The sequence below is a fragment of the Alosa alosa genome, chromosome 9 (genome assembly GCF_017589495.1).
Source record: "Alosa alosa isolate M-15738 ecotype Scorff River chromosome 9, AALO_Geno_1.1, whole genome shotgun sequence".
NCBI lineage: Eukaryota > Metazoa > Chordata > Actinopteri > Clupeiformes > Clupeidae > Alosa > Alosa alosa.
This window is the reverse complement of record NC_063197.1, coordinates 11,414,477-11,486,565: the sequence shown is the minus strand read 5'-3', so window position 1 is coordinate 11,486,565 and position 72,089 is coordinate 11,414,477. Positions and strand designations below refer to the sequence as shown.

Here is a 72,089-nt window from a genome sequence, read left to right as displayed (position 1 = left end):
ACAGCTTAGATTTATGGTATCGTCTGTTCCAACACATGGCTAACCTGAGCCTTTGGGGGAATGATTTGAAGTAATAATAATGAAGGTGGAGTCAATAGTGAATGGCCACACTTAAAAGGATGTCCAACTAGGTACAACTTAATCATTGCCAACCTGCTAATGCTGCTGCAAGGCCAGCCGTAAAAGCACAGCTAATTCTTTTTTTGTCCGCAGTGAGGTTAGACAGACTACCTGCACATGCTCTTGCACTCTCACTGTCCATCCAAGTCTCTCTCTCTCTCTCTCTCTCTCTCTCTCTCTCTCTCTCTCTCTCTCTCTCACACACACACACACACATACACACACACCCTATTTGACACACACACGTTACACGCCCGTCACAACATTATCTCTTCCCGGCACACACCTGCTCATGCACCGTGTTTTCACCCACCCCCACCCTACCCTCACTTCATTAGAGCCGAGATAATAATCTGGTTCCCTGCGCAGCCAGTCAGCCAGCCAGATGTGGCGAGCATGCCACGTCGTGCCGCGTGACCTCTGCAACGAGAGAGGCGGCGTTGCCAGCGAAGCCGAAGCTCTCCTGGATGAGGTGACTCTTTAAAGCCTCGTCAGAGAGATAGCACATGACAGCTCTGCCGGCACACTGATGCCTGACCCAATCACTGGGGGATCCCAATATTGCCTTTCCGCCGGCCCTCATGTTCTCCTAGAGAGCGAGATACGCCGAGAGAGTGTGATGGATTTGCCTCACTGACATTTTGAATCATTTCAATCTCGAAAACATCTGAAGCATACATGCACTCTAAATAACAACTTTCTATTCTTTAGGCTGACATGTTTCTTTTAAAAACTGTGAGGACAGACACACACACATAAAGATACAGACACAGATAAAATACACAATTAGTATTCAAAGAATCAAAATCATCGCTGCACACTGGTCTAATATTATGAATGGTTTATTAGGAGTGCGTTTCGCCATCAGCTTCTTCAGGTTCTCTCTCTCACACATAATTAGCATGTTTGGGAGGACTCAGGAAAAGGTCCTTATAAGTATGCACACAGCATGCAAGAAGATGACATAACGTGCGTCGGCTCATTATACAGAGAACTGATGACCTGTTCCGCGTCGCCTCCAGGTATCACCACCCTCAGCTGACTCAGATTCATTTAACAGATAATAACATTGTTTTTCTTTCTTCCTCCATTGCACTTTATGCTCGGTCCTGTCCCTGGAGGGAGCAGGAGAATTAAGTTGATTTAAGTCAAAATAAACACAGGGAATGTGTTCTGCTCCCTCCTCCTCACTGCCCACTGTGCGTGGGGAAATGAATGTCCACTCTGCAGAGCAAAGAGAGAGAGAGAGAGAGAGAGAGAGAGAGAGAGAGACGACCGCGAGGCTGTCATAGCTGCTGGGGGAATCAGACACTTCTTAACCTCAGACACTCCACAATCATGTTAAAGGGTAACTGCTTTAATTAAAACTGCTCTCCTCCAGTTGGCCTCCAGTTTTTTTTTTCACCAATCCTTTGCCCTACAACCAAGAGAGGGAGAGGGGTAGAGAGTGCAGTGAGCAGTGTATGTGTATGTGTGTGTGTGTGTGTGTGTGTTGGTCTGTACATGTCTGTGCGTATGTGTGTGTGTGTTTGTGGGTGGGGAGTAAGAGGAGGGTGAATGATCATTCCCGGTAGAAACAATTTCATTCCAAATTGTTCATGGCCCTGATTTAAAGTGACACACTGATGATGACATCCAGACGTATGAAGGAGGCATTTATATTAACACCGAAATGAAGTGGGTTTTTTTTGTGGTCGTCCATTCCGGGCACCATTAATGCCCGTCATTCCCCGCTATGAAACTGATCAAGCTTAGATGCCCATTTAAACTGAGCGCTAATGGGGGCATGCCAGCGATGGCAAAGCTCTTCTGGCTCTCATCTGCAGCAAGATGGGGGGGAGAGAGAGAGAGAGATGTCCTAATGTAATTTGGAGATGAGAGGGCCCTCATCATAGCAGGATGTCAGGGTCTGAATATGTATGCCCAGCCATAGTGTCTACCCATACAAAAGCAGAATGTCTCAATCATAAACTATATATAATTTATTCGCCCGTGGTCTGTCGATATTAAGCTGTTAAGGTTCTAAGAGGGCTTGGCATTGAAGGGCACACTGATTTCGCGGAGCGGCAGTAGACCTGGCAAGGCTATGGTACATCCAGCTGGGATTTCACAGGGAACTCCTCAGTGTTTGAACTAATACAGTAACAGCTTAGTCAAGCGCTATACAGGAGCGCATGGCAAGAATAGCAGTGTTGATCTTCAAGAATAGCAGTGTTGATCTTCAAGAATAGCAGTGTTGATCTTCAAGAATAGCAGTGTTGATCTTCAAGAATAGCAGTGTTGATCTTCAAGAATAGCAGTGTTGATCTTCTAGAATAGCAGTGTTGATCTTCAAGAATAGCAGTGTTGATCTTCAAGAATAGCAGTGTTGATCTTCAAGAATAGCAGTGTTGATCTTCAAGAATAGCAGTGTTGATCTTCTAGAATAGCAGTGTTGATCTTCAAGAATAGCAGTGTTGATGAATAGCAGTGTTGATGAATAGCAGTGTTGATGAATAGCAGTGTTGATGAATAGCAGTGTTGATGAATAGCAGTGTTGATGAATAGCAGTGTTGATCTGTTGATCTTCTCTGCAAAGAATGAACTTTTCGCTTTCTCTTGTTTGTACTCTTTCACCTGCTCTCTCTCTTTCTCTCTCTTTCTCTCTCTCACACACACACACACACACACATGCGTAAGCATGTACAGACACACTCGCGCACACTGTCACACTCACACACATATACATACATAGTCTCTCTCTCACACACACACACTGTCACACTCACACACATATACATACATAGTCTCTCTCTCACACACACACACACACACACACACACCAGCTAGAAAAAGAGAATGCATGCAACATAACCCTTGACTCCGTGGCACTGACAAATTGCTTCGTTACCCAGTATAAATTGGATTCAGCCATAACAGAATGCATTTGTTAGCCACACAATATAAATGTTCTGTTCCTCCTCCTGCATCGGCCCCTCTCCACACCTCCCCGGGAGGCCTCTGTGCCGAAAGTCACTTTTTTTATCCCCGGCACATACTTCACAGTTCATCACCGGCCGTGCTGGGATTTCTCATTTCAGAGCTCATTACCCTGGATGACAATTAATTAATAACAGCTACACCGAGCACTGTTTAGTCCAAGGAGAAGCAAGTCGTCACAGGTCTGCTTTTTTGGATTCTGGAGTGAATCCTTGCGCCTGTTTGGAGTGGCTCCATGCCATTGTTTACTCAGGCCACCCCTAAGAAGGCTTCATGGCTCATAATCTGCAAAGATCATGACGGGTATGTGTGGTGTGTTACATCAGATCCTTGATGTGGATTTTACTGGAAACAAAGAAATCAGGGATGTGACAAGACATTGATTTGTTAATTGGACCCAATTAACTTTTGCTAGACATCTATTCAGCTTATCAGCGGCTCATAACCGCTATCACAAAGGATTCATTAATCTTTACATGTTTTTCACCTCTGATGTTCCGTTGAGATTAGCTAATAGATTTTTCATTAATTCCATTATCTGTGCCACACACAGAAAATTAACCTAGTGGTGTACCAGAGCAAGTTCCCCCCAGAGTTTCCCAGAACACTAGCAAGTGATTCACCAAGGTGGTGTGCCGGGCAACTGTGGTAAGCCCGGGCTCCTCTTGACCTTGCCTGTGGTAATTAAGTTTTCTGTGGATCCATTTTGTGCTTTGTCAGAGAGTGGTGAGACTGAAAAAGAGAGAGCGAGAGAGACAGAGAGAAAGAGAGAGAGGCAGAGGAAGAGAGGGCACAAGTGGATGAAAAGAAAAAAAATTATCAACCGGGAAGATGGGGAATGGCTAATGGAAGTGGGCCAAAGAAAAAAGTTGTTACGTTGTCTTTATCACTGGTGTGCTTAAAAATATGGACAGAAGGAAGGGAAATCACCGGCATTGGAAATGAGCCTGTCTCCCTGAGCAACACAAAGTGTTTAGAACAAGCCTGTGTGTGTGTGTATGTGTGTGTGTGTGTGTGTGTGTGTGTGGGGTGCTTTACTGGGTGACACATCGGGCCGCGGTGCTTTTAATTAACCTCGACTCCACCACTGGATTCCAGCCAAGAAAAAATGACATTGAAGCCGAGTGCATTTTCAATTTCTACTTATTAAAATCCCATCAGTGGCTCAATTTACAGTGCCTAAATCATCTGCCAGCAACTTTGTATTTATGAGGCTGGTGTAAATAAAGCATCATTTGCGTTGGTGGATTTGCATGGCTCATCTGTAATGTGTAAATATTTTAATACACTGTAATTACTTTCAGTGAATACACCTATTCATCCTCTTGAAATGAAACTCCAAAAACTGTCGTGGTTATTTCCTTGGGTCCTTCCTTTTTATTGATGATATCTCTGCCTCATACTTTTGAATTCTTTTCTGCCTTTACACTGTCTGCATTTATTACTGCATTGATAGAGCTGGAATATTACTGCTATCCAGTACTGCTGGGGTAGGGTTATTAAGGCTGGGTTGTTTTCTTGTACACTGCAATACTGCTTATTTTTAGCAGAAAAGGCGAAGGGACTCCTGTGAGGGAAGGCCAAACCTGCCCAGCGACACCATCCCATATTAAACTCCCATGTAGTGCAGTGGCTGAGCATTATCTATAATTGAGTTTAGGTGTGAGCCCCACGCGCTGCTTACCTCATTAATGTAGAAAATGAAGTTTTCTCCAGTAAGAAGTTGTTGTTATTCTGCTCGCTGAGCAGTGCTTCCCCAACAGAACTCAGGGCAGCGTGCCGCACGTCTAAACATTTGCAGGATGGAGGCAAGGGGGCCGGATGTGATGTGAATATACAGCCAGTCAAACAATCATGTACAATTGAGACATTAATAATATGTCATTCAATTTCTCTCAAGAAGACTGTTGTGTCATATGGTCATATTCATGTTCATGTTTATGGTTCTTAGCAGACATCATGAGACAAGCAGATAGGATGTCTGAGGGATCTTCTGAACGACGTGAATAACTAAGAATGGGCACCCAAAACAGGAGAGTTGTGTGGGGTATGGGGGTGGTGTTCATGGTAGTGGTGGCGGTGGTGATGGGGTGTAGCGCAAGCTGCAAAGCGGGTACCCTTGAAGCTAGCAGGCACCCGAGCTGTGAGGGGAATGTATTAGCGGAATATTGATCAGCGTGACACCAGCATCAGCTGTGGCTACCAGAAAGGTCATTTGGCTTTACCTCACCTGCCACGTCTATCTCCTCAGACAGAGAGATTGAACAGCGGCTGTGGAGAGAGGGAGAGAGGGAAGGAGGGAAGGAGGGAAGGGGGGAAGAAGAGTGAAGACACGAGAAAGGAGAGAAGGCTGAAGACAAACTAGAGGGTGCTGCAAGGGAAAAGTATAGGAGCAAGTAAGAAGTCACAAGAAGGTGGGGGTGAGAATTAGCAAGAATGAGTCACAAACAACAGCATAAAGAGGACATGCAAAACAGCATGAATTTTAAGCTGACCAAGTGTTTTATTTAGAGAGGAGAGTTGTGGGGAGGGGAGACTCTGAACGCTGAAGCGCAACCTCGTCTGGCACCCTTGAAGGAATGTAATTGTTTGTGCTCCTGGGCACTCCTCCTAATTACTGATCCCCACATGTGTGTGTGTACGTGTGTGTGTATGTGTGGGTGTGTGACTGTGTGATATTGTGTGTGTGTGGCAGGCAACAACACAACAGGAACAGAATCTGTCAAAACTGGGGGGTGGGGGTTTGAAAGTGTCACTGATTGTACCATTTCATGCTCTCTATTACAACTCCAAACACACACACACACACACACACACACACACACACACACACACACATGCAGTCATTCCATTTAGGTCTCTCCCAAACTCATGTCTTTCCTCTTTATGTACTGCAGGAAAGGCCATCAAAAACCATGAACTGTGAAAATGATCATAAAATTGATTGATATGTTCATCATGAGTGAGCCATTAAATCCCCTAAGTGCTATCAACACTCTGATTCTCCCTCTCTCCCCTTGCTCTCTCTCTCTTTCCCTCTGTCTGCCTCCTTTTCTCTATCGTTCTTTCCCCTCTGCTTCCCCAAATCCACAGGGAATGGTCTTTTGTCGCAGGCAGGGGAGAAACTGCTCCTGAAGCTCTTTATCTCAAACAACTGGCCAAGGCTGCTGAAGATCTCCCTCTCTCACTGACCAGATAGAGAGAGATAAAAGAGAAAAACAGATAGATAGAGAGAAAAGAGAAAAAACAGATAGAGAGAGAGAGTGAGAGAGAAAGAGAAATACAGAGAGAGATTCCGAGAGTGCATCGTCCATGTCGTGTCATGTGTGCACCATGAGTCATCAGTGCTCAGCTCAGACGTCAACTCTCTCTCCCTCCCCACCCCCCTCTCTATCCCTCTATCTCTCTCCCTCTCTCTATCCCTCTATCTCTCTCCCTCTCTCTGCTGCATCACTGCGCCTCAAGAGCAGATTTATGCAGCCCCTGCACTCCTCCTAGCATAAGGAGCACTGTGCAGGAATAAGCACGGAGAGAGGGAGAATGAGGGAGAGAAGGAGTAGAGAGAGAGGAAGGGAGGGAAGGAGAGAAAGAGGGAGGAAGGGAGAGAGGGAGAGAGACCTGACGGGAGGCTCAAGATGGAGGCCCTCCCCGGGACAGATGGGCCCGCTTTCACACCACCCGACCCGTCTCTGCTCCACCCGGCTGTGCCCACCAACTACAACCAGAACCTCCCGGCAGTCAAACTGGCCTGAGGCATCCTCAAAGTGTTTTTGGATTGGAAGTTGGAGAGAGGCGATACCCCTGTTAGGCAAGAGAGACAGACAGACAGAGAGAGAGAGAGAGAGAGAGAGAGAGAGAGAGAGACGTTGCCATTTTACTGTAAAGCACATGTGCAGGAGAGTTGGTCTTGTGTGCACTTGGCCAGAAGGAGATTTGTTTGAGCGGATATTGCATTGTTTGGTGGGGACGGTGGACTACCATGGGGATAGGAGGGGAGGAGAAGAGAGGAGGAGGGAGGAGAGGAGAGGGAAGGAAGGGTGATTCGAGGAGAAGAGAGGAGGGGGAGGAAAGGAGGGGGAATGAAGGAGAAGAGAGAGGAGGAGGAGAGGGAAGGAAAGGTGATTTGAATCAGCAAACAGTGTTCATCTGTTCATCTGTCCGTCCACACATGTGACGGGAAAGCAAATGAGGAAAATGGCTTTTTAATGAACACATTTCTCCACACTGGAGACAGATTTGTCACCAGGCACGCATACCACACTCCCACCACTCTGATATGGGCTGCAACAGAAGCAAACTGGCACATACAAAACTGACAACACTTCATTTGTTTTTGACCACCAGCAAGACAGATTTTGTGAAATGGCCAAAAGAATAGAGTTATCAAACAATACATTATTTACATGGCAGTGAGTAGACCATGGTCTGCAAAATTCATTAGTTTCCCAGTGCATCATGTACTTTTAGGCAGGGTTTTTTTGCCAGTATCCAGAGGGACAATTTAGATGAAAGTGCACCGCCAACACTAATCTATGACAGGCTCATTCCGTGTTCACTAGCTCCAGTTATTTGTGAATTTCCCACCGGGCTAGTCGTACTGGGATTATCCCTCTTCCTATCTTTGTAATAAGCATATTAGCAAAGAGATGCAATTAACTATCTGGAGCCTTCAGCGAGGCCTGTGGAGGGAATGTTGTCTGGAAATAATCGCTTGTAATCCTCGCCACTGCAGAGTCGTCTGGCCAGAGCTGTTTTAGTATGAAGGGGTTGCGAGTGGTCGATGAGTGACGGACGTTTGGCTGATCTGTTTGCAAACAGTCGACGTATATTAAAACCATTGCATGTTTTCTGACGGACTTTTCTCTGATAGGTAGGCTACTATCTGTCCACTCAGATCAAAGGGATCTGGTTGGACTTGACCCCGAGTTATACTGTGTTGAATGTGAGGTTTAAACTTTTGCCTGTGAGCCATGGAATCCCCTACTTGAAGCTTTGAAGTGTAATTCGCATAATTTTGATATTTATTGCCTTTTTTATCTGTGCCAGCCCAGGTTATGTGAGTCTCGTAAATTCCATTACTCCTTGTGCCAGAAATGTATGAAATGAAAATTGAGTGCCTCTACCACTGACCTAAAATACAAAAACTTATTAGAAATCAACAGTCCCAACTGTGAGGACTAGAGCTTCACTGTGACAAAGGTTGCAGTACTGTTGTGGCAACAGCAGGCTAACTTATTCAATTTTGTTTCTCTTAGTCCAGAGTTTATTAGCAGAATAACCTTTTTATATACATAAAGACATGTAGCCTACCTGAATCACCTGAATTGAAGCTGTTTTATAAGTGGTTGACGGAGGCCACAAGTCCCTGAATCATGTGAATATTCGCCTTGAGCTTTGGGTCTGATTGCCCACTATCGTGTCAGTGATATACACAATATGAGTGAGCGTTAGTGACAACAATCGGTTTGGTTACATTATTTTCAATGGGAATGTCCTGACTGGACGTGATGCGGTGTGTGTGCGTTTTCATCAGAACTTTTGTTGGACGCCCCATTTCTGTAATCGGCAATATTGCGTAGCTCCACATATGCTGCCACCACCTGACACGCTCACGCTCGGGCCACACAAGCAAGGCATGCCTTGATGAACCCTAAATGTCTATCTTGACGTTTGTGAGTCAGGTTGTACTTTGCTTGCTCCCTTGTTTGAGGGTCAGGATCATTAAATATCGTAAACACGGAGGGCATAACACCCTTTGAACCACAGAGAGAGATTGTCATAAAGTTTAAAATGTGAAAAAGATATAGGATGGCGATCGTTTTACCTTGTTCAAATCTTTGGCCTAAGGTGAAATCCCGGAAAATACTGGAAATATGGCCAGAACCAGACCACCTAGGGTCTGAACTGGTCACCATGAGCCTACCCTGCAGAAAGAGACCCTCACAATCCATAAGCCAATGGCCTATAGGACACTGACTGGATCTGCTCCGTGTTATTTTAATTCAATGATCAAGACGTACATCCCCAACTGCCCACTGCGGTCTTCTGAAGAGCGTCTGCTGTGTCGACCAGTCATAAACACTAGGTCAAATTCAAGACTTTTTTCCTCAGTGGTTCCATGTTGGTGGAATGAGTTGCCCAGTGCTCTCCGTTCCTGTGATAGTTTTGGGTCTTTTAAGAGGGGTCTAAAGACATATCTGTTCAACATGCACTTAGTTCATTAAGCACTTCTTATGTGTCATGATTTGTATAGTATTGTTTTATTTTCATTATGCTGTTGATTAATTTGACATTGTTGTTTATTATTGATTTTCTCCATAATGTAGTATTACCATGCATTATTGTTATTATATTATTGATTGAATGTACATTATTGTTTATTATTGCTATTTTCTCTTTTTTTCATTGTTTATTTCATTAGGGTATTGATTGAATTGACGTGGTTGTTTATTATTGCTATTCTCCTTATTATAGTCTGACCAACATCTTAATTTGTTCCCTGTTAAATTTTAACTATTACAGTATATTGTTTTGTAGTTGTATGTGACTTTGGATAAAAGTGTAACTATAACTATAACCATAACCATAACCATATGAGGATCTACATTATCAAAAGAGTCAAGACGGACAATGGAATCTGAAGATGCATTTGACTGCTAACAATAGTCATGCATCAGACCATTCCGTTTAAGGTCACAAAGGTGGCTAGGCAACATCATGATGTCATAGAACATCGTACAGGGCAAAGATTCTAGCTCTGTTCTAGAATCTTTGGTACAGAGTACACTGGATTTTTTGTTCACTATTTCTGGAGTTGGTGTAGAAGTTGGCTGGTTTCAGATTTTGTGGTAATTTGATGTTTGGATTTTAATTTCTGGCAGTCTGTTTTCAATGTGGTTCTGTTGGTTTTTTGCCTGCTGCCTGGCAGCACGGCAGGATGAGCACGGTTCGGATACAACAATTAAGAAACGCGTCAAAAAATACAAACTGGAAGACCTAAAGAGAGAACTGAAGGCTTCGGGGGTTAATGTTGACATGGACATGGATGAAAATCAGAAGAATCCCAAAAAGAAGACCAAAAAGGAACTTCAAAAGCTCCTGATAAGGGAACTGAAGCTGGTTGAACATGGCAGAATCAGACTGGACAAGAAGGCAAGGGAGAGAGCAGAGGGATTAACTCTGCCCATGGAGATCCCTGAAGATGTTGTAATTGTTCTTAATGACCTAGACACATACTTGGACAAACAATTAGAAGAATCAGAGATAAATGAACAGAGGGAAGATGATATACAGCTTGTGATGAAAAACCTTCTGGATCAAGTTGAAATGAACAGTGCAGACAGAAAAGAGCTTGAGATCACTGAACGGCAGAGGGAAGAAGGTGTAAAAGTTGAGCTTGACAGTTTCCTGGACAAAGTGGATTCAACTCTGAGTGAGTAGAAGACATCAGCTCATAAGAAGTAGTTGTCAAGTCAAAACTGAGCTATGTCAAAAGTGAGCTCACATTTAAAACATCAAAATTGTTCAGCATTGAATTTTAATGAAGTGTTCCCCCCTATTATGTTTAGCTTCAGAAGGATTGAAAGAAGAAGGAGAAAAGGTGAGCGTGTTGAGGCCAGAGGCTGGAGACTGGAAGAAGGCCGAGCGGGAAGCCCATTTCTGGGGTGCCAGAGGCAACCACAAAGGCTCCATCCCCATTAAGGGGTTTCGAGTGGCAAGCAACAGCAGCAGATGGCAGACCTTGTGAAGGTTGACAAAACCATAAATAAAACCAATACCAGAAGTCAGATGATTGTGTGGGGATATTTCTGTGGGAACTGGGGAACCTTCTAGAATTGAAGGGACAATGAAAAAAGTTTTCAGTTTGGCTTGTGGGATGTTCTGCCCACCAGTTGAGGAATTGCTCAAGCTAGGCAGAAGGCTAAAGCAACACTGGAATGCCTCAAAAACATTGAGGAGAATAAAATTCAACTAAGAGTCTATGGCAATACAGTGCAGGACCAATATTTATCAACCTAGATGTTCCATATACATTTTAGGAAGAGGAATTGGAAAGGAAAGCACTGCAGAGCAATGTGCAAAGCTGGCACTGTCTCACATCAAACGAATTAAGGTTGTTGGTTAATTAGGAAGCCAATGAAGACTAAGAAAACTACCGGTAATAACAACGTTTCTATAGTTAAGTTATAGTCTACTAGTTCTAGCAAAAAATATGTTAGGTTAGTTTATCAACCATCTCTAGAGCAGGGGTGTCCAAACTATGGCCTGCGGGCCAAATGTGGCCCGCCACGCACTTTAATACAGCCCGCCGAGCATTTATTAGTTTATCATAGATCCGGCCCGCCATGCACTTAAATCCGGTGAAGCATCCGATTTGGTTCCCTATGCAATTCGTGTTTCCCCTCTAGGTCTTTATACAGAAGCTCTAGTCGGCTACCGTAGCTGAAAACACGGAAAACGCAATACAGCACTATGAATACGCACGGTAACCTAGCAACAACGCAAGAACTTCAATACAGTTGCGTAAAGGAAACAGGAATTCCGGGGGAACCAAATCGGGTGCTTCACCGGCAGAGGCGATTCTAGAGTCTGTGAGGGCCCTAAGCAAAAATTCCTAGGGGGCCTTATCGACCAGTGTTCACCACCATTATGTTAGGCTATAAATAATCTGACCCCAATGACAAATTTATGAAATAAAACCTTTTTTATTCCAAATGTTCCAAACATGAAAGTGAAAAACCTTGTTATTTTGAAAATATAAATGTAAAGAATAAAAAAGTTAATAAATAACTAACAATTATTTTAAACCTCCAATATAAACCTTATACAAAATATAAAGTATAGAAATGAAATAGTTTTATTGGGGTTCTATACCCAAAATTAGTCATTATTTTTTCTTGATGAACTCTATTTTATCTCCCCTTTCAATATTGTGAATAGTAAATAGGCACTAGGCTACTATAAGTTTTGACATTGATAGACAGTTTAGCACGGAGACTGACTTTTTCTAATTACTTCTTTGGATAAAGTCTATCTTACTTTTATTTTTAAATAGGCTACTTGGTTGACCCATCTCCTGATGTTACAATGTTTATTGTTTGCCAACAAGAAATATTAGCCTACAGAGTGAGAAGCGAGCTACAGGAGTTGGAGCTGGGAGAAAAATAGCTGGGCCTATAAAGAGGAATGGAAAAAAAAAATGTTGTGTTCATCCTACCTGGTTTCACAAATGCAAAGCCTGTGTATCTGATATGCAACAACGCTGCCGCTGTTTGAAAAGAATGCACTACGAAACGCAGCGTCACCTCCAAACAGAGGCACAAAAGCGCAACATTGAAGTGCTGGCCGAGGGCTATGCACAGGTTAGGCTAACAGGATCCAGTGCGTTCTGGTGTTCTTTCTCATATTTTTTAAGCACCCACTTTCAGTCTGATTGGCGAATAGGCTACTTGTAAATTGATACTGTAAAATTAAATATTCTTTAAAATTGGACTGGCACAATAATTTGGCTGGGCCGACCCATAACTTGCCTGTTGCCGACCCATGTTGTAGATTATAGCTTAAACTTGAGGTGTTTCAGTGATTTCAGTTGTTTCATGTATTTCAATTTCATGTCGACTGAGCCGACAGGTTTTTTTTATTATTTTTTTTTTTATAAGTAAAAAGCCCATTCAGCCGACCAGGAGATCAGAACTGCGTTAATGTTTATTATCTTCTAGCAAGTGTCTGTGTCAGTTTGAGGACAATAAACGGTGCATCAAAGGGTCAAAATATTAGCAGCCAAAGATAATTGTCGAGAATCGTTGATAACAGAACAAGTGATGATGTAAAATTAAAAATCTTTGGCAGCACACGATTAATGTGATTTAAAAAATGATATGTTATGCTTGGTCCGCAATTAATACAAATGCAAACATAATGTTAACCATCTCCTAGCTTAACTAGTTGTAACTATCGCTAGCTAGCTCAAGTATATTGTCATTTAGATGTAGCAAACCATGTTCAATCTTTCTGCCCATTAGTATTACTATAACTTAATTGAATGCCAAACTCCGATGTTGATTCGTCATCACTTTACACCCTCAATTGACGTTTACCACAGTAGCCTAAATATGTGCGGATTATTTGAACTCCTTTGAACACAGATCCGCTGTTCATATGCCATAGCATACATGTACAGATGTAGGCTACTGTTTGTACAACAGGAGCACGCAAAATCACGTAATCTATGGACGAAATTCTTGCTTGTCGCACCGGCAAACACGCTGAGACCAGGTCTCGGGGGCCCCCTAGCCGCTCGGGGCTCCAAGCAGTTGCCTGCCTTGCCTGTTGACAAGGTGCGCCTCTTTAGCCAGTTTAGCAATGACTTGTAACTCTGATGGATTGTCTTCTGCGGACGCGCTCTCTGTCTCCCGCCCCAGAGGGCATATGACAAGTGAGATGCGAGGCTTATGGTAAAAAGTGTGCAAAGTAAGAATGGGTCTGGGACTCCAGGGCAACTCCGCGTTAGCAGCAGATGGTGACACAATTAAAAGCCTCTTTGTCAACGAGACAGATAAACCAGTGGAGAAAGAAAGGCGGCGGAGGTGTCGTGACAACGAGGAGCTGAAATGCAGGTATGGATGAATGACAAGGGAAGGAAGGGAAGGGAGGGAACGATGAGTTGTTTGGTGTAAGTTCGATTGGCAGCATAGATAGTGATTTCATAACAGACTTTAAACATGTTTAATCTTAAACGAAATCCTAAACTCATGTCAGAATGATGACAGGGACATTTGGTGTTGGTATTCTGCAGAGTTGGCAGCAGCATGCACTAGCAATCAAACAGTGTGGAGTGAAAGATCAAATGATTTAAATGTTTCTCTTTTTAAACCTTTTTTTATTTTTGCATCAATAAGCTTAAACTTTCTTTTGATCTCAGTGTAAGGTGCAAATATGTCATATTTGTGCAGTAACCTTATAGCCCGGTTAGCATGCAGACCTTCTCAAAAGGTTGCCAAAAGTTTGTATGGTTATTCCCAGGCAGTAACCACATATTAGTATTTTTCAGAGTGTGTCTTCCTCATTTTCTGACTGTCCTGCACACGTTTTTAGGAAAGAAAAAGTTATCAGTCTCTCCCTCCACCCCCTCCCCTCTCTCTGTGTGTGTGTGTGTGTGTGTGTGTGTGTTAGGATCTGTCCTCACATGGACCTTTCCGGAAGGTGAGGCCAATCTCACCAGTTCCTCTCTCAAATCTGTTCACTCCCTTTAGATGTGTCTGATGCCCTGCGGTCATCTAGCTCAAAGACTTTCTTTGCTTATTTCACACGTTAGCCTTTTGGGCACGGACACATGATGCCATATTCAGCAATGTCATGCTGAAATATATGAGTTTATTAAGTCAAAGTTTTAACATCTCAACATTTTCCTGTTTCATTTCCAATTTTCTTTTTTAAAAATGTGCAGTGTCATTCATTTCTGTCACAGTCTCCAAGGGTTGCCCAAAATATATAAGATTATTCATATATTCAAACGTAAAATACAATACCTCCAATATGTGCAACACTTCAGTATTTTGCATGCCTGTTCCTCTGTGGTTCACTGTAACTCTCCACATGTCTACCTGGTTTAAATGAAGCAGATTATCAGGTCATGGATTTTGCTGCTGTACAGAAACGCTCCCCTGAAACGATTCTTTACCTGTATTAAACTTTCCATTTCCTATTCCGACATTAATCCTCTCATGGCAGGACTATCTAATTTGATATGCCAGCCCTGGTATATTGAAGATGTAGCCAGCTACAGTACCTGCTCATCAATAAAGTGGAAAATGTAGTTCTAAAAGCCTCTGTGTGTGTGTGTGTATGTGTGCGTGTTTGTGTGTTCACTTGTGTGTATGTGCTCACGTGTAAGTGTGTGTGTGTGTGTGTGTGTGTGAGAGAGAGAGAGAGAGCTGATCTCCCCTCTGTACCCCTGCCTGAACCCTTATCAGTGTGTGTGTGTGTGTGTGTGTGTGTGTGTGTGTGTGTGTGTGTGTGTGTGTGTGTGTGCTATCTGTTGCTCAGAGAGAAACTGATAAAGCCACTTTAATTAGTGGTGGTCTATAGATTAAAAAACTGCACACTGGACTCGGGCAGGCATGAGCTCCCTCGCATTGTACAAAAGCATAATCTCTCCTGAATGGAGCACCACACTGACAATGAACCAGTCTCTCTGTGAACACACACCATGGTATGGGTGAGACAGACAGCTTTGAAATATTTCACGTTATTCTAAGTTAATATTTTGTTTATGTTTTGCATATACAATTGTTTTACTAATCTAATGCTCTTTGTATTTATCTTATCTATACGCCCCTGGTAGAGTTTACTAAAAAGAAGTTTAAAATTGTCATATTTTGTTAATTTATCTTAAGCTCACAATGAATGCAATGAGGGAAAAAATACCAACCATAAAGGGGCATATTTATTCAGAGAAAAAAAAAAGTCATGAAGGAATAAATATATTTTTAACAAAACACATATGCCATAATTATATTGGCACTTGTCAAATAAATTAAAGTGTGTTGCCTCCAATGAAAATATGTGCTCACCTAAAAATCCCCATAGAAAACAATGATGAAGAGGTTCCAATCAACTGGAACTGTGCCAAGCCTAGACAAGAACCCATGATTATCTTGTCCCCAGCACTGTTGGAGTTACTACTGGGACTTTGCCTGGAATCATATTCTATGAAAATTACATTCAAGCTTTATGGCAACAAGGCAGGTTTGGAGTACATATAGAAGAATGACAATACCAGATGTGTGTGGTAGTGAGTTGTGATGTGGGGCTGTTTGGTGGTCTAGGTGGTCTACGTAACATCAAGCCTCTGCCATGGCCATCACAGTACTACCCTGAACCCCAAAGAAAACCAGTGAGGTGAGATAAAGAGAATGCATTAGAGAGAACCTAGGAGCTTGGACAATCTGGAGATATTTTGTAAAGAGGAATGGTCTCAAATCTCTTCCTTTATAGTGTCCAACTTTATGGGATGTCACAGGAGAAGATTAAGAGCTGTTTTATTGGTAAAAGGGTGCTTTTCAAACATAAATACAGGGGTGTCCATAATTGAGGTTCCTGTGATTTGGTAAAACATATTTATTTCTTTATGAAGATTTGATTACTTTACTTGACAGTATCGACATAAGATTGACATGAACGTGTCATAAACAAGTCATAAACGTTTATGACATAACGCTTCTGTCATTAAGTGTCATTCGTTTTTGTCATAACAAGTTAGAGTTAGGATTATGGTTATGTTTAGGGTTAGGGTTAAAGGAACCGTATGTAAGAAATGTATTTCAATTAGTCATAAAATGGCCCTGATATGTCACTAGACATTAAGAAATCATGTTAATTTCAAATACTTATATCACTGACAACAGGAGTCCGGCCAGGATATTGTCATTTAAAAAGTGAAGTTGCAGCCCTCAACTGATGTTGTTGTTGTTGTTGTGTTTTGTCATGGCATGTTTTGTTTTGGCCTGACCCTCCACCTATCTACTAATCACAGTCAGTAGTGTTTCGGCATCTGGGTTGGCAACCTCGAGTCAGTGGGGAGGGGGAGGGGATACACCACTCTACAGTAATTTGTAATTAAAAGTGATTGCAGTGCCAGTTTTGGCCACAATCTTACATATGGTTCCTTTAAAGTTAGGGTTCATGTGTCATGACAGTGTCATGTGTTCATGACAGTGTCATGTCACTCTTATGTCGATACTGTCAAGTAAAGTGTTATCGTAACACCCCCAATTATCACCACTTTTGTTCAGAAATTCTAAAACAACGATGTTGTTTCACTTCAAAATAACATTTACTAAATGAACCTTACATTTTTCAGTAGCCATAGATGTGTAGATTTGAACAAAATCTGGTTTGGTTCTTAACGGGAGTATTTACTGCCTGAAATATCCGATTTTGTTTACCACGCTCAGAGTTATAGTGCTGGCCTGATGGGTCGCCTATTTACACAGTTTCAACGGCACATGAACGGTTAGACCAAGAATTCTCGTCATGAAATTAAAATTCCACTGGAGCTCCAAGCGGTTGTGTACACGCAGCCTTACAACACTGTTTACAGCTCTTCGAGTCACGGTAAAATGTAATTTTTGGTACATAGCTAATTTAGATACACCTATTGTGTGGGTGGTTGCGTTTCTTTAGGAGTCCGCTGTCTTGGTTTGTATAGAAATGGATATTAAGTGACACATACACGCAAGACGGTGGAAATACGGGACCGACGGTAATAGGGGGAGTTCCGATACCGAAAATTTTGTTTTTCCTCAGAGTAGCCTACATTAGCTTCCCTCTCAGGTTGGATTTTTCCTCATTGTTTTAATTCATTGTGAGACTAAGATAAATCACCAAAATATAACTTGTATACCCCTTTTTACTCAACTTTACAAAAGATGGCAAATAAATGTGGCCACTGATTGGATGTGCAATGTAAGTTGATTATATTGATGTTAAGTACGATTACTGCCACATTTGCAATGCTCTTTTGCGCTGAGGAAGATGATGGGTAGGGCAGTCCATGAGTTATGTACACTCTTCCGCAGGACCACCCACATTGATCCCATAACACTCCCAGTATCTGCCCTTCAAGAGCTTCTTTTTGTTCCTCAAGCACTTTTGCTTTTAAGGGGGTGTAATAAAGAGAGTCTCCTGCAGCAGGGATACCTGCATGTAATTTATAAGAGTATAAAGCAGGAAGCAACAATCCCTCCCTATCTCTCCAGCTCCTCCCTCCTTCAACAGCTCAGTTCTTCTCCCGATGGGATGTGCCTCCATAGCAAATTTAAGAGGGTGTTGCAGCATCTGATGCCAGATTTATGGCTTTCAATTTCCATACTAAGCGAGGCGGCTCGCTAGTACAACTCATTTCTTTCCGATTAGAGCTTTTTCAATATTTCTTGTTAACGGCCTGTTTAACCTTTTGCTGTGTCACTGTCTGTGTGGAGAGGGAGGCAGCAGGGTCGGTGCTGACGGGGGAGAGCAAGCATCTCCGCAGCCTTACTACTTACACACACATAGTCACACTTATACACACACATACACACAGTCACACACACACAGACACACACACACACACAGTCACACACACACACACACACACACACACACACACACACACAGTCACACACAATCACACACAGACACACACACATACACACACACACAGATACACACACACACACACACACACACACACACGATCACATACACTCAAACAAACATTTTCATGCAGACATATACAGCCATAGTAATTCACACCCACACACATATAGACATACAGGGGCATGCCAACACACATTCCATATACATACAGTACACAGACATGCACAAACAGGAAGTGCATGATAAGTGCTTGTTAGGTATGTTGGGTTGTTTGGTGAATCTGGAGGAGGTACTCTCGGAAGAGTTGGGTTTTTACTGTAAGAGCGTCGTGAAGAAGATGCCACTATACACACACACACACTCACACACACACACACACACACACACACACACACACACACACACACACACACACACACACACACACACACACATACACACACAAACAAGCAATTGGAGTAAAATGTGTGTACTCATGTAGCATCACTGCAAGAGGATTATGGGGATGTTCCCTCTTTTTCCTCTCTCCCAGGAAAATACCATGGTGATGTAAGCTGCCTCACTTTTGCAGCGAGACAGATGCATCCTCTGCAGGAGCACCTAGAGCTGATCTTGGCAGCCCCTTTCCCACTCCCTTATCAGTTATATAAGGGGGACAAGGAAGATTGGGGACAGCCAACAGTCTCAGTGGAGATGGAAAGGGACGTTTTTGTCTGTTGGAGGGGAGGGGGGCCCCTCAGATCCAGACTCACCTTATTAGGTGCCCCCACAATCATATTAACCCCAGTACAAGATAGTGGGATCTGGGAGTGACACCGGCCGGATCGCTGACAAGTTTGCTGCTGACCCTGTCGCTGAACTCAAATAAATGTCTTTGTTTTTCTTCCGACAGTCCACTGACCACTGTGTGTTTTTTTTTTGTGTCTGTGTGTGTGTGTGTGTGTGTGTGTATACATCTATGAGTGTGTGTGTATGTGTGTGTGTCTTTCAATCTTCCTGTTTTCCACTCCATCCCCTCCTTGCCCCGCTTGGCTGGGCCCGCCGCATTGCCACATATAGTTTTTGCCCCACAATGCACATTTGTTGTGTTTCCTCAAAAGCGTCCAATAGCACACTGATTGGATGGCAGGGAAATGTATGGCCGTCTGTCCCTGAGCAGGGAAACATCCTATTTAGAGGAGACATTGGGATGATATTCTCTCTGCGGACTTAGATTGAGATAGGTTAAATGGGACAGCCATAAATTTGATGGAAAGCCTTCTGTAAGTAGAAACTGTAAAAGGCCAATTTCATTTCACTGCTGAAAAAAAGAGGGGAAAAAATAAAATCAATAAGTCGGGTAGTCTTATTTACTCACAAAATATCTGCCAGGGAAAATATAAGAGAAAGGCAGATGACACACCATTATATCACAGGGTGTTTCCTTACTGGGGAATATCAAAAAAATCAGAATGATTTATGTCACATCAACAGACGTTGACAAAACCCAGATGAAACACGCTGAATTATAATAAGTTACACAAGCCCATCTGCAAATCCATGTATGCCTATGAGTTTTAGCTATTTCAATTCACTCAAAACTCAAAGGGGCAGTAATGTACATCAAACATTTATAGCAGCAGTGTTTAATTAGTCTAAGTTCTGAATTTGTACTGTATATGACACTACTCCTTGTTCAAATCACATCCTTAAAGTTAAATACTCATGTATTTCTATGGTGCAAGATAACAGTGGCATCGCCGTGTTTCTTGATCTCAGACCAGAGGGCGCAGACTTTGTAGGAGGCCAGACTGTGAACTCATCCCCTCCATCAGTGACAGGAAACAGGTGGGGGTGTAGGAGTGGGGTGTGTGTGTGTGGGGTAGAGGGGGGGGGGGATCCCCCTGCCTGGACGCAGGGACAGTTTCGCTGATTGATCTGGAGTTTACACCACACATAACCTTGAAGGGAAGAGGCGCCGGTGAGATGTGGCAGCCCGCGCGGCCCATCAGCAATAAATGGGTGAATAAAAGCGGGGGAGCCACATAGATTGATAACGCTGCACTTGATAGATGTGCGCATTAAATGCCGTTCGTCTATGAATAAGAGGGGGACGCGACCCTTTATCACAGGGCCTCTATCAAACTACTCTCATGTAAAAAAGGGCCTGTTGGAGTATCCCATGCACCCCCCCCAACACACCAACACACACACACACTGCGCCCCTTCCATCTCAATCTCCCATTCATTCATTAATTCATTCGTTCATTCCTTCATTAATTTCCCATCCATTTATGTTTCTTATCATTTTTATTCTGCCTATCGCTGCCACCAGGGTCTGACACGATAGGAAAACGATGTTGGTAAATGAGTTCACTGAGTTGTGAGTAAATTGCAGCAGAGAAAGGATTCAGGCATGCATGCGTGTAGTTCAGGAAGGAGTCTAGGCACATCAGCAGTGAGATGATAATGACTTAGCGATCAGCAACTCATCCTTTGTAGGTAAAATATGCACACACAATATATATTTCCATCAGATATCAAGATCAATATCAAGATCTAACAGCTCATTGATTTGTGTTAATTCATTAACACAAATCATGAATATTTAATTATCAGTGATTATGACCTTAACAGACCTGTTTGTTGTAAATTGCTAATTGTTCCAGCATAGACGTCAGTCAGTGACTTCCTACTCTCCTGCTTTCTGTGGAATAATATTCCTGTTATTATGGCTGTTCAGTGCAGCCTTTTAAAAGCAACACAGAGAGATTCAGTGGTGAGAGGTGAGCGCTTTGATATTAAAAGGGAATCCAGTTGGGTGAACTGAGCTCACCTGCGGCCGCAGAGGATTAAGATCAGACATGAGGAGTCAGGCGCTCGGATTCTGCCACCAAAAGAAAATGACTTTTTCAGCTGTTGTCACTGGGATGAGGGCCGAGGAGCTAATTTAGCCCACTGTGTGTGTATGTGTGTGTGTGCGTGTGTGAAAGAGAGAGAGTAAGAGAGAGAGAGAGAGAGAGAGTGTGTGTGTGTGTGCATGTGTGTGTGAAAGAGAGAGAGTAAGAGAGAGAGAGAGAGAGAGAGAGAGAGAGAGAGAGAGAGAGAGTGTGTGTGTGTGCTGTGTGTGTTTGTCTCTATGAGTTCATGTACATGTGTATCTGTGAATGAGTACATCCATTTATGTGTGTGTGTGTGTGTGTGTGTGTGTGTGTGTGAGTGTGCATGCGTGTGTGTGCTCTCAATATTAGGCAGCCCTAAGAGAGACAGAGAGAGAGAGAGAGAGAGAGAGAGAGAGAGAGAGAATAAAATAAAATGATGGGGCAAAAACAAAAAGTCAGGAATGTGGAGACAGATGCTCCTCTCTCTCAGGTCAGACAGGCACCTGATTAGAGCCGGGGCGCTGAGCCGAGTGTGCATAGTAATTTTCATCAGACCGCGGCTCCGACCACACAACCCCACACCATCCCACACAACCACTACCGTGATCGTTCATTATGCGGCCGTCACACGAGGACAATCGGTCTCTCCCTCATTCATACTGATTAGTTGTGATTGTGTACACAAAATGTTCCCACATGTTAGCCTGTCTGTGGCTAATGGATGTCCAGAAAACAGCCTTTGTATTGGGCTGTGTTATGGCCTCAGCAGTGTAGTGCTTCTTGGAGTGCTTTGCCAAGTCCGGAATTTTCTGGTGTGAATGAAGCAATGAATCAAAAATTATGTGTGCATGTAAACACGCAGACACAGCCATGCACACTGATTCATGTGTGTGTACACACACACACATACATACACAAACACACACACACGCACACACACACACACACACACACACACACACACACACACACACTCACACACACACACACACACATACACACACACACACACACACACACACACACACACATACACACACACACACACACACACACACATATGCCAGATTTGGTTATACGGTCAGGATCTGCAGGATTATCCCAGGTATTTTATGTGATTTATTTTTATCTTGTTTTGATGAACATCACACTATGTTTGTCAGTTTGACTAAAACTCCAGTGATGCTTCAGTAAGTAAATGATGGCAAATCATTTATAAGGATTTAGGCTTATACAGTTTTTACTGTTTACACACGTTTTAAAACTCCACACACAAAACCAACAATTGCTCACACAAAATGCAAAATGCCTCAAATCTCCAGCAAAATGACACACAACATTCAAAATGTCATAAACACATCTTTAAATCAAACATTCGTCTCACATTATAAACACTTTTGTCATAAAATGACATTTTGGATACAGTGAATACAGTATTTTACAGCCAACAAGAACAAAGCAAAGCAAAACAGACCACCAGCTGAGGCAATGACCACCAGATGTACATGGAGTTCTGAAAAAGCTGATGTTGCCTATGGAAATGACTGACTACTATCAAATTACTTTGCTTTTTCCAAAGAAAAGTGTGTGTGTGTTTGTGTGTGTGTGTGTGGGGGGGTGTATGTATTCATAGGTCTATAGAAAAATGACACAAAAACACAAAAAAGACAAGTTTTACTGTACATAAAGTCATTCCTTTCAAAGTATCTGCATTGGTTCTGAAATCCGCCAGATTGAAAGGGTCCATACCTACATATAGAGTGTCTATTTATAGGCCTATACTAAGGCAATGACTGGATGGTGTTCCGTAAAGTAATGAGTGTTTACACATGTGAAGAGAGAGAGAGTGAAGCACTGGTGATTTAGTGTGGCATTTTGATGGGTTGTGTTTGAAAAATGAAATCAAGTTACTTCCTGTTCGATTTTTGTGTGTTAAGTAGAAAATTGTGTGTGGTGTTTTGCAAAATGTGTTTTAGTCAATTGAAAACAGAGTCAAATACTGAGAATTAGTGTATGATTTTGCAGATTTGGTGTGGGGTTATGATGTTTGGAAGACGTGATTAGAAAATTGTGTGACAAGCAAAGATTTAGTGTGTAAGCATTTGAAAAAAACTGTAAGCCTGATGGTTTAAGGTGTCGCTGTCTGTTACCGGTCATAGCAGGCTTCTGACATTATGTGGGAGCAGTTGGTGAAATTAGCACTCTTTGAAGGGATTAGGATTTTTAAAATAAACTATTCTATCATATTCCAGTCAGATTAGCAGACCAAAGTAACCCCCCTTTCATCATGAATACCTTTAAAATAATTGCTATGATAAGATAACCTGACTCTCGCCAGATGAATTTCGTTCCGCCTAGCTCCACTCATCCATCTGGGACCAATCCATTGGAGTGTTGCTTCAGAAGGCTGGGCCTAATCAAAAAATGCTTGCATATGATTGAATAAGCCACTTGTCCGTCATCTATTGACGTGCTACTTCAACCACTCACATCGAAGCCAACCCGTGATGCTGATAACAGTCTCACAGTCGCTTCTATGCTATGTCACATCTATGAAAAACCTGCCCTGCGTCCTGATTGGCTGTACCATAAAATCGGGTGCAGAAATCACTCTCAATGGAAGAGGTCCCAGATGGATGTGAGTGAAGCTAGGCGGAGCTAGGCAGAACGAAATTCATCTGGCGAGAGTCAGGTTAATGATAAGAGGCCCGAAAACCTGAAAAATCTAATGTTTTGTTGAATAGTAATATGCATAGTGGTATGAATAGAACATTAATCTGTGTGTATGTGTGTGTGTGTGTGTGTGTGTGTGTGTGTGTGTGTGTGTGTGTAATATGTGTGTGTGAGAGAGAGAGAGAGAGAGAGAGAGAGAGAGAGAGAGAGAGAGAGAGAGAGAGAGAGAGAGAGAGAGAAATGAGAGTATACCAAAGAGAGAAGTTCCGGCAGGATTTCCGTTATTAGTGTCCCATCTGCCTAATCTCCATTTCCTCCCTCAGAATGTCCAAAGGTTCTGTTCCATTTCCTGTTCAGATTAGCTTTCCATACATGGTTTGCAGCTATAGGAAGAGAGATGCAAGTTTTCTGGAGAGACTAGAGCTTCTATTTTCTATTCAACATTTCACACACACAAGCGTTCACTCTTTTCTCCACATTGGAAGTAGCATGTACGTTTAGATTCAAAAGTGCCGCCACCACATGCATCACACTGAAAAGACTTTATTTGGTGTATAATTATAATTATTATTATTATTATTATTATTATTATTATTATTATTATTATTATTATTATATATTTATATGATATAGGTAATGGTGAGTGAGTTGAAGAGATTAATGAAATGTGTGTTTATAGTATTGTGTAATTGCTCACAATTGCAATCCACCATGCACCTCTGCACAAACTTGATAATATTATGTTGTTTACAAGAAACACTGCACTTCACAGTGTAGTACACCTTCACCTTTTGGTGTAGACTCATAAGGCAGTGGGCGAGTTCAATAAATAATGGATCTAAAATATGCCCTGTCTCTTTCTATTGCCCAAAAATTCTGATCAAAGAAGCAAATTTATCCTCTCAACGTGAGACACTATGCCCATACAGACAAGAGATACTAGTATGTTCTCAAAGAAAAAAAATAACCATAGTAACTGAATGTGAATCTCATGACGTCTAACTCATTTCATCAAACATATGTTGGATAATACCATTTTATCAGTACCAACACTTTCAACTCAAATATTGGGGCGAATGGTATGTTTTAGCATTCCTCTGGTTTAGCGCAACATCTGTTCATTGTCTCATCTGACTGCGAAACACACTCATCACTATGCTGTTGAGGACAACGTGATGGCAACACAAAATGCAATTTAATATAGACCCTATTTCACACTGAGAACGAAGGGGCCAACTGGAGGACTGCCTCACAAAAACATCTGGCTCAATTCCATCACATCCCTTTGAAGCTGTCAGCTGTCTTTTTTCTTCCTCTCTGACAATAGAGCCCCACTGCCAGTCATTGTACAGCTCTATGACTCACAATGGGGTCAACGACTCCAATAAGTTCTATTTCCCCTCTACTCCCCCCACCCCTCCACCTCACTACCCACCCTATTCACGGGCAGTGCGGGCGGTGTGGGGATGGATGGACCAGCCTTTTGAGGGCAACGATGTGATCTTGATTTCATCCAGTTTTGTGGCCATCATATAGAGAGGGAGAGCGAAGCAGCTGGCCCTCAGCAAGAGAGGACGTGCTTAATATCTCCAAAGATAATTGTCAATCCCCCGATTTCCAAAGACAGGGTGACCTTGGCCTCTGGGGGGAAATTAGGGAGGCAGCACATTTTTTATATTTTTTGTGGGGTTGGGGGCAGGGGGATGAGGAAGAGGAGGAGGAGGAGGGAGCTGTGTGAGGTCACTCTGTGTGCCCTCTGCAAAAGGTCAACCGCAACTGGCATACACACATATACATACGGGCACAAACACACCTCACACACACACACACACACACACACACTGTTGCTGTCCACAGGCCCAAATCATCCAAGCGATCGCTTCGCTTCGCTGCTCTCTCCGCTGCACAAAGACATGGAGGATGGTGATGATGCAAGTCAAAGGAAATCAGACCTAGTTTGCATGGCGTTCGAATTCTGTGGCTATCGCCACACGTATCAGACAGGTGTATGTGTGTGTGTATCCATTGTGGAGGCGCTTTAGCATGGAGCATGGTGAAAACCATCAGCACAAATGGTGCCAGGTGCCAAGCTTGGTTAATGGAATCAGAAAGGCATGAACGAACATTTCAATGTTGCTTTGCAGGTGTTGCTATGACTTTCAGCACAATTTCACAGAAATATTTGTGGGCACATGGGGTTTCACTGGAACTGTCAAGACATTTTCAGAAATCTCCTTACTCTCTCACCTCCCCGCTCTGTCTCTCAGATAAATATATAGGTATGCTATGGTATTGTGTTTAAAGATTTTCATCCTGACTGAGGAATATTGTCACATGTCAGGATACATGACTTTTTAAAAAAGACAAAGCAAGAATCATTTATGCTACTGGGGTAGGTTACTGTATCTGACTCATTTTATTCTGCAGGCAGAGAGAATAATGAATACAGTGGCAGACAGTCTCCTTAATGGAATAAAACAAGTGTGTAAGGGTGTATCGCGAGTGGAATGCTTATGCTGCTGTTATGGCCCTATAATATAAATCGAACCCATGCCCAGTCTCTCTGATGTGGTGAGCAGAGTTAAGTAGACCTAGCAGACACATCATATTGTGCTCAAAAGCCTTTTTGCAAAGGATGGGCTAACCCTACGGTGCGAAGCAAAGAAAATCAAGGTATTTATCAGAGGGTTGTGTGAGATTGTGCTGTTTCTTTTATGTGCAAGGAGGTCATTTAACAGGGCAGGATATTTCCGCTGCGTCTCTTCGTCTCTACCGCTTATCAGTTGGCTGGAGGATATCTCGGGACGTGATCGAGCAGCGGAACACGTGACTCTGAGAGCGCGCAGTGTCCCGGTATTGATGAGCCCTCCTTTGCCTGCTGGCACATGAGGATTTAAGATGTTTACAGACAGTGCAGCATTTTTATTTCGACATGGCGATTGTATTATTAACATAATATGGGTTTTAGATTAGTTAGTGTTGCCACTCGTAATATCTGTGAGAACAAATGCATTCAATGTAGCCTAATATTTGGTCTAGAATTTTTATTATTATTATTTCTTAGAAAATTGGCGCTTTCTTTAATTGGGGACCAAAGTCTTTCAGTAGGCTACTTCGATGTTCCCACACGTAGAAGAAATAAAACTTTCCTTTTCTAGGCTTTCTTGAGTCTTCAATTTACCTAACTTTTCTGTCTGTCCCTTCCATCGGTTGGTGCTTAAGAGAGACAGAGAGAGAGAGAGAGAGAGAGAGAGACGTCTAAGGACGCGCTCTCCTCGTGCCTGCGGGATGAAGACTCATTGGTTTTCAGCACTGGACAGCACTCCTTGTCAACGGGAGAGAGATCCGAGCAAATCGCACCGTCATTTGCGTGGTATTGCACTGGACGTCGACCGCACTTACCCTACTCATCACTTCCCTGAACCGACGATCTGACTCTCGCGTTGTGTACTTTTTTTTTTACCGATCCAGCTTTCTTCACTTGGGTCTCTTATGACAGGAGCTCGTGATTGGGAAGGAGACACGTTTTTACGCACAGTGATTTATTCTTAAAGACGCATTTTACACGTGTTCTCTGGTTCGTGAAATGCAGACAGGGCTGTGAAATGTTTGATCTTGTAAACAGTAAGTGGTACCCTACAACCTTTGATCCGCTAATCAGTCAAGGTGTCATACCTAAACTAGTGGATTTTCACCTTAGACAGTTGTTTTTCTGGGAACTTGTTCCTGTCACTCTGACAATGTAAAACAAGCTGTGTGAAATATCCGCGACTAGCGCCGGAGACATTTGACGTGTGTCATCAAGGATTCATGCTACATTATAGACCTAATTTGTCGAATTAAACGACAACTCTGTGTTCTATTTTGACAGCTCATTTCTGCTGGAGAGAGTGATATAGCTTGCCAACAAGCCATGACTTTCCATGACTGTCCAACGGTTGGTTGTTTTTCACGGTACCTGTTGGATTGACCTCCAGGACTACCCTTTTTCTCAGGCTGCTCTCTATTTTGTTGAGAATTTATGGCGTGCTGTTGTCCAACCTCGCAAGGGTACAATTCCACCATGGAAGGCCAGTTGTAACGGAGGTCAACGCAGCTGCTGTGGACGACGTGATACATCTACGGCACTATGTTTTCTTGTAACACCAGTGCAATCACGGACTGGAGTTATTTTCTATCGCAGATACTGCCGCTTATGAACAAGTCGACAGGTTTTGTTCATAATAGCATTGAAAAAGTGGAAGCAGTCACGAACCCCATGGTGACCGCGTTGGAACCCGACCTCGCCGGGATGAGCGCAAGCCACCCGCCCCTGGACACAAACCACACGTCCGGGCTGGAACATGTCTTTCAGTACTCGTACTCCGAAAACAACCACCTATATACGGACTACAGAACGCCGCCCAAAGACTCGATCCCTCTGCCCAAAGCGGTCTTATACTTAGTCATGGCTGCATTAGTGGTAGTGGCGGTGGCTTATGCCATCGTTGGGCACCTTGTCAAAGATCTGGTCCATGAATTTGTTGGTAAGTTTTTTGCAAGTTTCACTTTCCAAAATGGATGAAACGTGATTTAACTTGATTTGCTTAGGTTTTGTAAAATAACTCTGTTTTATATGAGAAACCCATTTTACTCCAATTTCCTGTGTGTGTGTGTGTGTGTGTGTGTGTGTGTGTGTGTGTGAGAGAGAGAGAGAGAGAAAGAGAGAGAGAGAGAGAGAGAGCGAGAGAGAGTGTGTGTGTGTGTGTGTGTGTCATTAAGCATTGTGTGTGTGTGTGTGTGTGTGTCTCTGTGTGTGTGTGTGTGTGTGTGTGTGTGTGTGTGTGTGTGTGTATTGAAGAGAGTCAGTGTGCCATGCCTAACAGTGTGCCTATATTTTGTGTGCCTATGCATGTATTAGTTGGTAAGATATGGTACACAATCTTGATAATAATGTCACAAAGATTTTTTTATTTGTTTTGGCATGGGTAATATATGAGTAAAACATCTCAGTTGGGCCTGTTGGTCCATTTAAGGTTTGGGTAAGTTCCCTCACACCACCTCAGCCTCTTTTGACAGAGTCCTGTTTGACCTTGCACAGCTGGAAACAATAATGTAATGCAGCCTTAGGTTAGAAAGATTATGTTCACAGTCTCTCTCTCTCTCTCTCTTTCTACCTCCCTCCCTCCCCTCTCTCTACATGTAGGCTACATGGAACACATTAACACATTTCAAGTCTACAATTGTTATGCATTACTTTAGAATACAAAAAAACGCATAAACTAAATCAAAGAGCACCTGTATTGACCCAAGAGTGGAAATTATTCAGCTGGAAATAAATAAATAAATAAATAATTCCTACATGAAAAAATGGAAAACACATCCTTCCACATTTCAAAGTGACATTTTCGGCACACCTGATGTCCACCTAATTCGGCGGGGGCCAAGAGAAAAATCACCAGGCACAGGAAACTAGGTCTGTGAGCACTCAACAAAACTCCCGAGAATACCCCCACACACACACACACACACAACAGTGGCGGTATGCTTTCTCTCCCCTTCTCTCTCTATCTATCTATCTATTGCTCTTTATTTCTTCTCTCTCTTTCTTTCTGCCTTTCTTTGCCTCCCTGTCTGGTCTGTGCTCTGTCACGAGGTGTAAATGTGTAGATTGTTTTTGTTGTGTGGCTTTTTTTTTACCCTCGCTCCCGGGGGCCAGACATGAAAAGAGAAATCACACTCCCTCAGAATCTGTTGGGTTTTTTCTATCTGTCTTTTTCTCTCTCCTCAAAACCAATGTGGCAGCCTTGCACCTCCAGAGTAGAGGGAGAGGATGAGTGTGAGAGTGTGAGAATGTGTGTGTGTGTGTGTGTGTGTGTGGGTGTGGGTGTGTGTGTGTGTGTGTGTGTGTGTGTGTGTGTGTGTGTGTGTGTGTGTGTGTGTGTGTGTGTGTGTGTGTGTGGTGGGGTTGTTGGAACAGAGTTTAAAGGTAGATATTTTGGGTACACACATATCTCAATAGTGAACTCAAGCCAAGAGGTGGTAATTGAAACCTCATCTTGGATGGACATTTTAATTGTCCTAACCAACAGACTGGCCTTGTTTTTGAGGCAATCTGAGCATTGGGAGGGGAAAAAAAAGAAATCTGGAAATGCCTATGGTACGCATAAACCCAAAACCAACAGGGCATGGCAGATAATTAGCATAATCAACACAAGCTGTGCAAGATATGCTTTATTTGAGCGCGGCCACAAAGTGACTACCTGCTGTCATTTGCATAGATTTAGAGCAGGCCGTTATCTCTGTCCATTCACGGCGTATTGTACACTGTGGGGTGTGCCGTTCTAAGATCGAGTATTTACCAAAGCACTTCAACTGAATAACCTCCTCTCAGTGAGCAGCGTGGTGGTGATATCTGCTCTCATTTAACTCCTCACCCTGGCACTGTGAGAGGTGATAGTGAGAGGACGGTCCTGCTCCTGGCCATGCGAGGTCAAAGCTGCAGGCAACTCAATGATTTGAAACAGACGGCAAATTAATTTTCCTTGGAATGGAGGTACCATAACACGCCTAGCTCACATGGGTGCCTATTCAGATGATACATTGGGACCATTTAAAGGAGATTTCCGTGAATGTCATCATTTTATGGAAACTAATGGAGGAAGCTGGACTATAATGTAGACTAATTCTGCAGTGCACCTGCATGAACCCCTGATATGATGATTGGATGGAGAACAGCCCTAGTGTCATTTACAATTCCAATCCCAAATTACTGTAAATGTTCAAGTTCAACCTGAGGGATATTCTTTTTTATTTTATTTTATTATTTTGTTAAAATCGTTCATGTGTATTTAATTGTTTAGTGCAAAACAATGTTTTATACAAATATAAGAAATATAAGATTTCATATATAGAGATTACCATCTCTTCATTCATGCAGTAACTAAGGTTTATCTGTTGCAGGTACCATATGAAAAACTACACTCATTTCAGCAAATCATTGGATGGTTGACAAAACTATAAAATGTGTGTGTTTGTGTGTGTGTGTGTGTGTGTGTGTGTGTGTGTGTGTGTGTGTGTGTGTGTGTGTGTGTATAAGTAAGTAAGTATATGGTGTTGGTGGTGAGTTCAGCCTAACATAGAAGAGAATAATTACACCTCCGGCCTGAGGCTGCCACCCCACTAGTACAGGCGATTCCCCTCATTTAAGCTGCGTGTCTGTCAGCACATTGATTGATGGCTGAAATCCACACTGTATTCACAGGCGTGATGGGGAGGATTCTGTGGCAGCCATGTCACACAAGAAACAATTTTTTGGTGCGTTGATTCTAATGGAATTGTGAAGCCATCAAACCGTAATTCACTCAAATAGAAATAGGTTCTCACATGAATATGTATGGAGAACATTGTCTTTTCATTCCACATGAAGCCATGTGTATTACACAAACATTGAATAGATGTGACTTGTAATATATCATGTTTCACAAAAACATCTCCTGCAGCTTAGCAGCAGAGTATGTTTACCATTACACGCTTAAATTCCATTTGCAAAGCTGACTACCATTTATGTGAATGATGCTTATTCTGCTGTGTAAAATGATGGCAAATTCTATCTTGTATGTATGGCAAGATAATATATAAGTGCCATGCGTGTGATGTATCCTTCAGAGTTAGAATGTCTAACAGCAGGCGAATGCTGTGTTGTGCTGTGTCTTATTCAGTCCCCCAATAAACATGTAAATACAAGCAAATATTTTCCCTATTCTCCCCCAGGGCTTATGCCATTGGCAGGGAATATTTATTTGATAAAATAAATTCATGTTCTCTTTCCTCCTCTCCTCAGACTGGGTTTTTGGTTCTCGTTCAGTCAGGGCGAACAGCACCAAGAGTGACATCCACTGCATCACCAACACCGTGAATGAGATGAGTGATCTGCCACAAATTGTGGAAACAAACTTCATTTCCCATGACCACCCAAATTGCTCAGGTGCCATCAAGGACGAGGAGATTGTGGTGACCATTGATGAGACGTTGCAACTACCTCGTGAAGTCTACAGCGGGACCTAGCTTTTGGAATGCCACCAATTGCCAGTCCACCTTGAGGCAAGGGAATTTGCACTGCAGCAAGTCTACTTGTGTTTAATTAACAAGAGATGTTGCCTGGTCTCGTTTGCAGTCAGTGCAACATGACCTGGCTGTTGCTTGTGATGTAATCACAAGATGTTTTGTCAGGAAAAGGTTTTCTTAAAACGATCCGGAAGAGACAGAATATCCGCGACTGGTTGCACCCAGATTTGATGCTCTTTGATCTTTTGATCAAATCCGATTAAATGCCCTTTTCTGACGCTTGATCTTGCAACCGAAACAGCTACGAAAGAACAGTGACACAGTCTCAATTTTAGTCAACACATTTTGTGGATGACATTTTGAATCTATGTATGGACAGCAAAAAAACACTTGTTACATGACGGGATTCTGTCTTTTCCCTTCTACACACTCTGAGTCTTTGTCTTTTCATGTGCAACATGCTATTGAATCATGTTATTTTTTTCCTTATTACATGTTTCAAACTGATGAAGATCCAGCACATCTTGGGCATTGTGTCAAAGTAAGAGCCACCTGATGTTTTAGTCATGTTGCATTCGCAGACCCAAGGTCACCCATGTTACATTTTTGTCCTGCCACAAGCATCCTTATCCACAAGGGGGAAGTATTGCACAATTGAGCAATCACTTACACATACTGTACTGTAAATACACATTGAAAATACTGTCTTTCAGTTCTCTTCTCTCTCTCTCTCTCTCTCTCTATCAGTTAAACATGTGCCAGTGTGATCTGAAAATTGGTGTTTTGTTTTCCCGTTTCCATATGTGTGTTTGCATTTAGCTATGAAAACATGTGGCTCCTCAACGCACCTCAACACCCCCCGCCCTCTCTCTCTCTCACACACACACACACACACACACTTCAGTATTTACCTCTTAAAGATAAGGGCTATGCGCCAGTACTGTGTAGCGATTTAGTGTGTCTGTACATTGACTCCTTTTAGGGACAGAGAATCGGAGTGCTCTAACACACCCAGCCAACCCATTCATGAGATGCAGATTGTTATGACTTTCAGTGCAGTATTTCAGTGAAATGCACACATAAGGTAAACTTATTTCGACGTGATTTGAAAAAGAAAATATCAGTGTTAGGCCACAAATGAAAGAAAACATTCTTAAATGTTGAAAGTACAATCATTAGAGTTAAAGTTTCTATTTTATGACTTACTATGACTTAACGTAGCACTTTTCTAAGACCTGAAATGACTTTAAAGGCACATCTATGAAATATAAAAAGATTCCACTGTTTCTCTCAAATGTTGAAAGGTTGAGGTGTTACTGAGAGAAAAATGAAGTGGCGCTACACAAATAAAACTGAATTGAATTGATTCCATGAACTGTACATTTATACTACTCTTTGTGCCTGGTGTCCAACATTTCTCTATGGCACTTGCTCCTGCTTCCTTCTGTAGTTTTGCAGTGTCTGAAATCCAAATAAAGCGCAAATCATGCAGCAAAATTGCACTGTGTGATTTAAATGACAAAATCTCATAATAGCTGTTCCATTCTGTATCCAGATTATGAGTTTCACAGCATTGCTGTTGGGAAAGTTGTCAGAGAATACTGTGGCAGTAGAGTTTGGTCAGATCTCAACAGTGTGCTTGCAGGGTCATATTAGAGGGGCAATGCCACCATCTGTGAGCTTTGCTTTGGCAGAATCTGTCACGATACCACTTCTGTTCAGACAAGACTACAGATCAGACTAAAACGGCCCCTGCTCCAGGTCAGTGGGCTGTCACACCCTCAGCCATGTACACATCCCTGACACATGCCAGAGCTGAAAGTATTTGCAATTTAAGTGAAATGAAACATTTTCTTAACCTTCGGAAAATCCTGGAATTTCACATTTCAATCTGACCCCCCCACCACATACAGTTCACATTTCACACGAGAACACGGCAATATTTTATTTAATTTCACACAAGAACACGGCAATATTTTATTTAATTTTACACGAGAACACGGCGATATTTGTATTTCTTATAATTTGTTTGATGTGGTCTATATCTGGCTTTAAGGATAGGTCTACAATGATTGGCATCTCTTCGTCCATGGAAATTGGAACAACTGCTTCTGTTTGATGAGAGAAAGAAGAAATGAGGTAGAGAAAAGGTCTGACTAGTCTCAACCCAGTAGCAGATCAAACCTGTATAGCTAGAAAACAGATTATATAAGCGCTCTTTCTTTAAAATGAACTGCTATTTCCACAGGATTAATAGGAACAGATATCACCTTTTCAGAGGCAACGCTGAAAATGGAACTGATATAACAAAACAAATACCAAACCTGATTATCTCTGTTTGTTTGGGAGCACCATTGTTCAGTGTGAACTACTTAGAAAACGTTTGACAAAGTGTTGCCAAGTTTCTTTTGTAAGGTTGTTGTGCAATGCTTGTGTAAGTGGACTTCAATCAGCAGGCAAATGCAAACATAACAAAAGGCTGGGGAGAATGGTCAGCGTGGTTTATTCCTCTAGTGAACTCTGCGTGGTCTGCATTGGCCAGCACTGGAATTGCTCAGAAGTACAAACCCAAGTAAGTACTGTAACTGTAGCTGTCATTTTCTTTTTTTCCAAACACAGTGGTCACAACAAATAGCAGAGGCATTGACAGAATTTTGTGGTATTCTACAGACTTTTTTACAGACTTGTCTCAATTATTTACTATGTTCTCATCTGATGTAGCTTATATAACTATTGATTCATTCCTGTTGCTGTTATTTATATAGCCAAATGGGTTTGTATGTATGCATTTGTGTAGATGTGCAGATGTTGCAGGTGTGTTTTTTTCTCTCTGCCTCCCTATGTGTGTGTGTGTGTGTGTGTGTGTGTGTTTGTGTGTTTGTGTTTATATGGAGATGTCTAAGTTGATGCTTTTATCTCTGAGTTGATACGCTGAGAGCGATAAAGAGAAAGAGAGAGAGACAGTTAAAAAAGGCCACGGCTCATCAGTGGAGGCACACTGTGACATTGAGAACAGATAATTATCTACCCTGACTTATTAAAATTGATGAAGTGTACCTTAACGCAAACAGGGCACAGCCAATTACCAATATCTTGTAAGCCTTAAATTCAATCAAGCTTGAAGGCAACTGGGAGGAGATTGCAATTAGCTCCCATTAACATTTAAGATGGACTTTTCAGTGGCCTGGCCGCCCACCACCGTGATGGCTTTAATTAATTGTTTTGTGGGCAGTAAGTGGCTCTATGGATTTTTGTTTTGTTTTGTTTTGCAACAGTAAGCACTCTGAATATTTTTTACCATGATATCGACAAAGCTTATAAACATGCATGCACACGCTCTCACACACAGAGGGAGAGAGAGACATTTGAACATTTACAGCATATATCAGATATACATCAATTTCAAAGTATTATATAGTACAATGTCATAATGACACAAGTCAGATATTTCTGTTTTTTTAATTATTATTATTTGGCTTGCAGCGCTATTGAAGAACAATGGCAACGCTATTCAGTGCTCTATGGCATCTCCTGGGTGCATGGGTAGATGTGCAGGGCATCCTGGTGTTCCTGTGTGCCTTGATCCTAGTCAAATACGTGAGAGATTTTCCCCATAAGGACCTCCCACCTGGACCCTTCCCTTTGCCCATTGTTGGGAATCTGTTTAGCATTGGGCTGAAGGATCCTTTGGCAGGTTTTAGAAAGGTAAGTGAACAACTTGAGACGTAAAGTTATTTAAAGCAACACTATGCAATAATTTGCCACTTTTTGAGGTGTGTTTCTATCAGGCAACAAGTTTTAGTATCATCTTTACATTATTTTTGATGGTATATCATGTGAAGGATAGATAAGCACCTATGTTGTTTCCGCCAGCCATCCAGAGTGTCCACATGCAGTCCTGTGTTATGGGCTGGAACAAACCGCAAAAATGAAAAAGAAACTATTTCACACCATAACATTATGGTGGATTATATTGCGAAAAGACACCATTTAGTATGTTAGCACGCTTCTAACAGTGCAAAGATGTGTGTTTGCAAGGTTTTGCATGCATGACCAAAACTCCCACAGTGCTGATGTAACATTTACTTACTCATTCACACATGCACACGCACACACACACACACACACACACACACACACACACTGAGTGAAATGTCAATTGAGTTATGACTGGAGTGATATTAGTTCCTCACAGAATGTTCTCCCTCAGGCTACAGTAAGAATTCCTGAAACTTGAAACAGCCTATATGTCTTCATATCTAATCTTTCCAGGATTACTGTTACTTCAGTGCTGTGCCATGGATACATCACACAGCAGATTAGGGTCATTTTGGCCATATGATCTCATCTCGTGTGTGTGGACTGGATTGCTTTACACTCTGTAAAGCACCATGAGACATGTGTAATGTTTTGTCATTCTATAAGTGAAATTAAATTGAAAATTAAATTGAATCTTTGACACACTGATTCAAGCCAAATGCTAATAAAAATGGAATTTACATTTACATTGATTCATTTAGCAGACACTTTTAACCAAAGCGACTTACAAAATGAGGAACAACATTCTAGCTAATGCTACAACAATGAACACTACTATACAGAGGAGGCCTTAGGTAACAAATAATGCTGATGAATATCACCGAATATCCTGGCTATGTACTCTTTGAATAGCATGACCAGGTTAATTTTGTGTTACAGTACTGTGAACTCTCCACTGGTTTTTGTATGCCATAGAACTGCTATACAATACCAGTCACCCCTGTGGCAACACTGGTATAATTGCACTTTTATAGAACTTCTTTCTTTCTTTCTTTCTTTCTTTCTTTCTTTCTTTCTTTCTTTCTCTCTTTCTTCTTTCTTTCTTTCTCTCTCTCTCTCTTTCTGTCTCTCTCTTTCTTTTTCTTTTTAATGTATGTTGTATGGCATGTCTGTGTTGTCTGTGTCTTCTGAATGGACCGAGTCTGGCAATAAAAGTGATGATGATGATGATGATGATGATGACAACATCCTTTCCTGTTTTGTTCATAGATTGTAGAGACATATGGGCATGTGTCCTTGGTTGACATTGGAGGTTACCAATGTATTCTCCTCTCTGGGTACAAAGGATTCAAGGAGGCATTTGTGGAGCAGGCTGACCTCTTTGCAGATCGTCCCAACTACCCTCTCAACAACAAGCTCTGCAAAGGCCTCGGTAGATCACTAGAATTGCATTATGATAAAAAGTCTTTTATGCAACTGAATCGGCTAACAATATTTCACAATAGTGGTTATTGACTAACACATATACTGTATAGCTGAAAATGAATCCTAATAACAGATGTCATAGGCATGAGGTCCTGCAGAGACTCTCATGCTCGGATGTGTTGTTTGGGTCGGATCCAGGTATCATTTCTTCCAGTGGTCCCATGTGGAAGCACCAGAGGCGCTTTGCTCTGTCCACCCTCAAGTACTTTGGCGTGGGGAAGAAAACCCTGGAGAATTCCATCCAACGTGAGAGCCAGTGGCTCTGTGATGCTATCCAGGCAGAGGGAGGTCAGTGTGGTCCTCTGGAGCTCAGTGCTGCCCCCCACAGGCATGGAGTGATAAGATAAGCAAACACTCAGGGATTTGCTCAGGATTAAGGATTTCAGTCAGACCTTCAATGTCAAGTATTGGCACGCACACATAAGAAGAATCATGCACATTCCTCTTGGTACTGTGCTGTATGTGCCGTACTGATGTAACTGTATTCTTAGCCTGCAAAGTCACCGTATTCTCTGGGTGATTTTTTTTATAATCTATTATTAACCAAGTCACTTTTGTTTTTTAAGTTGAAATACACTCTGTTGGAAGAAATATAAAAACTGGATTGCTTTATTCATACGTATTTATTGTATTTTCTCTTTCCAATTTCCAGGTTTGCCTTTCAATCCACACTGTGTTCTGACCAACGCCGTGGCAAATATAATCTGTTCATTAGTGTTCGGGCATCGGTTTGAGTATGATGACCACAACTTCCACGACATGCTGAAATGTTCAGATGAAGTCTTCCAGCTGCCTGCAACCATCTGGGGTCGAGTAAGGTCCAAAAGTCCTAACAACAACACATCTATTTAGCTCCACACAGCTCTCTGTTTTATGTTATCAGCACTGCAGCATCTGTGAAGTTTCCTCCAGTGATATATTACAGTCTGTGTGCAGAATAATAGTTGAGTGGAGTCATCTCTATCTATCTACTCACCCAAGTGAAGCGTAACGTGTTTGAGCAATGACAGATGAAAACATCACTGCGTTGGTAAATTTGTCCGCCTCGCCTCTGTGGGACATTTATTCATTTTTCTGTCTCCATTCATTCATTATCCACATGTTTAGGGACCGAGCACCAGAGGTGCAGGCTGCGGCACAAACATGAACTTGGGCTCACACATATATTTTAGATTCCACAATGTAGCCACATTTTGCTGAGATGACAGCTTTGTACAGTTTTGGCATTCTCCCATCTGGCCTGCAGATAGACTTCTGGAAGGTTTTTTTTCAACCGTCTTGAAGGAGTTCCCATGCATGTTGAGAAACTGTTGGCCAACTTTGTTTTACTCATTAATTTAAAAGTACTCCAGGGGACTGCCACATTAAGATGGTTCTGATCATTTCAATAAATGTGCAGTGTAGTCATGATAATTGAATGATACTTTCCTTGAATTTCCCCTTGGGGATCAATAAAGTATCTATCTATCTATCTATCTATCTATCTATCTATCTATCTATCTATCTATCTGATACTTGTTAGATTTAGCACACACACCACATGTGAGCATTTGACGGACTCATCAGATGTGAGTGCATTGTTGGATGAGAAAATGTCAGTCGTGAAACCTTAATGCTTGGGCCCATCATTGCCACTAGTATATTTTCTCATTCTTTTCACAGCTGTATAACCAGTGTCCTACACTGATGCAATTTCTGCCAGGAAGGCATCAGTCAGCCTTTTCCAACCTGACCAGAATCAAGCAGTTTATCAAGCAGGAAGTGGAGAGGCACAGGGAGGACCGGAGCCCGGCGAACCCCAGAGACTACATCGACTGCTACCTGGAGGAAATCGAGAAGGTGGAATCTATACTACTGTACTTAAAGCGTTGACATCACCGTGTTAGTGTTTGCAATACAAATACAAAGCAGATCTTGAGAAAGAATGAGTGACTGATGAATAATGTTTCACTACAGTGTAAAGAGAAGTTTTCTACATGGACTATCCATAGGTTAAGCTCAAGATCAAATTTATGTATATAATACATTATCATGCACAATGGTCATTCAGTGCCATAGTGTGTGATCATGTGCACTAAAATGTTAGTGTTTTTGTTAACATTCCAGAGATGCTTATGTTTCCATTTTGTTATGAAGCACCATCAGTAATCTCACTAGGTTGGTGTCAGCAGGTCTAGCAGGTCTAGTCACCCACAACATAAGTGACCCCAATTTGAATGATGAGCAATGTCTTAAGTCTAACTAGAGCTTATTTATTAACTCTCTAGTCTAGACCACAAATATTGATGAGTCAGCTCAATGCTCCCACACAAAAGGTGTAACTCATGTATGGAAACTTTGCTTGTTGATAGACATTGTTTTTTGCCCGCTATTTAAGTCAAGCTTTAACTAAGGTTTTCTATACCTAACAGTATTGAGCCATTGGGTCATTGTTTGTAAATGTAAATGTTATGCCTTGCTCAGACAGACTGCGGTATATACTGCCCTCCTCTAACAGACTGGCTTCATAATTCTGTTGTTGTTGTGGTGCTTTTCTAGTGTACTGACCCATCCGCTGGTTTTACGGAGGAGAATCTGCTGTACTGCGTGGTGGATCTGTTTGGAGCCGGCACAGAGACCACCGCTAACAGCTTGAGATGGGCCGTCCTGTTCATGGCCAACCACCCATCTGTTCAAGGTATTTACCTGATTATGTGCTCTCCCTCTGGACAGAGGAGATGAGAAGGATGCTCTGCAGCCAAGAGCAGAGTTGAGCCTGCTGCAGAATACAAAGACAAGGGCTTGCGAGAGGGAGAAATAACACAGTGGCTGCACATACAGACATTTAATCACTGTGTTTTAATAAATGCATCCCATCATGCAGTGGTTTCAGCTTAGGATTTCATTGGACAAGTCTGATCTGGTCACCTCTGGAAAGTTATTTTGGTCAGTTCCTTATTGCAGTTACAATTGGGAAATGTCTGTGCTGCCTTGTTTTATTTTTCTTCCCTTGTACTCACACTTGGATATCAGTTGAGGCTAAAATGTTGCTGTGGTGTCTATGTCACCGTCTTATTCATGGGTTGGCTTATTCATCACATTATTACAAATAACTGTGTTTCTCACAAAAAAAGATATTCAGTGCACCTCGCAAGGGAATCACAGACCTACTCAAGTTACTTGCTTTGACTCTGTAAAGCGACCTTGAGTTTGAGAAAAGCACTATATAAATAAAACTTATAATCATTATTATTTATTAAAATGGTTGAAATTTCAAATCCCATCAAATCTATTTTCTGGTGTATTTTCTGCCACGTTGCTCTTACTCAGAAAAGGTGCATGCGGAGATTGATCGAGTGATTGGCCACTCTCGCCAGCCCTCCATGGACGACCGAATGGACATGCCGTATACTTACGCCGTGGTGCACGAGATTCAGCGGTGTGGCAACATCGTCCCCTTCACGCCTCCCAGGGTGTCTAATAAGGACACCACTGTCGCAGGGTGTCAGATTCCGAAGGTCAGTCGGCACAGAGTCAACAATTGCACAGGCTTTCACAACACAACACCATATACTGAATTCAGTATAGTACACTATGTAGTGGATGAGTGAATGTTCTGAACACAGGTTTGGAGTATCAGCAAAGATTCTAGAACAGAGCTCCGCTCTAGAATCTTTGTTATCAGTTACCTGCCAGAGAAATATAACTACAAGCTAAAGCTACAGTACGAGAGGCAGCAATGTGTGCTTACCTGTTCAACCGCTTGATTCTTTTACTCAGGGAATGATGGTGCTCCCAATGCTCAAGCCAATTCTCTATGACGTTAATGAGTACAGCCACCCAGAGGAGTTCAACCCAGGCCATTTCCTTGATGGAGATGGCAACTTTATGAAAAGAGATAACTTCATACCCTTCTCAATAGGTAGTACACTTCTGTGTCCCCGGCTATCCTGTCAAAACACAATATTTACACTCTGACATCAATGTTATGGAAAACAATGTAAGAACTGCAAGGGTATAGTTCATTGTGAGTATTGACTACGTTTCCATGATACTGCCTTGTTTGGATTGGGGGTGTGAAGCAGGAGGGAGTTGGAAGAAGAGGAGTAGACTTGAGTGTTATTGTTTAAGTATTGGTACTGGATGGCACTGGAGAGGTCGGTTGTTTCAGTCTAGTACAGTATAACTCGTTGTCTACAGCATGTAACAACCCCTTATGAGGATCTGACGTTTTACAGCAGTATCAAGTATTAATGAAATAATACAACACAATATGATACAATTTTATTGTCAGTTTTCACTGTTTTTCCCCCTTGCATTCCTATGCAGCCTGTTCAAGGAAATAATTGCACAAATTTGCACAAAGTGCATTTTCATACAACACCCAAACCTTGTACACATACATTACAAAAACAAAAATCAACAAGTCAAAAGTTGTGTTTCAAGGCCTGTGTCGTGTTGCTCAGGAATGTGTCTTCTCTTGGCAGGAAAGAGAGCGTGCCCGGGTGAACAGCTGGCCAGGATGGAACTCTTGGTCTTCTTCACCTCTCTCATGCAGCACTTTCACTTCCAGACCCTGGAGGGCCAGACGCTCAGGGTGGAGGGAACAGTGGGGATCACCTCTGGGCCAAAGCCCTTCAAGATACGCGCCATAGCAAGATGATGGCACCACTGGCTCATCCATATACCAGGAGGAAGGACATACAGTATTACTGACGTGAATTGTTGTGAAAAGAACTGATATTCACTACAGTTGCATATTGCACTGATATGAATTGTTACTAATGTCGATGCTGCTGCGTAGTGTGAGTGATGTTTGTTATCTTGTTGTTGCTGTCTTTTTTACATAGTGTGGTTGTGGATGAATTAAAAACAAATGATGCTGTCAACATTTTCTGACCTCCTATTAGAAAAAGTCAAATGGAACGCCACTTAAAGTCAGAGTTCCTACTTGTATCTAATCCATGAATCTGAACTTTTCCCAGATTTCAGAACTGTGAAATTTCAAGTCAGAAATATCGATCTTCCAAGTTGTCTGATACGTAGCGTAAAACCTCCATGGTCAAAACAAACCCTCTCGGTACCACTTCTGTTGAGGTTTATCCAACACTGCATGCATTCTATCTCCCTTTCCTTTCTGACACCTTACCGTCAACGCCACAACTCTCAGTGCTTTATAGCACACTTTGTGATTAATAGAACACTACTGACTGTGCTAATTAAGGTCATTACAATTGTACACTGACTGTAAGCTGCAGTGGAGGAGCAGGGACAGGGAGAGATGGAAAACCCATTGGATCCCCCAGAGGGGAAGGTCTGCTCAACCCAATATCAACATCATGGGTGAGTGATTATGCATATGCTGCTTTTTAAGTGTTTGTGCCCAGTCATTCTGCTGTAAGTTGGTTGGAGGTTATAAGATAAGACTTGTTTGTCATGAGCCTGAATAACCAAAACATTTGTTTAAAGTGCCAGTTTGTCATTAAACTGGCCCCCCAAATATTCAAAAATGGCAAAGAAAGGTAGTGCAGAGGTGAGATGATCTAAACCTGGAAACCACTGGAAAACACTTACTTGTCTTGCACTTGTCTAATCCTCTTTTGAGCCATCACTTACTGTATGTGAAAGTTGTAGAATACCATGGAATTATGAAATACCAATTGAATAAAGCAGATTTAATGATTGGTCATTATTTGTGAGAAATTACGCACTGCCTTCTCTCTCCGCCCTTCGCTTCCTGTAGCATTTGATCAGTGCTCTTTTTAAGTTGAACTAGGGTAGTGCTTACTGTAACTACTAGCTACTACAAACTGTTTTACACTACAAACTGTTTGCATGATCACAAAAGATAGAATGGCACACGAAAATGAGAAAAACAGTCTTGTTTAAAATGAAACATATACACATATCACCCCATGTGTTCATGAATTTGTACATATAATAGAATGGCAAGAGCTGTTTTCTCCCACCATGCACATTTGGTCTCCCCCAAAAGTTGACTCCATAGCTGTACGGCCTTGTTTCATGAAGTTAACAGGTAAGGATCTGATAAACTGTGTGACATTTAAAGTATGGTTAAGTTATATTACGTGGAATTTGTCATGAAAAGAAATCTATATATCAGATTAATCTCTGATTACAAACTCATCTGTCCAATCATCTCTTCAGTCAACAACTCTCAGTTGATCATTAACTAAAATGGTCCAGTTGCCAGGTTCAAGTGACAGTGATGTCATATGACGTTACCCGTTATCTATACAGTATATCAGTCTCTGTTGATCATTAACTTAACATTAAATATTGATCAAATTAATTTGGCTTTTTTAACAAAAAATCCCTTCTTTAATGTTTTAAATTTAAGCATGTCTGCATGGATAGGTCTCAATTAGGCCTGCACATCTGGATACTGCAATTTTACTCTATTTGTCTTTGCAAAACTGGTCAAGTTCTGCCAGATTAGAAGGGGATCGTGTGTGACCAGCCCTTTTTAAAACCAGCCACAGATTTTCTATAGGATTGAGATCTGGGCTTTGACTCGGCCACTCCAGAACATTCACCTTGTTGTCTTTAAACCATTTCTTTTGTTTTTGCTATAGGCTTCGGCTCATTGTCTTGCTGGAGAGTACTGTAAATCTTCTCCAAAGTTGTAGTTCTATAGAATGAATCAGATTGTCTTCCAGGATTTCCATAGATTTTGCTGAATTCATTTTACTTTTACCTTTACAAGCCTTCCAGGGCCTGCTTTCTAGAAGTATCCCCACAGCATGATACTGCCACCACAATGATTCAAATTAGGGATGGTGCGTTCTTGGTGATGTGCAGTGTTTGGTGTGCACCAAAAATAACATCTAGTCTGATGGCCAAAAAGCTACATTTTGGTCTCATCAGACCAATGAACCTTCTTCCATTTGACCTTGAAATCTCCCACATGTTTTGGGTGAACTTTCGTAGAGATTTAATAAGAGTTTTGCCACTCATCCATAGAGCTTTGACTGGTGAAAATCTCGAGCAAATGTTGCTGCATGCATAGTTTCTCCCATCTCAGCTGCTGAAGCTTCTTCAGAGTTGTCAGGTGTCTTGGTGGCCTCCCCCAATTCTTTTTCTTGAACGGTTTATTGTCACGGCCTGCTCTAAGCGGATTTGGACATTTGCCATTTTCCTTACATTCCTTAATGATGGATTTCACTGACCTCCAGGGGATATTTAGTGACTTGAGCATGTTTTTGTAGCTATCCCCTCACTTATGCTAGTCATTAACCTTTTCTTTTGGTTGTTTGAAGTGTTCTTTTGTCTTCATGGTGGAATTATAGGCAGGAATACTGATTGACCAGTGATGGACCTTCCAGACCTAGGTGTCTTGATATTACTATACTATACACATTCACTGCACTCAGGCATTCTCCATTTCACAAATTGTGAGACTATTAGCACCAATTGGCTGGACCACTGTTGATTTAGGTCAGTTACTTTAAGGGGGGTATTTAAGCAATCACTTATTTTGCATCATATATTTTTAATTAATTAATATTGTAAATAAAAGGCCAAATTAAATTGACAGAGTCAATTTATTTTACCACCTCATTACCCTGTCCCTTGGCAGGGGGTAGAGGGTATTGTCAGGTCTATCTATCTGTCTGTGTGTCCATTCACATGACTTAAAAAGTGCTGGTCCAAATGCAGGGAGGCCACCATATCTCAGTCTTCCTACATGGGCATCCAGATTGGGCTCAGAATACTGCGTGACAGACAGGGATAAGGACCTGCAAGTGGCCTGACCGGTCCTGTTGATTGTTATTTCATCTCTGGTCCTCGCCACTAATCCTTTCCTTGTGATAGTACGACTTTCTGGTTAAATCAGAGAGCAGCAATTTTATATTGGATAAACATGTAGAAATGTTACCTTTATGAAGGACCCTGTAAGTATTTACTAAATGGTTACCATTGTGAAACAGTCTGAGATGTCTTCCTGTATACTGGAACTTGATAATGAGCCCTCCCACGAATTCATTGCCTTAGATATGACAACAGGACAAAGTGCAACACGTCTGAGAAGAGACTGGGCTGGCTTGGGTGTATTTAATCAGCTACATAAGCACAGTCAGGGGTCAGACAGAGAGAAAGGCATTCTCTAAAGCACGTAAACTTGAGAATGGCTCCTTCATTATCCTCAACGTTCAGCTCCTCCTTACTGAAGTGGATGGACATCCAGGTGCTGCTGGTGTCCACCATTGTCTTTCTGCTTCTAGCGGACATCATGCGGAGGCGCAGGCCAAAGACCTTTCCTCCAGGTCTACTGTGTTGGCCTGTCATAGGCAACACAGTCACCATTGACTTCAAGAAAGCCCATCTGGAAATGTGCCGGGTAAGTGTTAGACATTTATGAGAACAAGTTTTAGAAACTGATATTTATGAAAACTGGTCACTGTAATAATGAAAGAATACATGAAAGATTGTCACAAGAATTCTTCTTCTTCTTCTTCTTCTTCTTCTCTGTGGCAGCAGTCCCCAACCACCGGGCCGCGGCCCGGTACCGGGCCGCAGGACATTCCTAACCGGGCCGTAACCTACGACATGAGTTTTTAAAAAAATGCATGCAAACTAAACTAAATTTAATTCGCAATAATGTCACGTTTTTTACATGGCATAGGCCAGGGCTCTCAAGTTTTGAAGTTTGCAAGGAGTGAGACTTTGTTTCTCAGGGGGGAAGGGGCGTGGCATTGGCACAGTGCCACGCCCCTACCCCCCTGATCGAAGTACACGAAAGTCCTACGTCTGCTTGAACTACTCGTGGTGCCACGCCCCCTCCCCCTGATCAACAGACCCACCCTCCCCATGTCCCATCGACCCAGCTTCATGAGAGAGCACAAATTCCATTATTTCAAATGCACTGTTTTATTTATTCTACTGTAGAACCCTATAGATAGATGAGATGAGAAAAAGCAAATTTAGCCCCAAAATGGTCTCTTGAACAGTGGTGGTTCTGTCCGTGTGTGTGTGTGTGTGTGTGTGTGTGTGTGTGTGTGTGTGTGTGTTTATGAGTGATGTTGTGTGTTGTGTTTGTGGCAGATTTTGATGCCTTGATGACTGATACTGGGGGCTCCCATTTAAAGCACTGTGGTTCAATGTCAGCCATTTTCACAGTCATGAGGCCATCCTTAAAAAATATTCTTGTTTGCAGTAACAGCCAAAAAAAAAAATAAAAAAAAATGGGTCGGTAGGTAGGTCAATATTTTTTTTTTCAAGATTCAAAAAAAAAAAAAAAAGTTCAATTTTGGTCATGGTGATTACGTAGGTATGAATTTAAACAAATGTGCATATTGTGACGTACAGTAACTGACTGGGTCCTCAACCCGTGCCTTCAGGCGCATCACTGCAAACCTCAATCTGATGCAGGTTATGTAGACCAGCCTTTCGCAAACTTCTTTGACCTGAGGCCCAGTCATGACAGACTTTGGGGTCATAGGGCTCATTTACACCTACCCAACCCCACTCCCTCCAAATCAAATTATCATAATCATTATCACAATCATTATTATGCCATTGTTATACATGCACTTTAACTTAAATGTTTTGTGACATGCACATCAGAGGACTGCTTTACAAATGTAAGATATAATTAGTTTCATAAACAGCAACAATGGGTGCTATTGTTTTGGGATGTTTTCCTCATGCATCATACATTGGTAGAAAATGGAGGAAAAAAAACATGTTTTTTAATGAAGTTTAATTTGAATGCCTGAATGTAAGGATTCAGGAAACACAATACCAGCTTTTTTGGCGAGCAGATAGGCGTAAATCACTGATCTGTTGATCTTTAACAGCTTTTGGTCTCGTTATATTCAAATTTGACTATACAATACAATACAATACAAGTGCTATACAGTGTATTATTCAGTCTCTGCTCTGTTTCTATGGAAGTTTCAAAAATCAACGTTGTTTTAAGTGTCGTTAAACAATTAAATAGCATTCTACAGGTTGAAGCGGAGCTTTGATACCAACGTTATCGATTAGTTTCAGTTTCTCTCACGCAGACGCCTGCATTGAATGAACGCTCATACCACCACTTTATTGCATGGCTCCATGTTTAATGACATCGATAGCAGAAACGTTTGTTTTCTTTTTTTGTCGGTCCGCGGTATCTCGATCAACTGGCAGCAAATTATCAGACGAAGCACAGGGCCTAATTTCACTCCACGACTCCGTGGTCCAGCAGTCTCCACGTTGCGGACCCACATCAAAACAAAACTATTTCCTGATTGGTTGAGAAATCCTATTTTCTGATTGGCTGATAGGTTAGTAACTGAACAGCAGCTCTCTGAGCTGAATGAGCACAGACAGCAACGTTGTGTGACACGTTTGTAAAATATAGCCCTTAGAAATTTCTGTGCGGGCAATTTAATAATTTCTCAGAGTGAGAAATACCATGTGTGGCGTGTGAGCGTGTGAAGTCATTGAAATGCGTGTATCTCACGCTCAATGCGTGAGACTTGAGAGGTCTGCTTATAGATGTAGCTTCAAGTTGTTCAATATTCATAGTTCATATTGTTCAATTTTCACTTCTTCACTTCACTGTTCATACATAACTGGAGCTAGTTCTTTTCAAGTAATGCATGCACAACACATATGGAACATGGAACCCCCCCCGCCGGTCCGTGAAAAAATAATAGGAATCAAACCGGTCCATGGTGCATAAAAGGTTGGGGACCCCTGGTGTAAGGGATTAGAAATACTAGCCTTTACTTAAGTTTAAAAGTAATGCCAAGGGGCTACTCCCCTGTTCAATACAACCAGATCCACCAATACACAGGCAACACACAAGATTGACTAATTTACCACAAAAGTTTATTTGAACAAGCACAAAATAGATACAGGACTGTAGGAAAGTAGGCAGATGTAACAGGGCACCACCATTTGGGGTCAACAGCTGTCCCGTATTTGTGTCCCGGCTTGCCCAAACTAGGATCCCTTCACACAGTCGCAGGTGTTCCCACTCCCGTAGTAGTCTCCGACCTTTGGCTGAAAGGGATTGAGCGTTCACTTGCCGCCGTGTCTTGCCTTCAGCCTTCCACTGGCGGATCCATCCAAGGTCAGTGTCTGCTTCCTGCATGGTGGGCCAATCAGCCTCAGGATGGTTCTCCAGTTTAAAGAAACTATAGTTTCTATCGTTCCGCTCCGCCAGATGGAGGCTGCGACTTGCATAGGCGATAACCCTTTCTTTCCCCTCCTGCACCTGAGCAAGCACAACCCCTAGGCCTTGAAAGCTAGCATCTGTGTAGAGACGTAAGGGGGCCTTTAAATCTGCATACGCCAGGACAGGGGTCTGGAGGAGAAGCCCCTTGAGTTTCTCAAACGCCGCCTGACATTCCGGGTTCCACGCAACAACTGCAGTTTTCTTCCCCCCGTACCCTGAAGCAGTTCAGTTCAGTTCAGGTTGCTTGTTCAGTAGCAACGCGATCTTGGAGAATCCGGGAATAAACCTATGCACCATATTGCTATGTAGCATAGTTATACACCATTTGAAAGCTTTGACTCTTGGGAATCCAAAAATGACAACAATTTTTTCATGTACAATCTGTATAGTGCTTCACATTCTCAGATTAATCTTATTATGTCTCAATTAAATTTTATCCAAAATGCCCCCCTCACCCTCCTCCGCTTTTGGTGCTACCCTGGCTGCAGCACAATAAGTAGATGCCACATATTGGTACTGAAATATTCACAAGAATCCATAGAAATTTAATCTTCATGTTGTATTATCCAATATTAGTTGTATAGTCTATCATATACACACTACACTCATTGAAGCAACAAAGTAAATGCAAAAATAGAGACTTTTTTGTAATTATTCCATATTTTGTGTAGTCAGTCTATATCAGAACACCTGACATACAATCTAAATAGTCCACAAGAAACCTCAAAGTGTTACCTCTCATTTGAGACCAAGATTATGCTTCTACACAAAGGGGTTTGTGTGCAGTAAGCATTTGAATGTCAGTATGCATTTTGGATAACCAAAAGTCTTTTCATAGGCATTTTACAAAACACATGAGCATACCTTGGCAAATAATGGTCTAAAGCACTCATATTTTCACACAGCTTCACAAGACCTGGTGCTAGGGCTCAGTTGTGTTTCTAAGTGATATCAAGTGACCTACAGGGCTGAAATGTGGTCAGTTCAGAGATGCTTGTAATCCAGCAGAAAGAAAAAAACTATATTCTAGCCTCTGTAACTCTGTGTCAGTACATCACACAGTTATTTTGACTGTTTATCACGGAAACTACAGGTTCTCAGCTTTCTATAGAGGTCAAACATTTGATGGTAGGCCCCAAAAGAGGTGGGAACAATGCCCTTATAAATAGGCACAGTGCAATTTCAGGCAAAAACTTTTGCAAAGACATTTGTATTGGAATTCATGTGGCCATGATGGTGAAGCCGCTCAAAGACTTGTTCCAGGTGGACGAAGTGGCTATCAAAGTCAGGGGAGTAGATGATGACATCATCGAGGGATGTCGTGGACCCGCTCCACCCGCTCCCAGACACCTTTGCATGAGGCGCTGGAAGATAGCGGGTGCATTACACAACCCAAATGGCATCCTCTCCCACTGGTAAAGAACCATAGGTGTTACGAAGGCAGTCTTCTTGTCATGTGGGCCGACCTCAACCTGCCAGTAACCACTGGCCAGATCAAGGGTCGAGTACCATGCAGCTTTCTTCAGTCCTGTCAGTGATTCCTCGATCCGAGGAAGAGGGAATGCATCCTTATGAGTCACAGCGTTTAGTTTCCTATAATTGACACTGAACCGCCAGGTGCCATCCTTCTTTTTCACTAGGACGACGGGAGCAGCCAAGGGACTCTGTGACTATCCCGCTAGCCAACATCCCCTGAAGCAAGGTGCACAGTTCTGTTTACAAACTGAGAGGGGGGGCAGGCCTATAGCGTTTCTCTATGTCCATAGTCTTCCTCGTGGGCAGCATAGACACAGAGCAGGTTAGTCAATCTTTCTTGCTAACCTGCGGTCAATCCCTCCCCCTGTAGGGAAACGGAACGGCAGGGTGGTTGTTGTCGTTCTCTGTGCACATGGGGTGTACATAAACCTCAATTTCCGAGCCACCTTTGGGCCATAGTACCAATTGACCTGTCGCTAAACTTTAGAATACATACAAGGTGACAAGCAGTTGTGGCGAGTAGCCGTGCAAATCATCGTGCAAAAACCAGACGTTAATGCTAGCTAGCTAGCTAGTGGAAGATTGATACTAAGATATGTTAGGTTACGTTAATATTTGATGTAGTAAGAATATAGTAGTTGGTTAATGAGCATTTTCATCTTGGGATTTAACAGGGAACCTGTGCCCATGTTGTTGGCTTAGTAGCCTACATTACGTCGAGCTGTTTCAAACGCGAGAGACGTCCTGTAGGCTACTGTTGATGAAAATATACCCCGTTTTCTAGCCTCTCGTGGTACCGGTTATCAGTATTACACGTAGAGGTGGATTTTGTCGTTCGTTCTCATGACACAGTTCGTTCGTTCTTTCGTTCATTTGCATTTCCGGTAGCCTACAACGAAGTTCAGCAGTGAATCATGGAATGCAGGTTCTCAGCTCCTTGTTTGGGAAAACGGTCAACACAACACTGTAATTGTAGCGGCAAATATAGCTGCAACTTCATGATTATGTGTACTTTTAGACAAAACAGCAGTAGCTAATGTGTTCATTCACCTTGACATTACATTGACATATTGAAGGTAAATAGAGTAGACTACGGCTAGATCAGCTAATTTCTTTTTTAAAAATGTGTTCATTCATAAAGGAACAAAGACCCAGTAGGCTATGCCGACAAACATGTTTAAAGGCTTGGCAGAAAGATTATATTGATGAAAAGGTTGAAACTAGCTCATTTTTTTTTCTTTCATGGAAACGGTTGCTATGCTTTCATGCCCCTCATTGGCTATTTCGATGAGAACGTTTTAGAAACAATACAGACAACAGCATACGATTGGTTTGGCTCTCGCCTTAGGAAGCTGGGCCATAGGCATTCACAGCAGCACTAGGTCAGTGTGATTCAGCAACGAACGAAAGAACGAACAAGAACTGGAAAGGCGAACCAGTTCAGGTCGTTCATTTTAAAGACCCGTTCAAAGGAACTAGTTCGTTCGCGACCGACCCACCTCTAATTACACGTCCCCCTGCAAAACGTTTGGCCATGGTTATCCGTCGGGGTCTTTTATATATGGAGTTAATAAACTCCATAAATAACCATTAATTTGTCATTTTATGCCTCCTCCCTGTTGTTTCCTATGGAGTTGTCCGAGCTGATGTCCGAGTCCCGTTGAGGCTGGACTGTCATTGGCTCATCAGCGTTCTAAGGGTGGCGCTTAGCGACAGGTCAATTGCTTCTGGTCTTGGATGTTGGCGGAGTTTACCTGTGTGACTTGGTCTAACGACTTGCGGGAGGGTAGTTTCACAGGATAGGGGTGTGGGTTGCATATGTGGAGGGGCAGCTTGCCGGCCTACAACTGCACTATCGCTCGTCCAACCCTTCATTCTCTTGTCTCACCCCCAAGTCCTCCACCACTACACAGCAATTTGGATGGCCAGTGGCCTGTGGCACAGATGCCCACAGCATCATCTCTGTCTCAGGGGGTAGCAGGATGGGCTCTGGGGAATGCAGCCGTGCCGTGCCCTGGAACTCAGTCATAGAACTGATGGCCTGCACACGTTGGCATACCTGGAAGGCCTTCTCCCTTCTCTCCCGGCTGGTGTGCTGTGGAACGATCGATTTGAACGCTGCCAGACCAGGGAGGAATTGGCAAGAATTCAAAATTACTTTCACCCCTGCTTTTACATGCAAATTTAAAATAAAAACCACTTGTGAATAACCAAGAATGTTTTAATGTGGATATAATTTGCAGGGATTGGACTGGTATGATTTTTCCTAGCCTACTGCATCATACTGGCATGATTTAAAACATCACAGGGTGAAAGTGAGAATTAATGTCCTTTTGATAAAATTTCAAAATATCGAGATATATATTATACTACTAGACTAAAAATATCCCGATATTATTTTTTAGCCATATCGCCCAGCCCTACGGGCACATAGGCTCGTCTTGTGCTGGCCTCTTCAGCATGTTGGTTCTGCTCCTGCTCTACAGCCTTGGCCTCCTTGCAAACGTCCGAGAACGTCAGAGTGGTATTCCTCCGTATCAGCTTTTGGAGCTCTGTCTGCAGGGGTCCTGGCCGAAGCCCTGCTACAAGCTGAGACTGCAACATCTTGTCACAGTCATCACCTTCCTCTTTACTCCGCCACCTGGCAAGACACTCACGCAGTCGCAAGCTAAATGCCCCACCTCCTCTCCATCTTGTTGCCTGCAGGTAAAGAAACGGGCCTGCAGCTGGACAACTGTGACTCATTCCCCATACACATCCTCTAGGGCAGTGGTTATCAAACTGTGGTACGGGTACCACTAGTGGTATGCGGACTCCTTCTGGTGGTACTACAGGAGTCTCCAAGATTTTTTTTTATAAAGATGACATAATTACTTCAAATTATATCAAAAATATATATCATTCATAATCCTCACTGAAATTAAATTTAAACTGTTTTTTGTCTTTCATGAAAAAAGTAGGCCTATATGTATGTACAGTAATGTTATTAAATGGTTGACAAGCTAAATTTTAAACTGTGATGGCAAACAAAGGGAAAAAGCAAACATGATGGATCAAAAATATTCATGCAATCATGGCTCCAAACAAGAAGTATTAGAAAGAGAATTGTGGTAAATATGTTGAGCAGAAACTGAAGTTGGTGATAATGAGCCCAGCACAAGTGACTAGTGAAGCTTCCAGCCAGCAACAAACAACGCAAAACGTGTACAATATACAATATGTGAAATTGGCCTACACTATTGTATATTAATGCCAGTATAATGGTGGTACTTGGAGAGTATGGAGTTCATTTTGTCTCAGTAATATTTGTAAATGTGCAGAGGGTGATCCACAAGTATGTCTTGATTTGAATGCGTGTTTTGATAGCTAGCTAGCTGACGGTTAACCTGTAACCGGTTGGTGCTGTCACAGTGAATTTGTTCCGGCCAGGGAAAAAGTTCCGGATGACGCAACAATACCGTTCTAATCAGCTGTCTGATATGGTGTGCGCTCGTGAATATAAAGCAGGGGGAGCAGTTCCGGAAGACGTAACAATAGCCTACTTTATTTTTTACAGTCTATGATTAAGACATTTGAATGAGAAAACATACTGAAATAGACATTGAATTGCAGTGGGATGGACAACAAATGCAGTGATGGCCTATCGTTTTCTATAGTAGGCTACATTAACATAAACATAGGTCTATAGTAGCCTAGGCTATTGTACAATGTGACCGTCAAGTCCTCCGTTTAAACTAAATAAACTAAAAAAAAAAAAATAAACGTGTTTGTTTCTCGGACTAACGTTTAAACAGCCTACCTTTACCTTGTACCTGTGAAGGTCAGTAGCTCTGGATATGTCCAGCTCTGAAGCTGTATGCAACAGTCTGGCAGTAGTAGTCTAAGTAGCCAAACCAACATTGAAGACGTGTTCCTTTTCGGTGTTATTTTGGTTATGTTGATTGCAACAGCCTAGCATTATACCTGGCAAAAAAAAAAACATGCTTGTTTCTTTTTTGAGGATAATAAAAAAAAAAAAAAGAACAATTGAGTCCTAAGAAAAGTGAGAAGCCTCATAGCAAATTATAACAGCCAAATCCGCCTACGTAATCTTGTTAATTTGGAAATTCGCTAACATACATATTTAATCTTTTTAAAAAGTAGGCGAAGTGAACTGCTAGTGCTTTAACAAATACCATTTGGTGTGGCTATAACAGAGCATACATAGAGTTACAAGATACAAGAGTTAATATAGCCCACATCCAATAATTCATGCAACATATTGGTAGACTAAAAAATATATTAGATGTTAGGTTTCAGAGAAGTGAAACATCCCACACCTAGTATTCTTTTCATTTTACATTTATTAATCTAACAGACACTTTTATCCAAGGTGATTTACAGCAACAGAATAACATTTAAGCTACAGTGTCTAAATGTTAAATAAATGAGACCATAGTAAGGAATTACCACTGCATTTGTTAATACCAGTATTAGAAGATAGGAATGCCTACGTATTTAAGTACTAGTCAAAGTGTGGTAAGAGAAGTGGTGGAAGAGGAGGTAGAGGGAAGAAAGGGAAGTGTAGAGGAAGGTGGTGGAGGATAGAGAGGAAAGAGCATGGTAAATGTGTAATGTGTGAGGTTGTCAGAGCTGTACAGCTGCACTGGGTTGTCTGGACCTCTTCAGGGATTTCTCTCCATATATGTTCCAGAAGACTAGAGAGCCGGCCTTCGGCGTTTGTGTGTGCGTGTGCAAATTAAAAGTTGTGTGAAAGTTAAGAGACTCAATACACCAGTGTTGGGAGTAATGCATTAAAAAAGTAATGTAATTACAGTAATGCATTGCTTTTTGCTGTAATGCAGTAATGTAAGGCATTACCAATACAATTTCAGTAATATTTTACTCGGGACAATTCTCAGTAACTGAAGTTACTTTGCTTTTTTAATCCAAAATTGAGAAATGCTCAATTGGCACCAGAGAAGATTATCCAAGAATTAAAAAAGTAATCTATGCTGGTCCTGGAATTTGATTGCCTTGTTTAAATGACTGTAGAAAGGGAATTTGAGTTATCTCTGCCATTCATGCAACAGATCTAACATGGTTAGGCTATACTTCTCATTTCAAGCAGTGAGAATAACTAAAATGTTGCTTTTATAAAGATTGTAGCCATTATTCTCAAACTATTTGCATTAAGTCTACACCACTGTAAGTGTAAGGAAAGGCAACCAGCAATGATGAGAACCATTTAAAGTCAACATACAATTTCACTATGGCTATATTTTACTATATTAAGTTGTGAGTGACCTTTGGCCTTTAGGGCATCTGCTATTCCATAGCTGGCTCCAACTATTCCGAAACATCTTGCCACTACAGTAAATGCCTTTTGAGCCCTTATGATGATGTCTCCTGTCTCTCGTAGCTGGCTGAGGAGTATGGGAATATCTACAGCCTTAAAACGAACTCCTCATGGTCCGTGGTGCTGAACGGCTACAAGATGGTGCGAGAAGCTTTGGTGACTCAAGGAGACACCATGGCTGACCGGCCTGAGAGTGCACTTACAGTGGAGGTGTCCAACTGTCCTGGTAAGACCAAGGATACACCTTCTGTCATATCATTATTCACACATGAATGGTGTCGATAAACTGCAACTTTTTTTTTTGCATTGGTGCTAGTTTGTACTAGATCAGGGGTTCCCAAACTTTTCAACCCGCGACCCCCAAAATAACCGTGCCAGAGACTGGCGATCCCTACTATCCCTGGATGTGACTCAAAAAATAAAATAAAATCTGCGCACCGGCCATACGCACTAGGCTTATCCAAACACAGGCTTAGCGACAACACAAAAGAACAGAGCAGTCTGTTATGATTTTACATATAGAAATTTACTATATGATAAAAGCAGAATACCTTAGTCAAAAAATAATATCCATGTAACATGAGTGCACATTATTGCTGTCGTGCAAACTTAACTTTGAAACATTACTTTAATTTCCATTTTAACAGAAGAATATCTCAGTCAGGGTAATATGCACAAACTGTTGTAAACATATGTACATTGTTGCTGCGCAAATTTACATTTTGCCAACTATGTTTCAGCGTTAATCTCATCTATCTATGGATGCGCGCTATGCACGGGACACAGCAAGTCCATTCTTGGTTTAATTGTGGATACGGCCACATGGTGATCATCCTCCACATTTAGACGCGATCTGTATTTGTTTTTAATATATGTCAGTGCAGAGAAAGTCTTTTTGCACAGGTATGTGGAGCCAAACGGCGTCAGTACGTCCATCGCGGCCTTGAATAGCTGTGGATATTCCCTCTCGACTGAAATCCAAAACTCAGCAAGCGTCTTGGAATTAAAATCTGTCTTTAAAGTGCGGTCAAGTGACAGCTCTTTTATTTTTCCCAAATTTATTTGATTTATGGAAATCATTTCGCGACCCACCCCTCGGCGTCCCGCGACCCCCCGGGGGGTCCTGACCCCCACTTTGGGAACCCATGTACTAGATTATGTTCATGTCTAACTGTGGCTCATTTGGCAAAACAAGGCACAAACAGCACTGTCTTCATGAGTTCCTTACCTGACACACTTTTACAGTGTGTCTGTATAGGCCTGAAACAGAATGAAAATATCTGCTAAAATGAATGAATGAAAAGAGAAAAACCAGGGGGAGGTTTTTGATCATAAACAGGAAGTTTAGCGATAGGCTACGTTTTAAAATGGGGGCTGGACTCAGGCTCTGTTTACATGTTGTTTCCTTTCTACAGGTGTTGTCACCAGCAATGGATATTTATGGAGACAACAGCGCAAGTTTGTCCTATTTACCCTCAAGTATTTCGGAGTCGGCAAGAAGTCTCTTGAGTCAGCCATTTTAGATGAGTTTATTCATCTATCCAGAGATATTGAAGAACTTGATGGTAAGAATACAGTCTGTATTCTTGCTACTAATGCTACCCATACAGTGCATACGGAACATTTTCACAGTGCTTCACTTTTTCCACATTTTGTTATGTTACACCCTTGTTAATTAGTTGATTGGACATGATTTGGAAAGGCACACACACGTCTATATAAGGTCCCACAGTTAACGGTGCATGTCTGACCACAAAACAAGCATGAAGTTGAAGGAATTGTCTGTAGACCTCTGAGACAGGATTGTTTCGAGGCACAGATCCGGGGAAGGGTACAGAAAAATGTCTGCTGCTTTAAAGGTCCCAATGAGCACAATGGCCTCCATCATCCGTAAATGGAAGAAGTCTTGAACCACCAGGAATCTTCCTAGAGCTGACCGTCCCTCTAAACTGAGTGATCGGGGGAGAAGGGCTTTAGTTAGCGAGGTGACCAATAACCTGATGGTCACTCTGACAAAGCTTCAGGGTTCCTCTGTGAAGAGAGGAGAACCTTCCAGAAGGACGACCATTGCTGCAGCAATCCAGCATGTATGGTAGAGTGGCCAGACGGAAGCCTACTTACTGTAATAAAAGGCACATGGCAGCCTGTCTGGAGTTTTCTAAAAGGCACCTGAAAGACTCTCAGACCACGGAAAAACAAAATGTTCTTGTCTGATGAGACAAAGATGGAACTCGTTGGCGTGAATGCCAAGCATTATGTTTGGAGGACACCAGACATCGCTCAAAGTATTGAGCAAAGGCTGTGAATACTTATGTACATATTATATATTCGTTCTTTATTTCTAATACATTTGCAAACATTTAAAAATGTTGTCATTATGGGGTATTGTGTGTGGAATTTTGAGGGGAAAAAAATTATTGAATCCATTTTGGAATAAGGCTGTAACATAACGAAATATGGAAAAAGTGAAGTGCTGTGAATACTTTCCGTATGCACTGTACATCAGAAGACTCTAACAAGAAATACAAAGCTATAAAAAGAGATAGGGCGTTTATTTATCTCTTACTCCTTGTCTCATTAGGTAAGCCATTGAGATTGAAAAGGTGAGAAGTGTGCGTTTGTGTGTACGTGTGTGTGTGTGTGTGTGTGTTAGTATGTGTGTGTGTGTGTGTGTGTGTGTGCTGGACCTGTGACATGAGGTGCCATATTATCTTCTGTGTGCTCTATATGCCCTAATGGGTCCTCAGAATGACACTTGCTCACTTGGCCACAGGAATGACACAAAGGTGTCATCCTAACAGCACATTTTCACTTCTGTCTTTTCTTTTTTCTTTTATCTGTGTTATCACTCAAGAGCAAGGAGAATGCAGCTGCTGGCTTCACCGAGGACAATCTGATCATGTGCTCCCTGGACTTGTTTGTGGCCGGCTCCGAGACCACGTCCACCACCCTGCGCTGGAGCTTTCTCTACATGGCCAAGTACCCGGATGTCCAAGGTAACGTGAGTCCACTGCACACACACACACACACACACACACACACACACACACACACAGTGGCCAGCCGGGGAGGCGTTAAATGTCTCTGCCATTTCAGGAGTGATCCTGCTGAAACCATCATTTTCTGCCTGGGCCTCCCCTGGGGCGCCCGATGCATGAAATTGATTTTTTGAAAATGTAACAGATTTTGAAAAAAGTCGTCCCCAACCCCACCCCACCCCCCACACACACACACATCCCAAAAAACCTTGTGCTTAAACTTAATATTGTTTTTTGCTATTTTCATCATCAAATAGAAAACATTGATTTTTTTCCCTTCTGCTCTTTCCACTTACTTCAACAGAAAAGGTCCAGGCTGAGACAGACAGAGTGATTGGTCAGTCACGTCTTCCTACCATGGCAGACAGGGCGGACATGCCCTACACTGATGCGGTCATCCACGAGATTCAGAGGATCGGCAACATCGCCCCACTGGGCCTGCCCCGGTATACCACCAAAGATGTGCAACTCGGCGACTACCTCATCCCTAAGGTGACTTTCAATACACCCCTGCCCAAAAACACGCTAAAAATAGTTATCACTGAAGACATTATAAGATATATAGTATGAACAAATACAAACAGATGTTGGAAATTCAATAATAGATCTGTAATTTTTTTCTGACTATGCTAAATGTGATCACTGATAATTCAATGCCCAGGTGAAAAAAAAAGCTATTAAAAATATACTTTTTAAAAGTGTACTAAGTACAGTTCGTACTTTTTTCGTCAAATCCAAGTGTAGTTAAGTGTATTCAATTATGTATTAAGTTCAACTTAAAATCTATTTGACTACACTTCAAGTGTAAATTGTATGCTAAAATGGAACAACTTTTTTCAAACTTTAAGTGTTCTTAAGTACATTTTACAAAAAGAGATTCATGAGCATTCAGAACACAGTCACAGTACACTTTTGTAACATCCCAAGTGTACTGGAAATGTACTTAAAAGGCATTACAGTATAACTCATAATAGAGTAGTAGTGTATTTTGAATACACTCTTATCATTCTCATTTCTATTCATTTGGCATGCTTCTGTAATAATTTAAATTAACTTCAAACTCCTGACTACAATAAGTGCTTTGAAAGTTTGCAGTTATGTTATTAAAAGTTTAGTCTTAAGATACTTTAAGCATTATAAAGGCATGTAATTTAAGTATAATATTAGTGTGATTTAAAATTGTACTATTAGTACTCTCCTACCTATTGTGTTACATGATAAATTACACTTTATGAGAAAAACATTTTATTAACATGAATGAAAATTACAGATTTCTCTCAAAACAAAACATAATATTCATCCATAACAAACATAATATTCATCCATTACAAAAATAAAACATTTTTTCTGAAAGTTATGGATCTCTTGAGCATATCTTTTCAAGTTGGACATGGACGCGATAAAACATGCATTTGGGCGTATTATATTGTTTCACACGCATAGATATTAAATGCAAGCATGCAAATTCTCTGGGCGCGCGGACTCAGAGGAAACTGCTCCCTGAGCGAGGAAAAAATACTGCGAGTGAGGAGGAATCTGACCAGTGAACCTGGTTCCCGCCCCCAAGTAGAGACCCACGAGAGCAGAAATTCACTTCCCGTGAGCAGAAATCAACTTAGAGAGAGCCTAGTGATTTTTCGAGTGACTGTTTGGAGCGCTGGTCAGATTCCTCCTCACTTGCAGCATTTTCTTCCTTGCTAACACTATATTACAACTCTAAGTATTACCAATTTAATACACTTAACCAAAATAAACTTCTTTACCATTTAAAATACACTAACAATACACTAACAACAAAGTACACTTTTTAAAAGTACATTACAAAAACACTTTGAATATTGCAGAAATTGAGCGTCAGCGTCAGTTCTGGCAGGCCAAGTAGTCAAGGCGCTGCTAACCGCTATGGGCGTCAGCTGATCAGCTGTCAACTCCCTTCGCACTCCCTCGCACTCCCCTCGCTTCTAAATGGCTACATCCAAACAGAGTTTTATTTAAAGCTGCTTTAGTTATTCCTAACTGCTTGCTGCTCGCATTTATGCAACCCACCTCCTCCCCTGCTCCACCCTGTCGTGTATAACATGGCATAGGCTTTATGTCATAGTTGCCTGCTCTGTTCATATGGGGGAATAGTTTAGCTCGCTCAGTGTGAAACTGTGTGAGTCCCCCCTAATGCTGCTGCTGTCCCCAGGCTCACTGCTCTTTCATGGTGCTCATGAAAGGTCTGGGGACCCCTCTGAACAGAGCCATACCGCCAAATTTAATTTGTAATATATTCAATAAAATTTCCTAAAGAATTTATTGCCTGTGTTGTTCTTGACTTAATGAACCTGACAGAACTAGTATATTTACTTTTAGTACACTAAGTTGAACTTAATAACATCTACTTTGAAGAACTTTCTAAAAGTACATTAAACATACTTTACATAAAGTACAAAAAGTGTAAGCATACTTGTTTTATACTTCATATTTTAATCATATTTCTAACACACTAAAGTATACTACTTTTTTACCTGGGCACGAATATAAATGGATCTTTACATACTTTTGCAGGGTACCGAGATAATAGCAAATTTGACATCAGTGATGTTTGATAAGGAAGAATGGGAGACACCGCACACTTTTAACCCAGGACACTTCTTGAACAAGGAGGGGAAGTTTGTGAAGAATCCTGCTTCATCCCATTCTCAGCAGGTAGAAAAAGAGATGTAAACGTAGAATGCTGACAAATCATAGAATATCTACGTATATGTATGATTTTTAGTGTAGATCCACTACAGGCGTGTTTATATTTACAGAATATACTGTAATACCATCTCACTTTCATAGCAACAACATTGCTCTCTCAAATGAACTGAGAAACTGAGACAGATCTTAATGTAAAATCAGACTGTTATTTCACCTGGGTCATACTGTGCTAGATCATCATACATATTGCCTGTGACCTCATTTCAACCAATTGAATGTTTCTCACCCCCCCTCTCCCTCCTTCTCTTTCCCTCCCTCCCTCCTTCTCTCTCTCCCCTTCTCTCTCTCTCAGGGAAAAGAGTGTGTCTCGGGGAAAGCCTAGCCAAGATGGAGCTCTTTCTCTTCATCACATCCTTCCTGCAGCGGTATACTTTTTCAGTGCCTGCCGGGGTGAAGCCTGTGATGGATTTCCGTTTTGGCATAACCCTGGCACCCCAGCCACATGAAATATGTGCCACGCCACGCCATCTGTGAATGGTAGCAGAGGGCAGACTATAACTTTGGTTCTCTGTACCATCTTCTATTTGACTTTACTTGCTGAGAAAGGGCATTGCAGCAGGGAGATTAATGCTGGGTATTTTTTGTGGTTTTGGCGAAAAAAAAAAAAAACGTTTCATTGTGCTTCATTTTGATCAGTGTTTAAATTTCCAATGGGTGGGTATGCAACTGCACACACACATACACACACACACATTTTACTTTTTTATTTGTGTTCACATTTCAGAATAAATATTATATAAGGACACGCATTTGCAAGGTGCAAGGTGCAGGTGTAAAGTGGGGATTTATTGCCCCTTAGTGGTTAGAGTGTGTAGCAATCCTTTTTAAATTCAGTTTCATGTTTTTTTATTATTATTATTTTATTATTTTATACTAAATGTTGAGCATAATTGACTCTCTCTATGTAACATTTAACAACTGAACATACAGACATTAGATTAAATGTATGTGAATGTACTGTGTTGAGATTGATTTTGTTTAGCCGTTGTTATTGTTGTTGTTAATGCTGTTTAGTTGATGTGACTCATCCATTTTGTGGGGCAGCCGTGGCCTACTGGTTAGCGCTTCGGACTTCGGAGGGTTGCCGGTTCGAACCCCGACCAGTAGGAACGGCTGAAGTGCCCTTGAGCAAGGCACCTAACCCCTCACTGCTCCCCGAGCGCCGCTGTTGTTGCAGTGCGCCGGGATTAAACTGTGCTTCACCTCACTGTGTGTTCACTGTGTGCTGAGTGTGTTTCACTAATTCACAGATTGGGACCAAATTTCCCTCACAGGATCAAAATTATATTTATATACTTATACTTACATTGCAGGTCACAATAGAGTTTTTGAGTAAATAACTTACCGCAGTACCAAAGAATCTACTATATGTTGTGATATATAGCCTTTGTACTTTCAAGTAAAACATGTTAAAGATTAACTTTTGTGTGCATTAGAGTTTTGGAATCATATCAGACAAGGCACCAAACATATAAGGCTGAAGAATTATAAAGACAAATATAGCTGCAAGCAGCAATGTGGGGGCCTAGCAGTGCGCAATAGCAGGAACGGCATTGCCATGGCATGAGCAAGCACTCACAGCAAGTTTGATGGCAATTGAATAAAGAATGGCTGAGAAATAAGCTAATTAACTTTGTTACAGTGCCCCTAAAGGCCAAATTACACCAATGTCCTTGTGCGTTCTCACAATCAGCCACTATGTCCCTGGACTTCATACACCAAAGAGTTGCTGAGATGTGAGCTCACTTTCTTTATTACAGCACCCCTAGAGGCCAAATGATACCAATTTCCTAGTGCGTCCTCACAATCATGTACCAAGTCCCTATACCAAGTTTGGACTTTGTACATCAAAGCATTGCTGAGATATGAGCTCACATCCTGTATTGCAGCGCCACCTATAGAGGCCAAATGATCCTCACAATCAGATACCAAGTCCCTGTACCAAGTTTGGACTTCATAAATTACAACATACACTGGACAATAAGATGGACGACATTCGGTTGCTAAGATCAGCAAACAAGACAGTGAGTAACTGCTGTGTGACTCAGTATCATGGCTCAACGAGAACATCCCCGACTCTGCTATACACCTGGAGCAGCTAACGTGCTATCGAGCTGACAGAGCCCTAGCAGACAAAAAATGTGGTGGAGGAGTTTGTGTTTACACACATGATGCTTGGTGCCGAGACGCTACGGTAGTACACAGACACTGCTCTCCACTGGCGGAGTTTATGATCATTAAGTGCCGACCCTTCTACCTCCCCAGGGAATTCACCGCGATTCTGCTGGTCGTGGTGTACATCCCCCCCAGCAACAAAAACAGTGATAGGAGCATGGCACTGAATGAGCTGTATCGGGCCGTCAGTGAACAACAAAGTGAACACCCGGACCCGAGATTTCAATCACGCCAATCTCAAAACTGTACTACCAAAATTTCATCAACATGTAAACTTCCCAACAAGAGGACAAAACACCCTGGACCTTGTTTACACCCCACAGAAAGAAGCCTGCAAAGCCAAACCCCTTCCCCACATCAGACAGTCAGACCACATTAGCATCCTGCTGCTGCCCCGATACAGACAAAGAGCAAAAGTCACCAAACCAGTTGACATTGGGGAATACACAGACACTGTGACCTCCTACATCACCAAATGCATCGATGATGTTACAGAAATAAAACACATCACCACTCAGGCCAACCAGAAGCCATGGCTGACAGGAAACGTCCACAGACTGCTGAGGGCCAGAGACAAAGCCTTCAGAGCTGGAGATGTAGCTGGCCTAAGAACAGCGAGGGCTAACCTGTCCCAGGGCATCAGTGGGGTGTACTACGAATCTCGATTAGTGGGTTAGCGAGGTATGTTGCGCTCAAAGCCAGGCTATGCTGTGACACGAAAGTGGATCTGTTTTAGTGTCGCTATATCACCATGGTATCTTATGCTGTCAACCAAACCTGGTCGGGAGGAGGTTATGTGCTAAGTTATAGCTCAAATCGTGTAATCTACCGCACACTGACCAATCAATTGTCTTAAAAACGACGTTATCTCACGTGTAGGATTCTGTCATATATCTTACAGGTGGAGCTCCGCCTCTACTAACATTTTGGATCTCGAATGCGCTTTTAATAGTGCAATGCGTGCAAATATCCCACTATGGACGTGCATACCATACAACAACTGATGACAATTGATTTATTTGATGTTATAGGTTAGACACAAAAAAAGACCGCAGTGTAGATTAAGCTATCGCTCATGAATGCGGAAGTAATTGTTTTTAAATAGAGGCGGTCTTGTGCGTCTCCACGTTTCACGATTGGCCAATGTCATCCCAACACGAGAACGCGCACAGATCTGAGCTGAAAGCCTAGTTTGACAAATATATCACATAACTGCTATCGTAGTATCACTTAACGTATACCCCTAAGTCAAGGCTTTGTCAAGCCTCGATATGTCTACATACCCTAGATATGTCTAACGTGCTTCGTAGTATACCCCACAGGAAGGCAAAAAAGGATTACACAGACAAAATAACAACACACTTCAAAGACAGCAGAGACGCACAATGCCTGTGGCAGGGCATACAGGCCATCACTGACTACAAGCCTGCGCCACGGAGCTGTGAGAACAACACCTCTCTGCTAAATGACCTGAACAGTTTTAAGCCGCTTTTGAAACACAAAATGACACTCACCCACAGAAAACCCACCCCCCCCCACCAACCCCTGTACCTGTCCTCTGCCAGCGTGAAGAGGACACTAGCCACCATTAACCCCACAAAGCAGCAGGCCCAGACAACATACCAGGCCGAGTGTTGAAGGACTGTGCAGAAGAGCTGAAGGATGTTTTTACAGACATTTTCAACACCTCTCTGGAGCAAGCAGTCATCCCATCACTTTTCAAAGCTGCCACCATCATACCCGTGCCAAAGAAATCATCACCATCATGCTCCAATGACTACCGGCCCTGTAGCACTCACGCCCATAATCATGAAGTGCTTCGAACGGCTAGTCATGTCACACATCAAAGCCACCCTACCCCCACCCCGGACCCCTTCCAGTTTGCATACCGAGCCAAACGATCCACGGAGGATGCAATCTGCTCTGCCCTCCATCCAGCCCTCACCCACTTGGACAATAAAGACTCATATGTGAGAATGCTGTTCATAGACTTCAGTTCAGCATTCAATACCATAATACCACAACAACTCATCAGCAAACTGGACAAGCTAGGATTCAGCACCTCCCTCTGCAACTGGCTGCTGGACTTCCTGTTGCAGAGACCACAAGCAGTATGTGTCGGGAACAACACCTCAAGCACTCTGACCCTGAGCACGGGGGGCGGCAGGTGTGTGCTCAGCCCCCTGCTCTTCACACTGCTAACACATGACTGTACAACCACTCATAGCTCCAACCATCTGGTGAAGTTTGCGGACGACACAACACTGGTGGGCATCACTAAGGGCGATGAGGCTCACCACAGAGAAGAAGTAGACCTGCTGGCCAAATGGTGCAAAGACAACAACCTCCTGCTGAATGTCAGCAAGACCAAGGAGATTGTTGTCAACTTTCAGAGAGGCCACAAACAACTGCCACCACTGTCCATCGACGGAGATGCTGTGGAGAGAGGAGCAGCACAAAATTCTGGGGGTGCACATCAGCTTAACGACCTCTCCTGGACCACCAACACAGCATCACTGGCTAAGAAAGCCCAGCGCCTCTACTTCTTGCGCAAATTGAAGAAGGCAAGTGCCACGCCTCCCGCCATGACCACATTCTACAGAGGGACCATAGAGAGCATCGGTCCAGCTGCATCACAGTGTGGGGCTGGAAGCTGCACAGATCAGAACAGGAAGACCCTCCAGCGCATTGTTAACACAGCTAAGAGGATCATTGGAGCACCACTCCCTCCCTGCAGGACATTTACACCATCCACCTCACCCGCCAAAGCACTAATGATTGTCAAGGACACAACCCACCCTGCACACGAACTGTTCAGCCTCCTGCCCTCTGGAAAGAGGTACAGGAGCCTCCGCTCTCGCACCACCAGACTTGCAAGTAGCTTCATCCACCAAGCAATCAGGATGCTGAACACTCTACCCACTCTCCCATCACTGACAGCCCCCCCACCCACCAGCCAGCTAGGAATCTAGGATCCTGTCTACTTGAAATTAAAAAATCTGACAAGTATTGTTTGTGCGGCTTGGTCTGAAGATCATCTCCGCCAAGTTTCGTGAAAATTGGATGAATTGTGTAACCGCTGAAACTTTTCGTAGAGTTTGGACTAAATCCAATATGGCGGAGGTCCAATATGGCGGAAAGTGACAATAGTAGGAGTCATTGAACTCAGGTCGGTTCAGGGATTCCAACAGTGCCTGATTTGTGAAAATCGGACGCACCGTTCAATGGTCACATGTGTGAATGCAATCCAGGTTCAACCCATTGGTGGCACTAGAGTGTTGGGCATAGAGTTCTGTAAATTGGAGAGAGTGGTCATGGGACGGTCCTGAATCAGTGCACCGAATTTCATAACTTTAGACCCAGCGGTTCAATTTTCGGCCAAATTTTGACCCGTTGGTGGCGCTAGATGGCTGGGTTTAGAGATCCGTAAACTAGCGGGAGTGGTCAGTGGAGTGTCCAGGAACTTTCTGCCAAATTTCAGCACTTTTTAGCCAGGCGTTCTATGGGCTGCCATAGACTCCAATGGCAGAGGAATGATAATAGGAAAAGCTAGTAACTCAATGGGTGACTTCACAGCTTTGCTGCTAGGCCCCCAATGAAAAGCAGTTGTGGCTGCATTTTATGTGTTTCTCAAACAACTTAACCTTTTGAGCTAAAGTTACTTAAACACCTAATCCAATGATACACAGTGCCAGTGTTTAGTGCACACCAATCATAGCGTCTGGTCCAAAGGCCAAAAAGCTTCAGATTAGAACCTTTTTACACCAATCTCAGAATCTCGCATATGACTTCTGGCAAACTCAAGCTGGAAATTGATACAGTATGAGCTTTTGTTTGTTCCTTTGTTGAATTGAGGTGTAACCAGTCTTGTTTTGTTTAGGGACAGATAACAATGGAAAAAAGGAAATATTTCCACTTATTTATTTATTTATTTTAATACATTTACCAACCTGGAGCCTGCCAGGCAAGTCAGTGTGGTCAGACACAAGGACCTAGTCTACCACCACTAAGTCAGAGGTTAAACTTTGTACTATATTCTACTTATACCTAAATTAATTTTTACCACTTATACCTAAATTAATTTACCACTTGATGGTGCCTATGGTCATGATGAAATTTTGCACTATGTTCTACTGTATGTAGAGTCCTAAGATAAGGCATAAGATAATTTGCCATTTACTAAATGCAGACTCCTGGTAACGTTTAAAAACTACCTGTCATGCCAAATTGCTTGCTAAAAATGTTATGTAAAATTGGTTATGTATAGGCACATCCTGTATAACATTTTGTAATTTGCTTAGTTAAATTAACTCTCCAAATTCTTTCACTCACTAATTTCCTTTATGCTTTAATTGCTGAAAATATTTCCACTTGGTGACCCATATTGTTAATGTAAAAAGGGGGACCCATGTCTTGCTGATGACTACAGTGATCATAGTAGTGTGTGTGTGTGTGTGTGTGTGTGAGAGAGAGAGAGAGATGCATCTGGGTTATGAAAATGGTCAAGAAGGCATGTTCCCTAGGTACCAGGTTAGAGTAACAAAATAATTGGTAACACTTTACTTGATGGATGAGTTCATAACACATTCATAGCAACTGTCATAAACTGCACATTCATGCACAAAGCATTCATGACTGTTTCATGAGACATGACTCAACATTCATACCAAACCTTTTATAATTGTGGAAGACAGAACGATGACAACTTGTCAAAATAAAAGTCCAACAATCGCAAAGCAGCATTGCCGTTTTTCTCTCCAGCCTTTGTAAATATCTTATGAAGTCTACATCGAATGTCACTTTACTATACAAGTTGTGAAGTATTCATAATCACTGAATTTAACACTGGGAGGTAAACTAGCCTACATTCAGCTGACCCGTATTTGTGTAACCTGGAACGGTTGGACATTCCCAGTAGCAAAAAGATGAGAAATCATCTGCAAGGTATCATAAAACAAATACATTTTTTATGAAACAAAATTATTTGCTTGACCATGTTCTGTCTTTTTGGCACTGGAGTAGCCCATTGACTCAGATGTGACATGATCAGGTAGAGGTTTGGAACAAAAACGGCAATGCTGCTTTGCAATTGTTGGACTTTTATTTTGACACATTTTTGTCGTTCTGTCTTCCACATTCATGAAAGGTTTGGTATGAATGTTGAGTCATGTCTCATGAAACAGTCATGAATGCTTTATGTGCAGTTTATGACAGCTGCTATGAATGTGTTATGAACTCACCCGTCAAGTGAAGTGTTACCAAATAATTTCCTTTATGGACCCCCTTAAAAAGCGTTGCCCACCCTCTGGTCTCCCCTTGTATAAAAGTCTAGCTCCACCACTGCATGGCAGTGCAACAGCAGAACCGGATCACGTTTGGGAATGCGGTTCTCAGAGAATCTTTCAAAGGGAAAACCCCTTCAAGATGTAACCAGCAGGGTGTGCAATAATACAAAATGTATGTTCAATGAACCCGGCTATGCTACACTTTCCCAATCTGATCTGATGGGCTGATGTAGTAAAAATATATAATTTTACTGACAGATGACAGACAGACAGACAGAGAGATAAATAACAAACTCTGGCACCAGGGCAGCAAACAATGTACCACATTAGTTACAGTGACTAAAGTTTCATAATCATTAGACTACAGTGAATAAGAGCCCTATTATGACAGTCTAAATTGCATGATCACTGGAAAAAAGTTTAAACAAATGTTGTGGGTTGTCCAGTCCATATTGGGTGTGGTGTAGTTATGTAATGTTATCAAATGCCTGGCGCTTGGCGCAAGAAGGTGGGCCTGTTTCTTAATGAATCATGGGTGTGTTTTGGGCGTTACATCCTTTAAACCAATGAGAGTGACATCTGTCATTCCCTTTAACAGCAAGCAGCGCGACTTCAAACAGCGCATCGGTATTTTGCTGGTCACCGCCGCATTTGAAGGAATCTGCTTGCACGCGAGACCGTATAGAACAGGTATTCCACTAAACCATGCTTTACTAAAACCTAGCAGAGTATATAGCCTACACCTGCCCATAGCACTGTTGATAATGCGCTCTTAAAATAACATATAAACAACTCGCTATGGATTCTCTTGGTCAGTGGCTTAATGTGTTTTAGGTAGTGTACGATAGCAATCTTTAGATGATGCGTCAGACCCCTCCTTAGGTTGTTAATTGCCACACCCCTTGGCACCTTGCTCAAAAAAAGAGACGGGCATGGCGAAAAACTCAAGTCTACGATAGGAATAAGCTTTGCGTTGTGATGATGATAGACTTTAGACTGCGCTTTAAGTGTCTGCGCTTTAAGTGTCATCTGTCATCATGATAGAGGCCTAAGTCTCAACAAATTAGTGCTGTTTGAATACACACAATATGGCGACGTCCAGATCTGATGACACGCAGTGCAAACCCCTAATACGCGCTCTCGTAGCGAAGTTTCTGTGCAGCGTGCACAGTTTGAGATTCATAGTCACACGCCCCAGGCTGAGCTACAAAACAAGCACTAACAAATGAATACAAGAGTTAAGCGTATATAAGAGCTGAACAGTCCAAAAGAAACTTACAATCTCCGCTTTGCACCGCTGACGCACCAACTTCCTGATTCACTGTTTCAAACACACCGCTCTATTGTTCTCTAGTCAGCTGGCTCATTTAAAGGGAAAGTGTCACCTGTACCACATGATCTAATCAATTAGCACCTGAGAGCATGCAGGGCACCAAGCTGCACTTCCCGTTTCTGCCATCATACCCGCTACAAAGATACGCATCATAGCAAGATGATGATACCACTGGCTCATCTATATACCAGAAGGAAGGACATATGACTGACGTGAATTGTTCTGAAAAGAACTGATATGCATTACAGTTGCATATTCTACTGACTTGGAAACTGGATGCGTCATGGAAGCAGTAAGTCAAGTCGCATCAAAAATAGTAGTGGCAGAACTCCCAAGAGCCACCTGGTGGTTGTTTGGGTCAACTGCAGTTTGTGCCATTTCTGCCGAGAATATGGTACGCGATTCGTGCGTGATTTGTGCGTGATTCATGCAGGAAACCGTCCAAACTTAACTGATACCCACTGTATGAATTGTTACTAATGTCCATGCTGCTGCTTAGTGTGAGTGATATTTGTTATTTTGTTGTTGCTATCTTTTTGCATAGTGTGGTTGTGGATGAATTAAAAAACTAATGCTTCCAGACAGACTCAGAAGTCAACATTTTCTGACCTCCTATTAGAAAAAGTCAAATGGAATGCCCCTCAAAGTCAGAGTTCCTACTTGTATCTAACCCATGAACCTGAACTTAACTCAGATTTCAGAACTGTGAAATTTCAAGTCAGAAATATCGGTCTTCCAAGTTGTCTGGTACGTAGCGTAATACCTCCATGGTCAAAAAAAACAAACCCTCTCGGTACCACTTCTATTGAAGTGTATCCAGCACTGCATGCATTCTATCTCCCTTTCCTTTCTGACACCTTACCGTCAACGCCACAACTCATCAGTGCTTAATAGCACACTTTGTGATTAATAGAACACTACTGACTGTGCTAATTGAGGTCATTACAATCGTACACTGACTGTAAGCTGCAGTGGAGGAGCAGGGACAGGGAGAGATGGATCCCAGAGGGGAAGGTCTGCTCAACCCAATATCAACATCATGGGTGAGTGATTAACTGGGCTCTGTCCAGTCGCATGTCTCCTAAAGAAGAATAGAGATGTGCAGAACACAAGTTCTCCCATAAAGACTCAGAGCAATAACAAGATCCAAGATTTAATTCACAAATAATAATTTAATTCATAAATAAGTATGGGAGGCTAACACTTTAATTAAAAAGCCCCATCATCGGTCCAGGTCTTGAAGTAACTTGACCCTGCAGATCCTGCCTGATATTAGCTGGCAGGGGCGGAGCCTACCCCCTGGACAGATGGACAGGGACCAAACTGGTGGTGATGGGGAGGAAGGAGGAAACAACGGATATCAGCACCTGAGCAGGTATGTTAGGCAAAACATAACAAAGATGGGTGGAGACAGGTGATTGGTCAGAGCTCATGTGTAATGAATGAATGATTAGAGCAGTGGTCCCCAAACTACAGCCCGCCACCTCATTTTGGGTGGCCCCCCAAAACATGTCCATGGTATATAGCATCTGGCCCGCAGGGGAGTACGACATCGTCAAACTATAACATCCGTAATTCCCCCCATTCATTTTCTATGGCGGGTCTTAACAGTACACGTGTAATACTCTTTTTGTCCACTGGTGGTTGTCTTGGCGCTGTTTCGCGTTTACCATCGAAAACGGAATGAAATGTAGGCCTACCTGCAAACAATGTAAGAGGCCTATGCTGACTGCATCAGTGCTCAAAGTATCTAAAAGTTTATCAATTCATTGTTAATAACTAACTAACTTCTATTCAAGTCATATTTCTGGGACTTCCTGGGATAGCTATTTCTATTTTTTTTTCACTCGGTCAAATGTTCATCCAAATTCACAATTCACAAAGTTCTCATCAGGTGAGTGAAAGTTAGAATGGTGGTCATTCCAGATGTTTTTGCCAGCACTTCATAAAACTCATAGTTTGAGAACTTTAAATTATTTGTAGGATATTGCTTGTTCACAACTTGAGCTGTTTATGCAAAGACACAGAGTTCATTTTAAATAAGATATACTTTTGGGACTCCCTGCTAATACTTTTGGGAATGCTAAAGTCTTTTTATTAGTATTCATTTTATTTCATTTCATTTGAGCTACATTTTACATGGCATGATGGCAATATAAACACAGCTAACAATGGTATTAAATTGCAGTAGCCTATGATTAAATGTAATGGAATATTCAACTAAGGTAGATTGTTGTTGTTCACAGCACTAAACTATTTATGGTTACTGATATACTCCGAGTCTCTGGCCCTCTCTTAGTGCCAGGCATAGTGAGCTGCCCCTCAGAAGAAAAAGTTTGGGGACCACTGGATTAGAGTCTTCCTGGTAGGACTTGTGCTGAAGCTTCCATTTCAACACAGTTGCGGGGACATGTTTGCTGATGAACATTTGCCATGGTAAAGCCGTCACCTGTGCACTAACTTGTGTT

At 42.2% G+C, this 72,089-nt stretch overlaps 3 protein-coding genes across 6 annotated transcripts; all 3 read left to right on the top strand.

Annotated features, from left to right (window-relative positions):
- Positions 1-9,893: 9,893 nt before the first annotated feature.
- Positions 9,894-10,886, top strand: LOC125301119. The gene is made up of 2 exons (XM_048253422.1): positions 9,894-10,531; positions 10,668-10,886. The coding sequence occupies exons 1-2, from the start codon at positions 9,991-9,993 to the stop codon at positions 10,844-10,846; spliced, it is 720 nt and encodes a 239-aa protein (XP_048109379.1). The 5' UTR covers positions 9,894-9,990; the 3' UTR covers positions 10,847-10,886.
- A 15,971-nt stretch (positions 10,887-26,857) lies between these two features.
- On the top strand, positions 26,858-42,729 carry LOC125300719 (cytochrome P450 2J2). Of its 4 annotated transcripts, none has more exons than XM_048252836.1 (12): positions 26,858-27,395; positions 27,643-28,297; positions 31,618-34,389; positions 35,301-35,522; positions 36,846-37,008; positions 37,200-37,349; positions 37,714-37,874; positions 38,724-38,900; positions 39,600-39,738; positions 40,371-40,558; positions 40,821-40,962; positions 41,528-42,729. In XM_048252836.1, the coding sequence occupies exons 4-12, from the start codon at positions 35,316-35,318 to the stop codon at positions 41,701-41,703; spliced, it is 1,503 nt and encodes a 500-aa protein (XP_048108793.1). In that variant the 5' UTR covers positions 26,858-27,395; positions 27,643-28,297; positions 31,618-34,389; positions 35,301-35,315; the 3' UTR covers positions 41,704-42,729. The 4 variants fall into 4 exon arrangements, with proteins under 4 accessions (XP_048108793.1, XP_048108795.1, XP_048108792.1 ...); XM_048252838.1 differs by having other exon boundaries at positions 31,594-32,358; XM_048252835.1 differs by having other exon boundaries at positions 31,594-34,389.
- A 2,398-nt stretch (positions 42,730-45,127) lies between these two features.
- Positions 45,128-61,923, top strand: LOC125300270 (cytochrome P450 2J6-like). The gene is given in 12 exon segments (XM_048252035.1): positions 45,128-45,402; positions 45,543-45,569; positions 52,084-52,413; positions 55,109-55,271; positions 56,461-56,610; positions 57,627-57,648; positions 57,819-57,831; positions 57,900-58,041; positions 58,388-58,575; positions 60,634-60,745; positions 60,748-60,774; positions 61,121-61,923. Coding segments are annotated over 12 exon segments (1,569 nt in total). The 5' UTR covers positions 45,128-45,189; the 3' UTR covers positions 61,303-61,923.
- The last annotated feature ends 10,166 nt before the right edge of the window (positions 61,924-72,089 follow it).

Coding starts and splice junctions, on each gene's coding strand:
- LOC125301119 (XM_048253422.1), top strand. CDS start 9,991: ATGTGGTTCTGTTGGTTTTTTGCCTGCTGCCTGGCAGCACGGCAGGAT. Junction 10,532..10,667: donor CAAAGTGGATTCAACTCTGA/GTGAGTAGAAGA, acceptor TATTATGTTTAG/CTTCAGAAGGATTGAAAGAA.
- LOC125300719 (XM_048252836.1), top strand. CDS start 35,316: ATGGCAACGCTATTCAGTGCTCTATGGCATCTCCTGGGTGCATGGGTA. Junction 37,009..37,199: donor CAAGCTCTGCAAAGGCCTCG/GTAGATCACTAG, acceptor GGTCGGATCCAG/GTATCATTTCTTCCAGTGGT. Junction 37,350..37,713: donor TGCTATCCAGGCAGAGGGAG/GTCAGTGTGGTC, acceptor TCCAATTTCCAG/GTTTGCCTTTCAATCCACAC.